Source organism: Mobula hypostoma, chromosome 11, assembly GCF_963921235.1.
Source record: "Mobula hypostoma chromosome 11, sMobHyp1.1, whole genome shotgun sequence".
NCBI lineage: Eukaryota > Metazoa > Chordata > Chondrichthyes > Myliobatiformes > Myliobatidae > Mobula > Mobula hypostoma.
The window spans coordinates 16,436,636-16,504,244 of record NC_086107.1 but is presented as its reverse complement, the minus strand read 5'-3'; the positions used below and the strand labels follow the sequence as shown (position 1 = coordinate 16,504,244).

General features: G+C 42.3%; 1 protein-coding gene across 1 annotated transcript; it reads left to right on the top strand.

Moving 5' to 3' along the window:
* The first annotated feature begins 13,070 nt into the window (after nucleotides 1-13,070).
* On the top strand, nucleotides 13,071-59,952 carry LOC134353604 (L-lactate dehydrogenase B chain-like). The gene is made up of 9 exons (XM_063061708.1): nucleotides 13,071-13,250; nucleotides 13,521-13,669; nucleotides 17,600-17,764; nucleotides 21,202-21,316; nucleotides 32,657-32,830; nucleotides 33,364-33,537; nucleotides 35,891-35,996; nucleotides 37,193-37,316; nucleotides 43,688-59,952. The coding sequence occupies exons 3-9, from the start codon at nucleotides 17,639-17,641 to the stop codon at nucleotides 43,850-43,852; spliced, it is 984 nt and encodes a 327-aa protein (XP_062917778.1). The 5' UTR covers nucleotides 13,071-13,250; nucleotides 13,521-13,669; nucleotides 17,600-17,638; the 3' UTR covers nucleotides 43,853-59,952.
* The last annotated feature ends 7,657 nt before the right edge of the window (nucleotides 59,953-67,609 follow it).

Genomic DNA, 67,609 nt, shown 5'->3' with positions numbered 1-67,609 from the left:
ACATTCTCTTGTTTAATAATTGCGTAGTGTTAGTCATATTACGCACTCCCAGAAACAGGCCCTTTGGTCCACCATATCTCTGCTGACCATTGGTATTAATCCCCTTTGCCAGAACTTAGTCTGTAGAATACCTTGGTGAGTCAAGTACTCATCGAGGCGTTTGGAATCATGGCACAAAAAATAGCCCTTCAGCCTAACATCCAAGGTGCCCTTATGAGTGAGTCCTCTTTACTCCTGTGTAGACCATTGTCCTCCAAACCTTCCCTACCCTCCAATCTGCCCCAGTCTCTTTTAAATGCTGTTATTGTACCTGCCTGCATCACAGTCTGGTATGGAAACACCAATGCCCTTGAATGGAAAATCCTACAAAAAGTATTTAATACAGCCCAGTCTATCACGGGTAAAGCCCTCCCCTCCATTGAGCACATCTACATGAAGCGTTGTTGCAGGAAAGCAATTTCCATCATCAGGGACCTCACCACACAGGTCATGCTCTCTTCTCGCTGCTGCCAACAGGAAGAAGGTACAGGAGTCTCAGAACTCACACCACCAGGTTCAGGAACAGTTATTACCCCTAAAGCATCAGGCTCTTGAACCAAAGGGGATAACTTCACTTGCCCCATCACTGAAATGTTCCCACAACCTATGGATTCACTTTCAAGGACTCTTCATCTCATGCTCTTGATATTTATTGCTTATTTATTATTATTGTTATTTATTTCTTTTCATATTTGCAGAATTTGTTCTCTTTTGCACATTGGTTGAATGCTCAGTTGGTGCAGTTTTTCATCGATTCTATTACAGTTATTATTCTATTATGGATTTATTAGATATGCCTGCAAGAAAATGAATCTCAGGGTTGTATATGGTGACATATATGTACTTAGATAATAAATTTACTTTGAACTTTGAATTTTGCCTCAACTATTTCCTCTGGCAATTTGTTCCATATATGGACCACTTTCTGTGTGAAGAAGTTGCCCCTCAGATCCATTGTCAGCCGTTCTCCTCTCAGCTTAAACCTATGCCCTCTTAATGACATTTCTCCTCTAACAGGGTAACCAATACTTTAGACTTTCTTAAACCTTGTGTGACTCTCTGCTTCAACCACATAGGCAATATATTCCAGATTCCAATCACTCTCTTGGCGATAATGTTCTTCCTCAAGATCCCGCTAAACTTCTTATCCACTTGCCTTTAGTCCTTTAGTTGAAGATACCTTCACTATGGCAGAAGTTTCCTTCTATCTACTTCTTCTACACCCCTGACAAATTCGTAGAACTTTATTAACACTCTCCTCAGCTTTTTCATCTCCTCAGAATGAAGTGCTCCATTCCTGGAGAATCTCCTGTGCAATGTCTCTTGTGCTATCATATCCTTCCAAAAGTTCATCCCTGAGATAAAATCTAAACATTTTACTTGAAGGATATGTCTCTTTAAAGAAGATGAAGTTTTACATCTGCCAGGGCATTAGCTAGAAATATGATTGCATTATGCACTACAGATCTCTAATCTGCAAGGCCTTTCTTTGTTAGAAGTCCTAACTACTATGCATTACATGTACTTCCCTATCTTTTTCCATCCTATCTTTAAGTATCTGTTAATGACGGTGCTATTAATCTGCACTTACCTACCAACGTGGTGCACACTGGAGACCAGTGTGTTTCATCAGGGCCACTCAGCTTCATACTTCCAGGAAACCTTCTGTAATGAGTTCTTCGGGCCTGTGCCCAAAGGGTCCAGAGGGCCTTGGGATCCAAGTTTTTTGGAGCACCTGAACTGGTTAATTGCTGTTTATCATTTGGAGTTCCTTGTGTTTTTCTCAACAACCCAATCTTTGTAATGCAGTCTCCTGGTACTTTCTGTTTCAGCTTGTTATGCTTATTTTTAGTAGGCTTGGGGATTCCATGTAACTTGTATTACTCAGGTGGACATCTGATTAGCACTAATTGTGGGGTCGTAATTTTGAGAATATTATTTCTCATGTTGTCGCTCAGCTGACACTGATGTTCCTTTGGAATTATTATGAATGAACTATATTTACATTGGAGTCTGTCTTTCCTCTGCATATTGTGACACCTTGACCCAAACATGGGTGAAAGAATACATGGATGCTGCCTGACCTGCTGAATTCATCCAGCATTTTGTGTGTGTTAAAAGAACCAAATTCCAGGCGGGAGACAAGAATGACAGTCCATGTTATGAAGGCAACGTATAACCAAATGTGACACCAAGAAACCCCTGTATAATTTAGCTCACTGGCTATCAAGAGGAATGCACTCCAATGGTTAGTCATACCTTGTGCAAAGGAAGGTAATTATCATTGTTGAAGGTCAATCATCCCATTCCTAGAACATCACTGCAGGAATTGCTCTGTACCCAATCATCTTGAACTGCTTCATAGATTCATAAAGCATGGAAACAGGCCCTTCAAAAGTGGGCTCGCTGCCTATGGGGGACCTATAACATAATCCTATCAAAGTGACCTTGTTTCTAATATGGTCCCTTCGAAATAACCCCTCTAATGACCATTTCTACATACTCTTTCATCAGGAAGACAACACCAACTTTTTTCTTAGTCCTCTGTCACCCCTATGGCATCTGCATGCTGGAACATTGAGCTGCCAGTTCTGCCCTTCCCTCAGCCATGTTTCTGTTTAGGTTTTGATATCCTAGTACGCAAAGCCAGTCCACACACTGAGGAAACCGTTTTACCTCTTGCATTGAAGTAAATGCAATTCAAACCTTTACTCTCCTTTTATTGTACATGGTTGGGAACATTGTCATATATGCCATTGTTCTACATTTTCACATCCTGACTAGCGTCATATTACACTCTGACCATGGTCTACTGAAGTCCTAGAATGGTGTAATCATACATGGACACAGGCACTTTGGCCCACCGTATTTATACTGATAGTAACCAGCCATTTCCCAGCACCTGACTGTTGACGTCTATACCACAGCATTTCAGGGTGTTTGTCTAACTACAGTGGATTCTAGTTAATTGGGACACAGGATCAGTACATTTTAGCCCAATTAAGCGAAGTGCCCCAATTAGCTGAAGTTTCACGGAAATTGTTTAAAATGTATAAAAGAGACAAACTAACATTTAACTGAGGAACAAATGAAATACAGAACAAATTCAAACACTACCAAAACTACTACAGTACTACAAAACTGTGCATTAGCTCCTAATAGTTATTGATGGAGGAATTCGTTCAATGTACACTGACAAGTTCTTTTGATTGACTGTAAATGAACAAAACCAGCACAGACAGCTAATGCAGATAATGGACTGCCTTCAAACAGTGCTTTTGTTGATTGCGTCCACCAAATCTTCATCTTAGTTGTAACATTCAAGATGATTGTCAACACCTTTGAATTCTTCATAGTTCCCAACTTGAGAAAGTAGTGAAATTATTTTATTCTCACTCCTGGCCATTTCTGGCATCGCCAAGCCTAAATGCTTGAAACCACAGTGAGCAAAATAATTCTGAATTGTCTTACAGTTCACTACTTGCCAACTATCAGTGACAAAAATCACTGCTTTTTGAACACAAACTCACAAGTTTAAAAACTGTTTTCTCTAAGCCTTTAGGCATGGTCTAATGTCTAACGGCTACACGACACGCACACAACTGACACTAGTCAGAAAATGTTTGGCAACAGTCTCCTGACCAATTAAACTGCATAGTATCCCAAATAAACAAAGGGAATTCCGGCTACTTTCTTACTTTCTTAATTTTTTTTGTTCTTTAAGAGTTGTTCCAAATAGGCGGCTGCCACGATTAACTGCTGGCCCAGTTATACTTCTTAAATGTTGTGGAAGTGCCTGTCTTCACCGTTTCCTTTGGCAGTGCATTCGAGATTTCAATGATCCTGTGGTCATCGCTTTTTCCGTCAAATCTGCTGTAAATTTTCCACCCCTCGTAAAAACAATGCCCTATTCTATGATAAAGCTACTTCAGTCTGGATGACTGAAATGGTACAGCCAGGAAAGAAAGTGACTTTATCCCTGCTCTTGTAATTGACATCAGTGAAAATGGAAAATGGTTAGCATCAATATAGATCAAGGGTCCACGGACCCTTTGCTTAATGGTATTGGTCCATGGCAGAAAAAAAGATTAGGACCCCCTGCTGTAGATGATTGGACATTACAAGTATGGACAGTGCAAATCTTGAAGACTTTAGTCAGATCACATATGTAGATTCTATCAAACTCTGGTTAGACTACACATGGATATTGTGTTCAGTTCTAGTTGCCTTATTATAGGAAGAATGTGGAATCTTTAGAGAGCAGGCAACCTCCAACCTCCAGCATTCTCTGTATGCTAAGCACTATGAACCATAACTTTGGCAACAATGTGGTAAATAATGATTGTATTCTCACCATTCATAAGCCCAATAATGTCCAAGATTGCCTAACTGTATCATAAAGCTTTAACTACTGGACAAATGATGTTACTGCTCATGATTTGTACTGTTTGTTGCATCGAGATTTGGTTAAGAGTGAACACACCAGACGCAACAATCTGACCAGAAGGTTTTACGATTTTCAGAATGGATCAAACTGCGAACTCTGGTAGGGAAAAAGCTGGCAGTGTGTGCTTTTTAGTCAATTCTCTTTGGTGTTCGGACAGGGGGGTTATGTCAGCCTCTTGTTCCCCTGACTTAAGGCACCTAACGATCAAATGTAGACCATTCTATTTGCCTTGTGAGTTCTCATCCGTGATCCTGATGCAGCTTATATACCTCCAGTACTGATTATAAGCAAGTACTTGTGAAACTGCTCGATGTCGGCTGCAGGCAAGAAACAGACCGTCCCGACACATTTCAAATTATAGTCAGGTACTTCAACCAGGCCTGTTTGAAGGTCACCAGTTTGTAACCTGTTCTAACCTGTCCCAACACACTAGACTACTGCTACACCACAAAAAGGAATGCCTATGGTTTCTTTCACAGACTGCATTTTGGCAAGTCAGATCATTTCACTGCACTCCTACTACCTGCATACAGACAGAGCCTAAAGACAAGGTTTCAGAGATCAAGACAACTAAGAAGAGGTCATGGGAGACAGAGGAACTATTGCAGGATTGCCTTGAGTCATTGGATTGGCCATGTTCAAGCACTCATCTGAGGATCTGAATGACTACACCAGGGTTCTAATAGACTTAAAACAGCTGTAGATGAGTATGTCCCCACGAAATCGTTCAGCATTTACCCTAACTAGAAGCCCTGGATGAACCATGAAATCCAGAATTTGCTGAGGACCAGATCAGAGGCATTCAAGTCTGGAGAGAATGCTACAAGAAGTGCAGATATGATCTCCAGAAAGCCATTTCACGGGTGAAGTGGAGATTCTGGATTAGACTGGAGGGATGCTTGACAGCTGTGGCAGGGTTTGAATGCCGTAACCTTCTACAAAATTAAATCTAGCGACATGGTGGACAGCAGAGCTCAATGCCTTTTATGGTTACTTTGACCATCAGAACAGGGAAGAACCAATGCATACACCCATGCCTCCCAGTGATCCTTTGGTCTCAGTATCTGAAGATGACAGGCTGCCTTTAAGAGAGTGAATCTAAGGAAAGCAGCCAGTCTCGATGGAGTACCTGGCCAAGTACTGAAGACCCGTGCTGACCAAGTGGCTGGTGTGTTCACAGATATCTTTAACCTCTCACTCCGGCAGTGTGTGGTACCCACCTGCTTCAAGCAGGCTTCAATCATACCAGTGCTCAAGAGGAGCATGGTAACCTGCCTCTATGACTATCGCCCATTGGCAGTTGCATCCACAGTGTTGAAGTGTTTTGTGGGGTTCTGACTTCTGTTTGTTGCCAGAGGTCAATCCTGTATATTTGGGGGCATGTTCTGTGTGGCAGTTCCTCTACTGTAGCAAAGTTTTTCCTCGATTTTAGGTGGTTGGAAACTGGCACCTAGTGATGGAGGACTTCAGGCTTCCATACCCCCTGTTCAATGGTTAACTGAGAAGATGGCATGGTCCAGGTTGCGAGGATCTTTGTTGCCTTCTTGAGGCAGTGCCTTCTATATATACTGTATAACCAGTAGTGAGGAGTGGTGTTCCTTTGTTAATGCTGGGTCAAAATGTTAGAATTCCCAACCTAACAACATGGTGTTGTAGTTTCTGAGGAGGATCGATCAATCACTTTGTCAAGGGCAGGAGACAGCACAGTTGTCTGATCACTCCTGACCTCTGGTGGTGTATATGTGGAACTTGCATATTTTCCCTCTGGCTGTATGGATTTCCAACAGGCACTCAAGCTTTCTCCCAGAAACCAAGGATGAGAGGTTGGTGAATTGACAAGCCACTGTAAATTACCCCATGTATAGGTGAAGTAACATCCAGGGAAAACTGATGGGAATAAAATAGGATTTGTGTAGGATAGTGTAGGAATTTGTATAAAAGTTCAAAGTAAAATTTATTATCAGAGTACATACATGTCACCATTTACCACCCTGAGATTCTTTTTCTTGTGCGCATACTCAGCAAATCTACAGAATCATAACTGTAAACAGGATCAATGAAAGAGCATAGAAGACAACAAACTGTCAAAATGCTGCAATGAATAAATAACAAGAAGGGCCAAAAGGCCTGTTTCTGTGCTGTAGTTTCTATGGTTTCAAGAGCATGAAATAAAAAGATAAAGAATCCTTAAAGTGAGATCATTGATTGTGGGAACATCGCAATAGATAAATGTAATTATCTTCTTTTGTTCAAGAGCCTGATGGTTGAGGGATATGAGCTGTTCTTGAACTGATGGTGTGAGTCCTGAGGCACTTGTAACTTCCGCCAGATGGCAGCAGTGAGAAAAGAGCATGTATGCTTGATAATTGACATTGACTCAGTGGTGTGTAAACCTGCACACATCCTGTGTGACTACGCCTCTAAATCCCAAGTACGGAATAATCTCTGTCATATTCATCTTCGAACTGCAGACAAAGCCCTTCATAAAGACATCAGTGAAAAGACATTGCAATACTGAAGTTCATGAAATTGGTACTACTCATTCAGGCTGTCTTTATCATGTGATAAAAACGGATTCTATGTCAGAGAAAATATGAACTGCAATGGAAAACAGGAGACTTACATAAATAGTATATGTGGGCTACTGGAGCAAAAAGAACAGAGCACGGTGTATGAGACTTCAGCTTCAGCATCACTTAAAGGAGACTTATCTAAGCTTTCCCAACCCATTGTGTTCAGTGCTGAGACTACCACAGTCAGGTCTCTTTACATATACTTTCAGATCCTCAGTCGTCCCCATGCTGTGTCCTTTACCCACCAAATGCCAACCTGATTCCTTCTCTATCAGCTGACCTGATCTCTCAAATCACTTCTTATTGTCATTTCGACCATAACTGCTGGTACAGTACACAGTAAAAACGAGACAACGTTTTTCAGGACCGTGGTGTTACATGAAACAATACAAAAACTACACTGAACTATGTAAAACAAGCACAAAAACTGCACTAGACTACAGACCTACCCAGGACTGCATAAAGTGCACAAAACAGTGCAGGCATTACAATAAATAATAAACAAGACAATAGGCACAGTAGAGGGCAGTAGGGTGGTGTCAGTCCAGGCTCTGGGTATTGAGGAGTCTGATGGCTTGGGGGAAGAAACTGTTACATAGTCTGGTCGTGAGAGCCCGAATGCTTCGGTGCCTTTTGCCAGATAGGAGGGAGAAGAGTTTGTATGAGGGGTGCGTGGGGTCCTTCATAATGCTGTTTGCTTTACGGATGCAGCGTGTGGTGTAAATGTCTGTAATAGTGGGAAGAGAGACCCCGATGATCTCAGCTGAGATCACTATCCGCTGCAGGGTCTTGCGATCCGAGATGGTGCAATTTCCGAACCAGGCAGTGCTGCAGCTGCTCAGGATTGCTCTCAATACAACCTCTATAGAATGAAAGGTGGGGGAGTAGCATTGCTTGTTAGGGAAAATACTACAGCAGTGCTCAGGCAGGACAGATTAGAGGGCTTGTCTACTGAGTCCTTATGGGTGGAGCTGAGAAACAGGAAAGGTATGGCCACATTAGTGGGATTGTATTACAGACCACCCAATAGTCAACAAGACTTGGAAGAGCAAATCTGCAGAGAGATAGCAGGCAACTGCAGGAAACATAAAGTTGTGGTGGTAGGGGATTTTAATTTTCCATACATTGATTGGGACTCCCATACTGTTAGGGGTCTAGATGGTTTACAGTTTGTAAAATGTGTTCAGGAAAGTTTTCTAAATCAGTATATAGAGGGACCAACTAGAGGGGATGCAATATTGGATCTCCTGTTAGGAAACGAATTAGAGCAAGTAACAGAAGTCTGTGTAGGGGAGCACTTTGGTTCCAGTGATCATAACACCATTAGTTTCAATTTGATCATGGACAAGGATAGATCTGGTCCTAGGGTTGAGGTTCTGAACTGGAAGGCGGCCAAATTTGAAGAAATGAGAAAGGATCTAAAAAGCGTGGATTGGGACAGGTTGTTCTCTGGCAAAGATGTGATCGGTAGGTGGGAAGCCTTCAAAGGAGAAATCTTGAGAGTGCAGAATTTGTATGTTCCTGTCAGGATTAAAGGCAAAGTGAATAGGAATAAGGAACTTTGGTTCTCAAGGGATATTGCAACTCTGATAAAGAAGAAGAGGGAGTTGTATGAAATGTATAGGAAACAGGGGGTAAATCAGGTGCTTGAGGAGTATAAGAGGTGCAAGAAAATACTTAAGAAAGAAATCAGGAGGGCTAAAAGAAGACATGAGGTTGCCTTGGCAGTCAAAGTGAAGGATAATCCAAAGAGCTTTTACAAGTATATTAAGAGCAAAAGGATTGTAAGGGATAAAATTGGTCCTCTTGAAGATCAGAGTGGTCGGCTTTGTGCGGAACCAAAGGAAATGGGGGAGATCTAAAATAGGTTTTTTGCGTCTGTATTTACTAAGGAAGCTGACATGAAATCTATGGAATTGAGGGAATCAAGTAGTGAGACCATGGAAACTGTACAGATTGAAAAGGAGAAGGTGCTTGCTGTCTTGAGGAAAATTAAAGTGGATAAATCCCCGGGACCTGACAGAGTGTTCCCTCGGACCTTGAAGGAGACTAGTGTTGAAATTGCGGGGGCCCTGGCAGAAATATTTAAAATGTCGCTATCTACGGGTGAAGTGCCGGAGGATTGGAGAGTGGCTCATGTTGTTCCGTTGTTTAAAAAAGGATCGAAAAGTAATCCGGGAAATTATAGGCTGGTGAGTTTAACGTCAGTAGTAGGTAAGTTATTGGAGGGAGTACTAAGAGACAGAATCTACAAGCATTTGGATAGACAGGGGCTTATTAGGGAGAGTCAAGATGGCTTTGTGCGTGGTAGGTCATGTTTGCCCAATCTGTTGGAGTTTTTCGAGGAGGTTACCAGGAAAGTGGATGAAGGGAAGGCAGTGGATATTGTCTAAATGGACTTCAGTAAGGCCTTTGACAAGGTCCCGCATGGGAGGTTAGTTAGGAAAATTCAGTCGCTAAGTATACATGGAGAGGTGGTAAATTGGATTAGACATTGGCTCGAAGGAAGAAGCCAGAGAGTGGTGGTAGAGAATTGCTTCTCTGAGTGGAGGCCTGTGACTAGTGGTGTGCCACAGGGATCAGTGCTGGGTCCATTGTTATTTGTCATCTATATCAATGATCTGGATGATAATGTGGTAAATTGAATCAGCAAGTTTGCTGATGATACAAAGATTGGAGGTGTAGTAGACAGTGAGGAAGGTTTTCAGAGCCTGCAGAGGGACTTGGACCAGCTGGAAAAATGGGCTGAAAAATGGCAGATGGAGTTTAATACTGACAAGTGTGAGGTATTGCATGTTGGAAGGACAAACCAACGTAGAACATACAGGGTTAATGGTAAGGCACTGAGGAGTGCAGTGGAACAGAGGGATCTGGGAATACAGATACAAAATTCCCTAAAAGTGTCGTCACAGGTAGATAGGGTCGTAAAGAGAGCTTTTGGTACATTGGCCTGTATTAATCGAAGTATTGAGTATAAGAGCTGGAATGTTATGATGAGGTTGTACGAGGCCGAATCTGGAGTATTGTGTTCAGTTTTGGTCACCAAATTACAGGAAGGATATAAATGAAGTTGAAAGAGTGCAGAGAAGGTTTACAAGGATGTTGCTGGGACTTGAGAAACTCAGTTACAGAGAAAGGTTGAATAGGTTAGGACTTTATTCCCTGGAGCGTAGAAGAATGAGGGGAGATTTGATAGAGGTATATAAAATTATGATGGGTGTAGATAGAGTGAATGCAAGCAGGCTTTTTCCACTGAGGCAAGGGGAGAAAAAAACCAGTGGACATGGGTTAAGGGTGAGGGGGGAAAAGTTTAAAGGGAACATTGGGGGGGCTCCTTCACACAGAGAGTGGTGGGAGTATGGAATCAGCTGCCAGACGAGGTGGTAAATGCGGGTTCTTTTTTAACATTTAAGAATAAATTGGACAGATACATGGATGGGAGGTGTATGGAGGGATATGGTCTGTGTGCAGGTCAGTGGGACTAGGCAGAAAATGGTTCAGCAAAGCCAAGAAGGGCCAAAGGGCCTGTTTCTGTGCTGTAGGTTCTATGGTGAGGATGGGGGGTGGGAGATGGACTTTTCTCAGCCTTCGCAGAAAGTAGAGACACTGCTGGGGTTTCTTTGCTATGGAGCTGATGTTGAGGGACCAGGTAAGATTCTCCACCAGGTGAACACCAAGAAATTCGGTGCTCTTAATGATCTCTACGGAGGAGTCGTTGATGTTCAGTGGAGAGTGGTCACTCCGTGTCCTCCTGAAGTCAACAACCATCTTTTTTGTTTTATTGACATTCAGAGACAGGCCTCCTCTCTGTATGCTGACTGATTGTTTTTGCTGATGAGACCCACCATGGTCGTGTCATTGGTGAACTTGATGATGTGGTTCGAGCTGTGTGTTGCAGCACAGTTGTGGGTCAGTAGAGTGAACAGCAGTGGACTGAGCACACAGCTCTGGGGCAATCTACCAATCTATTATCCTCCAACTATCACTTATGTACCAAATACTGATCCTCACTCACCAATTGACTCTCTGAAATAAGGCAACCTCCCCCAACTGACCAGCAATCTCCTCTCATTATAAAGCATCTGAACTTTCTTATTCAGTTAACCCTAACATCTTTTCCCAACATCAATCTTTGTACTGTTTACAAACCACCCCTACCTCTCTGCTGAACTTTTTGTGATTCTTACCCAAACATGCCATGTCCAACACCCAAACTTACAGTATGTCTTCCAGATCCACCACTGCCAAGGGGCACCTGGCCAGAAAAGAGTTTACATTTCTAGTCAAGAATCAGGTGGGGAAAGTTTGTGAAAATCAACCAAAAAGACTGCAGGTACTGAAAAGCTGAAATAAAACACTATGCACTGGAAATATTCAGCATATCAGGTAGCATCTGTGGAAAGAAGTATGAGTTAATGTTTCAGTTTGATGACCCTTTATGTGAAGTTTTTAAGATACCAGGAAAGGGGTTGAGCAATTCTGTGTGGAGGTGACATGCAAAGTACATTAAATGACAAAAGTGGTGGTTCTTCCTTCATTTCCCTTACCTCATTTCCTGCACCAGCGTGAATAATATCACCCACTGCAACACTGAACTGATCGCTAAACACAAACTATGGACTCACTTAGAAGGACTCTACCACTCATGTTCTCAATGCTGTATGTATGTTTGTTTATTTATTTATCTATCTATCTATTTGTCTATTTGTTTATTTATCTTCCTATTTATTTTAATATTGTTACTATTATTTGATTTTTTAAATATTTGCACAGTTTGTCTTATTTTGCACATTGGTTGTTTGTCATTGTAATTTTTCATTGATTCTATTCAATTTCTTTGTTCAACTGTGAATGCCTGCAAGAAAATGAACCTCTGGGTAGAATATGGTGACGTAGGTGTATTTTGATAATAAGTTTACTTTGAACATTTGTCATTTGATTTCTCCTTTGTTCCATTATTATATCTACCATTCAACCTTTGACCCTCTCCCCTGCTCTGCCCTCTACCTTTAAACATCTGGATGAATGGTGCCACAACAACAGCCTCTCATTTAATGTCAACAAAACCAAGGAGTTGGTTTTTGACTACAGGAGGATGAAACTAGAGGCCCATGAACCTCATCAATGGATCAGAGTGGAGAGGGTCAGCAACTTTAAATTCCTCGGTGTTATCATTTCACCGGGTCTAGCACGTAAGTACCATTACTAACAAGGGATGGAAGCACCTCAGCTTTCTTAGAAATTTGCGAAGATTCGGCATGTGATCTAAAACTTTGACAAACTTCTATAGATGCGTGGTGGAGAGTATACTGACTGGTTGCATCGTAGGTTGGTATGGAAACACCAATGCCCTTGAATGTAAAAACCTACAAAATGTGATGAGTGCTGCCCAGTCCATCACAGATAAAGTCCTCTCCTCTATTGAGCACATCTACAGGAGCACTGTTTCACAGGAAAGCAACATCCATCATCAAGGACCCCCACCATCCAGACCATGCTCTCTTCTTGCTGTTGCTATCAGGAAGGAGGAACAGTAGCCTTGGGTCCCACACCACCAGTTCAGCAACCGTTATTACCACCAGGCTCTTGAACCAGAGGGGATAACTTCACTCAGCCCCATAACTTCCACAACCTATGGACTCACTTTCAAGGACTCTACAAATCATGTTCTCAATATTTATAATTATTCTGTTTTTAAAAAAAATTTGTATTTGCACTATTTGTTGTCTTTTGCATATTGGTTGTCAATCTTTGTGTGCAGTTTTTCATTAATTCTATTATGTTTCTTTGTATTTACTGTGAATGTCTGCAGGAAAATTAATCTCAGGTTAGCATATGGTGACGTATATGTACAAACGTACTTCTTGGTGTCGGGGTAGAGATATGTCACTACCAAAGGAGATGTAAGATGCAGCTCCCCTCTGCTAGCTTGCAAGTCATCCTCGGACAAGGAGTAGCACCTAGTTCTCCAATCCTCTCCCATCAGGGTCACGTGAAGCCATGGGAGCAGGTGATGGCTGGTCGTATGAGCAGTGACGCCGGGCAGACAATCTCTGAAGAATATTGATAATCGCTGGGATCACCCCTCTCATAAAGACACTGTCCAGAAGAAGGCAAAGGCAAACCACTTCTGCCGGAAAAAAAATTGCCAAGAACAATCATGGTCGCTCACGGCACATAGCGAACAAACGGTATGTACTTTGATAATAAATTTACTTTGTACATTTTTCCAGTTTTGCATGGAAGCCGCCCGGTCTGATCAATATTTCCAGCATTTCTTGCCTTACGGCGCCTCGCCGTGTATTGCCTCCTCACGAGTGTTACGTATGGTGTGACAGGTTAGTCGCGACAATCGAGGCGGTTAGAGTACTGGTAGGCGACGCTCTTCCCAGTGCTGCCTTGTGAACAGCGGTTACTGTTAACTGGTTCGGTGACTTGCTCTCCATTTTCGTGTTTCAAAGTTCATCGCAGACCATTGATGTGGGACTGGTGACGAGCTAAGGGCGAACTTTGGTTGCAAAGTTTTGAGAGGGGAAACGAAGAAGGAGCCCCCGTTGGGAAGGAAATAAAGACTTTGCGGAAAAGTGGAGGAGACGACTAATCAAAACAGGTCAGCCGTGTTAGGTGTAATAGAGATGACACTGAATGAGTTGAAGCAAATTGGGAGAGGAGAAAATTAAGGTAGAATTCGGAGCTCGGAAAAGAGCATGGTTCTTATCTCCAGAACGGTTTACGTAACTGAATTGGAACTTCGTTAAAACAGAGTGGATAGTGGAAAAACATCTACGAATAAAATCATATCACGTAAATTTAAAGGCAGCGTTTCCATTTTTTGTTACTTTGGGGTTCTGGAAATCGCGGAAAAGTGTATATTTACTTGCCCACCCCTGACTGCCCTCGAGGGGGTGAGTAGTGAGTTGTCTTCTTGAACTGCAACAGTCCTTGTGGTGCTGTAAAATCTGAGTTCGAGGATTTAGACTTGGAGGTCCTGCGATATTCAGGTTAGGATGGCGTACTTACAATAGCGGAACCTACAAATGCTGGTGTCCGCATACTTGTCTTCTTTGTCAGTGGAGATGGTAGCTTTGGAAAATTCAATCGGAATAGTCTGTAGTTAACTCAAAAATCAAAGTCAAAAATAAAATTTATTATTAAACATGTGTACTGTGTTAGAACAGAAATCTACAGCACATTACAGCCCCTTCAGCCCAAAATGTTGTGCCGACCGTGTAACCTACTCTAGAAACTGCCTATAATTTCCCGAGCACGTAGCCCTCTGTTTTTCTACGCTCCATGTACCTACCTAAGAGGCTCTTAAAAGACCCTATTGTATCCGCTTCCAACACCGCCGCCGGCAGAGCATTCCACACACCCGCCACTCTGTATGAAAAGCTTACCGCTGATATAAGCACCTTAAAACTACGCCCTTCGTGTTACCCATTTCAGCCCTGGGGAAAAGCCTCTGGCTATCCACCCGATCAATGTCCCTCTTCATCTTATACATATGTTGCATACTAATTAATTGGTCAAACATGATTTCCTTTTTGAAAAAAGTGGCATTGACTTTGCTCGATTGCCTTGAATTATTCTTAGTGCTCAGTTTAATCTTTAATAATTGCTTCTACACAGATTTCGCTGCATCTCCTTTTTACCCAATCTTCCACTATAATCGCTCTGTTTTTAGAACCAAAATGGGTATGTTCACATTTATCCATGTCTATGATCTTGAGATTCATTTTCTTTACGGGAAATTAAAAACTATATTTTTGAAAAAAAAACTGTACATAAAGGCAGACAATATGCAAAAGAAGACAAATTGTGCAAATAATTTTTTTAAAATAATACTGAGAATATGATTTGTAAAGAGTCCTTGAAAGTGAGACTGTAGGTTATAGAATCAGTTCAGAGTTGTGGTGATTGAAGTTATCCCCTCTGGTTTAGGAGCCTGATGGTTGAAGGATGCCTGATGGTAACTGTTCCTGAAGCTGGTGTTGTAGCTCTTAAAGCTTATGTGCCTCCTGCCCAAAGGTGGTTGAGGGAAGAGGGCAGGACCTGGATTGTGGAGGTCTTTGATGATGGATGCTACTTTCTGTGACAGTGCTTCTTGTAAATGTGATAAATGGTGGGAGGACTTTGCCTGTGAAGGACTATGTCTCTACTGCTTTTTGTAACTTTTTCCTGGGCATTTGTGTTTCCACACCAGGTCCTGATACAACCAGTTAGGGTACTCTCTGCAGTGCATCTATAGATGTTTGTCAGTGTTTTAGGTGGGCTTGCTGAATCTACACACACTTCTGAGAAACTAGAGACATTGCTGTACTGGCTTCATAATGCCCCTTTGATGTGATAATGGCAAGGAATTTAAAGCTACTGACTTTCTCCACCTCTGATCCCCCAATGAGGACTAACTCATTGACCTCCTATTTCTTACTGCTGTGCCTGTGTACACTGCATCTGGCAGAGGAAGGATGGTTGACTGGGTGATTGATCTTTTGATGGTGGCTTCCCTCAGTTTACTAATGAAGGTAGAGAGATTGGACAGCCAGATTGGATTTGATTTACTTTTTATTACTAGGATGTACCTGATCAGTCTTCCACATCAGGAAGATGACAGCATTTGAACTACGGAATAGCATTGTCAAAGGCACAATTAGAACATAAATCACCACAGCACAGTAAAAGTCATTGAGCTCAGGATGATGTGCCAACCTTTTAACCTACTCTAAGATCAATCTAACCTGGGGTCCATGGACCCCTTGCTTGATGGTATTAGTCCTTGGCATAAAAGGGGTTGGGTACCCCTGATCTAACCTTTCCCTCCTACATGGCCCTTCATTTTTTTTTATCATTCAGTACTAGTTCTCCAGTAATACACTCAAGCTGCTAGAAGAACTCAGCAGGTCGTGCATTATCTATGGAAGGAAATAAACAGTCGACCTTTTGGGTCGAGTCCAAAGGAAGAGGGAAGAAGCCAGAACTTTGAGTGCAGGTTTTTTATATTGCAGCTGGAATGAACTTTAACCTTTGCTTTATCCATTATTGATGTTAAGGATACTTATGAACTCATTACTTTTCAATGGTGAAATAAAAACAAAACAATTTTTATTTACAAAACAATTTACTTAGATTTATGTATTTTGCATACTGTCTGATATGGAGGAACTATTGCACGGGATCAGGAAAAGCTGCAGAAAATTGCCAATTCAGCAAGCTCCATTATGGGCACTAGCCTCCCCAGCATTGAGGACATGTATTCAAAAGGCAATGCTTCAAAAAGGCAGCATCCATCATTAAGGACCCCATCACAAAGGACATACCTTCTTCTCTTTGCTATCATCAGGGAGGAAATACCGGAGCCTAAAGACAGGCACTCAGTGTTTAGAACTGCTTCCTCCCCCGCTCCATCAGATTTTGAATGGACAATGAACCCATGTAGACTGGCTCACTATTTGTTTTTCTTTCTTTTTGCACTACTTAATTTATATTTTTAATATACATCTCTTATTACAATTTATAGATTTTTATAGCATTGCAATATATATATAGGCATCCGTTAGTCCCGTGATACCATGGATTTTGGAAGGTTTCCAGGGCGCAAGCCTGGGCAAGGTTGTATGGAAGACCCGCAGTTGCCCATGCTGCAAGTCCCCCCTCTCCACGCCACTGATGTTGTCCAAGGAAAGGGCATTAGGACCCATACAGCTTGGCACCGGTGTCGTCGCAGAGCAATGTGTGGTTAAGTGCCTTGCTCAAGGGCACAACACGCTGCCTCAGCCAAGGCTCGAACTAGCGACCTTCAGATCACTAGGCGACCGCCTTAACCACTTGGCCACGCACCAACACATTGTGCAATGAACTGCTGCCACAAAACAACACATTTCATGATAAATGCCAGTGATACTAAACGTTATTCTGATTCCCGCTACTACCTTCAGTTATTTCTTAACCAGCCTGGCCTATGGACTTTACTCAGTGTCCTTTCACTATATGTGCTCTCCCACTCTGGGATAAATTAATTTCCTAATATGCACATCTCCATGATGTGAGTTAAAATACACGACCTAACATGTAAACAGAAATAAAGCAGAAGTTTTAAAGTTTCCTCCAGGCCCATGTTCAGTAAAAAAAACCCACCAGTTTCAGGAATAGTTATCACTCCACAACCATCAGGCTCCTGAACCAGCGTGGATAGCCTCACCCATCTCAGTACTGAGCTACCCACTGCTATCTATGCACTCAGTTTCAAGGACTCTACAGCTTAGTATAATTATTTACTTAAATTATTATTTGCATGATTTGTCTTTTGTACATGCATTATTGTTATTTTCAGATTTTCATAAACTCTATTGTATTTATTTTCCTGTAATTGCTGCAAGAAAACGAATCTCAAGGTAGTATATGTCGACATATACAGTATGTACTTTGATGAACTTACTTTGAAGTTTGATCTAGAGTATGTCCCCAATTGTAGTATTTTTTAAAATTAATATTGCTCACCTTTTGTACTACAGAAACCAAAGTCTTTCTTTCCCTTCTTTAGATTTCTTACCATTCCAGATTGACAGCACAAATAAAGGCAATGAGTCTGCAAGAAAATCTAATGAAACAGGTGGCCCCATTAACGTCTGTCAAACCTTCTTCAAAGATCTCAATAGTGGGCACTGGGAGAGTTGGTATGTCATGTGCCATTTGCATTCTGGAGAAGGTAATGTCTCACTTTCATTAGTCATTGTTGAAATTCTATTTTTCTTTCCTTTATATTAAAGATCCAGATGTAAAGACAAAGTTGAGTTTATTGTCATACGCACAAGTACATGTATGCAGAGGTGCAATGAAAACCTTACTTGCAGCTGCATCACAGACACAACATCATACAAGTAGCATTGATAAGAAAAACGTGAATATGTGTTGTACTCAATTCTTACAAGAAAACACAATTAGAACAAATAAAGATCATTTTAGTGTAAAGTGGTCATCATGTTGCTAACGTAAAGTGATTAGGATTTTGCCGGGTTCCTTCAAGAACTGACTAGTTGAAGGGAAGCCTGAGAGTGGTGAATCTGTGGAATTCTTTGCTACAGGTGGCTGTGGAGGTCAAGTCATTGGGTATATATAAGGCAGAGGTTGATAGATTCTTGATTAGTCAGGGACTGAAGGGATACTGGGAGAAGGCAAGAGATTGGCGCTGAGAGGGAAATGGGTCAGTCCTAATGAAATGGCAGAGCAGACTCGATGGGCCAAATGGCCTAATTCTGCTCCTGTATCTGTCAGTCTTATGAAAGTAGTAATTAGTAGCAATCCAATAGTTGTTGTGAAAAGATGGCATGGCCCAGATTTGATAAAGAAATTAATCAACAAGCAAAGTGCATTCATATTGAAACTTTCTGAATCTTGTATATTGAGACTAATCAGGGAACACCTGATCCTAGATAAACTCAAAGTAAAATCACTTCAGTCTTCAAAATAGACTCAAGCCTCTGACATGATGTATATAGGAATATCTGATGTAGTTAATACAGGTGAGGGATACCATTCTGATACAAGGCATACTGCTTCTTAGATATCCCAATTGTCACTATGGCTTTGGGACTGACTGACTTTCTAGAGTACAGTGTTACCGATTAAGTAAGTTTGCAGAATTAGACCATAAGTCAAAGGAGCGGAAGTAGGCCATTCGGCCCATCGAGTCTGCTCCACCATTTTATCATGAGCTGATCGATTTTATCCTATTTAGTCCCACTGCCCCACCTTCTCACCATAACCTTTGATGCCCTGGCTACTCAGATACCTATCAATCTCTGCCTTAAATAGACCCAATGACTTGGCCTCCACTGCTGCCCGTGGCAACAAATTCCATAGATTCACCACCCTCTGACTAAAAAAATTCTTTTGCATTTCTGTTCTGAAAGGGCGCCCTTCAATCCTGAAGTCATGCCCTCTCGTACTAGACTCCCCCATCATGGGAAACAACTTTGCCACATCCACTCTGTCCATGCCTTTTAACATTCAAAATGTTTCTGTGAGGTCTCCCCTCATTCTTCTAAACTCCAAGGAATACAGTCCAAGAGCAGACAAACGTTCCTCATATGTTAACCCTCTCATTCCCGGAATCATTCTAGTGAATCTTCTCTGTACCCTCTCCAACGTCAGCACATCCTTTCTTAAATAAGGAGACCAAAACTGCCCACAGTACTCCAAGTGAGGTCTCACCAGCGCCTTATAGAGCCTCAACATCACATCCCTGCTCCTATACTCTATTCCTCTAGAAATGAATGCCAACATTGCATTCGCCTTCTTCACTACTGACTCAACCTGGAAATTAACTTTAAGGAAATCCTGTACGAGGACTCCCAAGTCCCGTTGCATCTCAGAACTTTGAATTCTTTCCCTATTTAAATAATAGCCTGCCCGTTTATTTTTTCTGCCAAAGTGCATAACCGTACACTTTCCAACATTGTACTTCATTTGCCACTTCTCTGCCCATTCTTCCAATCTATCCAAGTCTCTCTGCAGACTCTCCGTTTCCTCAGCACTACCGGCCCCTCCACCTATCTTCGTATCGTCAGCAAACTTAGCCACAAAGCCATCTATTCCATAATCCAAATCGTTGATGTACAATGTAAAAAGAAGCGGCCCCAACACTGATCCCTGTGGAACACCACTGGTAACCGGCAGCCAACCAGAATAGGATCCCTTTATTCCCATTCTCTGTTTCCTGCCAATCAGCCAACGCTCTATCCACGTATGTAACTTTCCTGTAATTCCATGGGGTCTTATCTTGTTAAGTAGCCTCATGTGTGGCACCTTGTCAAAGGCCTTCTGAAAATCCAAATATACAACATCCACTGCATCTCCCTTGTCTAGCCTACTGGTAATTTCCTCAAAAAATTGTAATAGGTTTGTCAGGCAGGATTTTCCTTTAAGGAATCCATGCTGAGTTCTTGCCTATCTTGTCATGCCTCCAGGTACTCTGTAACCTCATCCTTGACAATCGACTCCAACAACTTCCCAACCACCAACGTCAAGCTAACAGGTCTATAATTTCCTTTTTGCTTCCTTGCCCCCTTCTTAAATAGCGGAGTGACATTTGCAATCTTCCAGTCTTCTGGAACCATGCCGGAATCCATCGACTTTTGAAAGATCATCGCTAATGCCTCCGTAATCTCCACAGCTACTTCCTTCAGAACACGAGGGTGCATTCCATCTGGTCCAGGAGATTTATCTACCTTTAGCCTATTCAGCTTCCTGAGTACTTTCTCTGTCGTAATTGTAACTGCGCACACTTCTCTTCCCTGCCACCCTTGAGTGTCTGGTATCCTGCTGACTTCCTCAGTGAAGACTGATGCAAAATACTTGTTCAGTTCCTCTGCCATCTCCTCATCTCCCCATCTCCCATTACAATTTCTCCAGTATCATTTTCTATCGGTCCTGTATCTACTCTCACCTGCCTTTTACTCTTTATATACTTGAAAAAGCTTTTAGTATCCTCTTTGATATTATTTGCTAGTTTCCTTTCATAGTTTATCTTTTCTCTCTTAATGACCTTCTTGATTTCCTTTTGTAAGGTTTTAAAAACTTCCCAATCATCTGTCTTCCCACTAATTTTTGCTTCCTTGTATGCCCTCTCCTTTGCTTGTCCAAAAATATAACACACTGTTAACACGTAAAGCTTTTCTCTGACAACAGTGGCTTTTTCTCAGTAAGTAACCTGTTTAGTGGTGTTAGTTGTGAGGAGTTGTCTGATTGTCAGTCTGTTGAGGAAGTTTCTCAGCAAGGTAGATTGGTATATAGGGAGCATGTGAGCAAATTTTATTCATGCAACTTAATGCCTCAGAACATCTGATTAAAATGATATTAAAATTCTCTCTGACATTATAATCTAAAACTATAAAAGCAACTTCCAGTCTCTGTACGTGCACAGTTATATATAGAACAACTGCTCTACTCATAGGGCATCTTAAATATAGAAGCTGATAAATGATAGTGTGTGATGATGGCCTTTAAGTGCTGTAGATGGACGATACCCATCGTCTTTGAGCTAACGTTTGGATATTTCTGATTAAAGGAAGCTCTGAATGCTGGATCACTTAGAATCACCTCCATCACTTTAAAGCCAGTGTTTTCCAATTTTTCCTTTTACAGAGTTTAGCTGATGAATTGGTCCTTGTCGATAAGATGGCAAACAGAGTTAAGGGGGAAGCGATGGACCTGTTGCATGGTAGCGTGTTTCTAAAATCCAAGATAACATCAGCTACAGGTGTGTAACAGGCTGTGGGATTTATTATGACATAATTTAATCAAAGATTTGAAGCCTAATTAAATTTAAAGCTTGTCTCTCTGTCTATCAATTGTCTGCTGGCATTTCTAACAAGCATCATGTATTAGAAAGAGTACAATGAAATCCCTAGCAGCACATTCATATGCCATGTGCCATTTTCATTGTACAGAAGATAATGTCTTGCGTTCATTATTCATTGTCGAAGTTCTAACTTTATATCTTTTTTTAAAAAAAAAGATTCAGATGTAATAAATTAATTAATGAAAAAGCAAAGTGCATTTGTATTCCAGATTCCTGAACTTTGTTCATTGAACCATACAGGAAGACACCCAGTCCCCCAGATGTTAGGACCTAGAAAACGCAAAAGGAAATCACTTGGGGATTTTCAAAATAGACTCAATTCTTATTATTTTGACAGGAGCTCACTGGTCATTTCAGATGCATTCAGCAAAGAGGAGGGGTGCCACTGGGTTACTCTGCCTTGATTCATCTCTGATACAAGGCATTCTGCCCGTATCTAGGATTTCATAATAGTTACAATAGCCCTGGGGCTGACTGCCTTTCTGGATCACTGGATAGCTGATAAAGTATTTTGACTGTACAAAATATTTGCCAGAGGAGGAGTCATGTAGAATGTGATCAACAAATGCTCATTTTAGCTTGTTCCATAATCTCCCAGTCTAATCAAACCCAATTTATTCATGCCAACAATTGTGCATACCTAATTAATCCCATTTGCCTGTGTTGGTTCTGTATCCCTCTAAATCCTTCCTATCCATAAGTCAATCCAAATATTGTTTAAATATTTTAAGTGTTCCACCTCTACCACTTCCTCTGGCAGCCTGTTGTGTATACCTATCATCATCTGTGTGGAAAACAAACTTTCCCCTTGGATTTCTTTTAAATCTTTCCCCATCAGCTTAAACCTATGCCCTCCAGTTTCAAATCCCCTACTCTTGGAAAAAGACTATCACTATTCATCTTATCTATGCCCCTCATGATTTTGTAAACCTCTATTAAGTTGCAAATTTGGGAAATTGGCCCTAGCCTATCCAGTCTCTCCTTATAATTCAAGCTGTCCAGTCCGACTACATCCTTGTGAATCTTTTCTCCCTCCTCCCTAGCTTAATCACACCCTTCTATAATATGCCACTCATAACTATACACAATAATTCAAATATCATCTCACCAACAACTTGTGTAGCTGTAACATGATGTTCCACTCTTGTACTCGGTGCCCTGATTGATGAAGGCAAGGGTGCCATGTTTTCTTCACCTCCCTGTTTTACCTATCTGTTCTACAACACTCCCTGGGGCCTTACCATTCACTGTGTGTCCTGCTCTGGTTCAGCTTCCTAAAATGCATCACTTCAACCTGTGAGTTAAATTCCACCTGCCATTTCTTTGTCCACTTTCCTAGCAGATCTCGACCCTGATGTAGGTAATCTTCTTCATTGTCTACCATACAACCATTTTTTTTTCTGCTAACTCCAAACTTACTAATCATGACACCTACATCCAAATCAATATGTGACAAATAGCTGGGGAGCCAAGACTGATCAATGCAGCACATCACAATGATGCTAAGCAATCAGTTTAGCTGTACTGCTGATGCTCCTACAATAATAAAATTGCTCCATTTAAAAAAATGCACCAAACTTGAAGGAAAGCAAACACAAGCAACACACATCAAAGTTGCTGGTGAACGCAGCAGGCCAAGCAGCATCTATAGGAAGAGGTGCAGTCGACGTTTCAGGCCGAGACCCTTCGTCAGGACTAACTGAAGGAAGAGTGAGTAAGGGATTTGAAAGTTGGAGGGGGAGGGGAAGATCCAAAATGATAGGAGAAGACAGGAGGGGGAGGGATAGAGCCGAGAGCTGGACAGGTGATAGGCAAAAGGGGATACGAGAGGATCATGGGACAGGAGGTCCGGGAAGAAAGACAAGGGGGGGGGTGTGACCCAGAGGATGGGCAAGAGGAAAGCAAACACAGTTAGTTGGCCTCCAGTGTGAGAAACAACCTTCTCATGCCACCCCTGACACCTTCCACCGGGCCAAATTTGTATCCAATTGTCTAGCACACCCTGGGTCCCATGCGATCTAACCTTCCAGACTAGCCTATCGTGCAGGGAAAAAAATAGACAGATTAGCATTTGTTTTGTGTATTTTAAAACCTAAGTGTAGCTCACAGCTTATTATGTCATTAACAGTATGTTAGAAATGTGGTTTTAATGCAGGAAACTTGACAGCCAAGTTATAATAAAAAAGATTAAAAGATAAAGAATGGCTTTATTTGTCACTTGTACATTAAAGCTTACACTGAAATGCATCGTTGCACAAATCAGATCAGTATTCTTTGTGCTGGGCAGCTCACAAATGTTATGTTTCCAGTGCCATAATGGCAGATGCAGTTTAATGTGGATAAATGTGAGGTTATCCACTTTGGTGGCAAGAACAGGAAGGCAGATTACTATCTGAATGGTGTCAAGTTAGGAAAAGGGTAAGTACAACGAGATCTAGTTGTCCTTGTTCATCAGTCACTGAAAGTAAGCACGCAGGTACAGCAGGCAGTGAAGAAAGCTAATGGCATGTTGGCCTTCATAACAAGGGGAGTTGAGTATAGGAGCAAAGAGGTTCTCCTGCAGTTGTACAGGGCCCTGGTGAGACCACACCTGGAGTACTGTGTGCAGTTTTGGTCTCCAAATTTGAGGAAGGACATTCTTGCTATTGAGGGAGTGCAGCGCAGGGTCACGAGGTTAATTCTCGGGATAGCGGGACTGTCATATGTCGAAAGATTGGAGCGACTGAGCTTGTATATACTGGAATTTAGAAGGATGAGTGGGGATCTGATTGAAACATATAAGATTATTAAGGGATTGGACACGCTAGAGGCAGGAAATATGTTCCCGATGTTGGGGGAGTCCAGAACTAGAGGCCACAGTTCAAGAATAAGGGGTAGGCCATTTAGAACGGAGTTGAGGAAAAATTTTTTCACCCAGAGAGTTGTGGATCTGTGGAATGCTCTGCCTCAGAAGGTAGTGGAAGTCAATTCTCTGGATGCTTTCAAGAAAGAGTTAGATAGAGCTCTTAAAGATAGCGGAGTCAAGGGACATGGCGAGAAGGCAGGAACGAGGCACTGATTGTGGGTGATCAGCCATGATCACAGTGAATGGTGGTGCTGGCTCGAAGGGCCAAATGACTTACGCCTGCACCTATTGTCTATAGCGTGCCCACAACTCACAAACCCTAACTGTACATTTGTGGAACGTGGGAGGAAACTGGAGCACCCAGAGGAGATCCATGTGGCCATGGGAAGAGCATACAAACATACAGACATTAAACATTGTTCTCACAACCAATGTTGGAAAGTGTTCCTCTTAACCTCACTTACCACCCTATGAACCTCTGCATCCAACACATCATTTTCTGCAACTTCTGCCATCGTCAACAGGATCTTACCATCAAACACATCTTTACTCCCCCCCGCCCACACACCCACTCTCCGCTTTCTGCAGGGTTTCCCTTGTCCATTCATCCTTCCCCGCTAATTGCCCTCCTGGCACTTATCCCTGCAAATGAGAGAAATGGTACACCTGCCCATTCACCTCCTTCATCACCTCCAGTCAGGGCCCCAAACAGTCCTTCCAGGTGAGGCAACATTTCACCTGTGTATCTGTTGAGTCGTCTGTTGTAATTCGGTGCTCGTGATTCGGCCTGCTCTACATTGGTGAAACCCGATGTAAATTGGGGGACTGCTTTTTTGAGCACCTTGACAAAGCGGAATTTCCCATTGGCCAACCATTTTAATTCCTATCTCAATTCCCGTTCTGACACGTCAGTCCATGACACCTCTGGCCATGATGAGGCCACTCTCAGGGTGGAGGAGCAATACTTCATGTTCCATCTAGGTAGCCTCCAACCTGATGGCAAGCACATTGATTTCTCCTTCTGGTAGTTTTTCCCCTCCCTCTTCCCTCTTCTTCCATTCCTCACTCTGGCCTCTTATCTCTTCTGCTCACCTGTCTATTACATTCTCCTGGTACTCTTCCTTCCTAGGGGGACCAATATCCTGGCAGGGAGATTAGCGAGGGCTACTGAGGTGACTTTAAACTAGAATGGTTGGGGGGTGGGAATCAAATTAAAGAGGCTAGGCGTGAGGAGGTTAGTTCACAACAGGGGGATGGGAACCAGTGCAGAGAGACAGAGGGGTGTAAAGTGAGGGTAGAAGCAAAAAGTAATAAGGAGAAAAGTAAAAGTGGCAGGCTGACAAATCCAGGGCAAGCATCAAAAAGGGCCACTTTTCAACATAATTGTATAAGGGCTAAGAGAGTTGTAAAAGAGCGCCTGAAGGCTTTGTGTGTCAATGCAAGGAGCATTCGTAACAAGGTGGATGAATTGAAAGTGCAGATTGTTATTAATGATTATGACATAGTTGGGATCACAGAGACATGGCTCCAGGGTGACCAAGGATGGGAGCTCAACGTTCAGGGATATTCAATATTCAGGAGGGATAGACATGAAAGAAAAGGAGGTGGGGTGGCGTTGCTGGTTAGAGAGGAGATTAACGCAATAGAAAGGAAGGACATAAACCGGGAAGATGTGGAATCGATATGGGTAGAGCTGCATAACACTAAGGGGCAGAAAACGCTGGTGGGAGTTGTGTACAGGCCACCTAACAGTAGTAGTGAGGTTGGAGATGGTATTAAACAGGAAATTAGAAATGTGTGCAATAAAGGAACAGCAGTTATAATGGGTGACTTCAATCTACATGTAGATTGGGTGAACCAAATTGGTAAAGGTGCTGAGGAAGAGGATTTCTTGGAATGTATGCGGGATAGTTTTTTGAACCAACATGTCGAGGAACCAACTAGAGAGCAGGCTATTCTGGACTGGGTTTTGAGCAATGAGGAAGGGTTAATTAGCGATCTTGTCGTGAGAGGCCCCTTGGGTAAGAGTGACCATAATATGGTGGAATTCTTCATTAAGATGGAGAGTGACATAGTTAATTCAGAAACAAAGTTTCTGAACTTAAAGAGGGGTAACTTTGATGGTATGAGACGTGAATTTGCTAAGATAGACTGACAAATGACACTTAAAGAGTTGATGGTGGATATGCAATGGCAAGCATTTAAAGATTGCATGGATGAACTACAACAATTGTTCATTCCAGTTTGGCAAAAGAATAAATCAAGGAAGGTAGTGCACCCGTGGCTGACAAAGAGAAATTAGGGATAGTATCAATTCCAAAGAAGAAGCATACAAATTAGCCAGAAAAAGTGGCTCACCTGAGGACTGGGAGAAATTCAGAGTTCAGCAGAGGAGGACAAAGGGCTTAATTAGGAAGGGGAAAAAAGATTATGAGAGAAAACTGGCAAGGAACATAAAAACTGACTGTAAAAGCTTTTATAGATATGTAAAAAGGAAAAGACTGGTAAAGACAAATGTAGGTCCCCTACAGACAGAAACAGGTGAATTGATTATGGGGAGCAAGGACATGGCAGACCAATTGAATAATTACTTTGGTTCTGTCTTCACTAAGGAGGACATAAATAATCTTCCAGAAATAGTAGGGGACAGAGGGTCCAGTGAGATGGAGGAACTGAGCGAAATACTTGTTAGTAGGGAAGTGGTGTTAGGTAAATTGAAGGGATTAAAGGCAGATAAATCCCCAGGGCCAGATGGTCTGCATCCTAGAGTGCTTAAGGAAGTAGCCCAAGAAATAGTGGATGCATTAGTGATAATTTTTCAAAACTCGTTAGATTCTGGACTAGTTCCTGAGGATTGAAGGGTGGCTAATGTAACCCCACTTTTTAAAAAAGGAGGGAGAGAGAAACCGGGGAATTATAGACCGGTTAGCCTAACGTTGGTTGTGGGGAAACTCTGGAGTCAGTTATCAAAGATGTGATAACAGCACATTTGGAAAGCGGTGAAATCATCGGACAAAGTCAGCATGGATTTGTGAAAGGAAAATCATGTCTGACGAATCTCACAGAATTTTTTGAGGATGTAACTAGTAGAATGGATAGGGGAGAACCAGTGGATGTGGTATATTTGGATTTTCAAAAGGCTTTTGACAAGGTTCCACACAGGAGATTAGTGTGCAAACTTAAAGCACACGGTATCGGGGGTAAGGTATTGATGTGGATAGAGAATTGGTTAGCAGACAGGAAGCAAAGAGTGGGAATAAACGGGACCTTTTCAGAATGGCAGGCAGTGACTAGTGGGGTACCGCAAGGCTCAGTGCTGGGACCCCAGTTGTTTACAATATATATTAATGATTGGATGAGGGAATTAAATGCAGCATCTCCAAGTTTGCAGATGACACGAAGCTGGGCTGCAGTGTTAGCTGTGAGGAGGATGCTAAGGGGATGCAGGGTGACTTGGATAGGTTGGGTGAGTGGGCAAATTCATGGCAGATGCAATTTAATGTGGATAAATGTGAAGTTATCCACTTTGGTGGCAAAAATAGGAAAACAGATTATTATCTGAATGGTGGCCGATTAGGAAAAGGGGAGGTGCAACGAGACCTGGGTGTCATTATACACCAGTCATTGAAAGTGGGCATGCAGGTACAGCAGGCGGTGAAAAAGGCGAATGGTATGCTGGCATTTATAGCGAGAGGATTTGAGTACAGGAGCAGGGAGGTACTACTGCAGTTGTACAAGGCCTTGGTGAGACCACACCTGGAGTATTGTGTGCAGTTTTGGTCCCCTAATCTGAGGAAAGACATCCTTGCCATAGAGGGAGTACGAAGAAGGTTCACCAGATTGATTCCTGGGATGGCAGGACTTTCATATGAAGAAAGACTGGATGAACTAGGCTTGTACTTGTTGGAATTTAGAAGATTGAGGGGGGATCTGATTGAAACGTATAAAATCCTAAAGGGATTGGACAGGCTAGATGCAGGAAGATTGTTCCCGATGTTGGGGAAGTCCAGAACGAGGGGTCATAGTTTGAGGATAAGGGGGAAGCCTTTTAGGACTGAGATTAGGAAAAACTTCTTCACACAGAGAGTAGTGAATCTGTGGAATTCTCTGCCACAGGAAACAGTTGAGGCCAGTTCACTGGCTATATTTAAGAGGGAGTTAGATATGGCCCTTGTGGCTACGGGGATCAGGGGGTATGGAGGGAAGGCTGGTGCAGGGTTCTGAGTTGGATGATCAGTCATGATCATAATAAATGGCGGTGCAGGCTCGAAGGGCTGAATGGCCTACTCCTGCACCTATTTTCTATGTTTCTATGTTTCCCTTTCCCCTGTGGTCCACTCTCCCCTCCTATCAGCCTCCTCCTTCCCCATCTCTTTACCTTTCCCACCCACCTGGGTTCAGCTATCACCTAGCTTATCCTCCTTCCCTCCCCCACTTTTTTTTATTCTGGTGTGTCCCCCCTTCTTTACCAGTCCCGATTAACGTCTCGGCCTGAAACGTCGACTGTTTATTAATTTTCATAGATGTGGCCTGACCTACTGAGTTCCTCCAAGCATGTTGCTCAAAGTACATAAATATTACCATATGCAACCCTGAGATTCATTTTCTTACATGTACTTATAGGAAAATAAAGTAATACAATAGAATTTATGAAAAACTATACATTTTAATAATGCCTGATTAATAATTGCGAAAGAACAGAAAAAGAACAGGACTGAAGCTTACAACAGTGGACAAGATGAGTGAATTGCAGTAACTAGTTTTCAACTAAAAGAAAAGCCAGCAATGTTCTGTTAAACAGATAGTAAGCTCTTTAGTAGCTTATTTTGCATTTGAAGAGAAGAGTGTTAATGCGAATACTGGAAACCCTGCATATCAATGAGCTATGCCCCGGGATCTTCTGCATTCATTCAAGAGAGAAGGCAGGGCTTCTGTTTAGTATTTCATTCAAACCACAGCATCTCTGATGATGTGGCACTCTCTCAGCAAGTACAGGAAGCACACTTTAATTTTCAGCTCACCACCAACGTTGAAGAGCTAGTAATGGGGGACAACAAAATGGTAGACGAACTGAGTAAGTATTTTGCATCAGCCTTCACTGTGGGAGATTGGTGGAAGCTCCATGTGTCAGGGGTAATGAAGTGCATAACTATAGAGAAGGTTATTGGGAACCCAGGTGGTCTGAAGGTAGCTAAGTCACCTGGACCAGATCATGTACACACCATCGTTCTGAAAGAGGTGGCTAAAAAAAGATCGTGGGAGCATTATTAATGATCTTTCAAGAATTAGTAGATTCTGGAATGGTTCCGGAAGACTGGAAAATTGCAAATGTCACTCCACTCTTCAAAAAGGGAGAGAGGCAGAAGAAAGGAAATTTAGGCCAGTTAATCTGCCCTCAGTGGTTGGGAAGATGTTGGAGTTAATTATTAAGGATGAGGTCTTAGGGTACTTGAAGGCACATGATAAAATAGACCATAGTCAGCATGGTATCCTAAAGGGAAAATCTTGCTTGACATATCTGTAGGAATTCTTTGAAAAAATAACAAGCAGGATAGACAAAGGAGAATCAGTTGATGTTGTGTACTTGGATTTTCAGAAGGCCTTTGACAAGGTGCCATACATGGAGCTGCTTAACAAGCTACCAGCCCATGGTATTACAGGAAAGGTTCTTCCATGGATAAAGCAGAGGCTGATTGGTAGAAGGCAAAGACTGGGAATAAAGGGAGCCTATTCCGGCTGGCTACCGGTGACTAGTGGTGTTCCACAGGGGTCTGTGTTGGAACCGATTCTTTTTACGTTATCTATCAATGAATTGGATGTTGGAATTGATTGCTTTGTTGCAAAGATTGCAGATATGAAGATAGATGGAGGGGCAGGTAACTTTGAGGAAGTAGAGAGGCTATAGAAGGAATTAGACAGATTAGGAGAATGGGCAAAGAAATGTCAGATGGAATACTGTGTCAGTAAGTGTATGCTCATGCACCTTGGTAGAAGAAATGAAAGGGTTGACTATTTTCTAAATGGAGAGAAAATACAAAAAACTGAGGTGCAAAGGGATTTGGGAGTCCTTGTGCAGGATTTCCTAAAGGTTAACTTGCAGGATGAGTCTGTGGTGAGGAACGCAAATGTGATGTTAGCATTGATTTCAAGAGGACTAGAATATGAAAGCAAGGATAGAACTTTATATAGCACTGGTGAGACTTCACTTGGAATGTTGTTATCAGTTTTGGGCCCCTTAGAAAGGATGTGCTGAAGCTGGAGATTCAAAGGAGGTTCATTAAAATGATTCCAGGATTAAATAGCTTGTCATGAACAATGTTTGATGGCTTTGGGCCTATATTCACTCGAATTCAGAAGAATGAGGGATGACCTCATTGAAACCTATCAAATGGTGAAAGGCCATGATAGAGTGAATGTGCTGAGGATATTTCCTATGGTGGTAGAGTCTAAGACCAGTGGACACAGCCTCAAAATAGAGGGGCGTCCATTTAGAATGGAGATGAGGAAGAATTTTTTAGCCAGAGAGTGGTGTATCTGTGGAATTTGTTGCCACAGGGTTCTGTGGAGGCCTAGTCTTTATGTATATTTCAGGTAGAGTTTGATTGGTCAGAGCATGAAGGGATACAGGGATAAGGCAGGAGACTGGAGCTGAGAGGAAAATTGAATCAGCCATGATGAAATGGTGGAGTAGAGTTGATGAGCCAGATTGCCTAATTCTGCTCCAATATCTCATGGTCTTGATTTGGGGGCAAGAATTTTACCAGCAGAGCTCAGCCAATACAGCAAGTATTTCAAAAGCAACACTAAGCAAGGTTGTTAAGTACACATTAGGCTACTTCTTGTTTGCCTGAATATTTTGAGTTAGGAGCCAATGCCCTAGGTCAGGTCTTTTTAAAAACAGTGCATACTATTAAGTCAAATGCAGTTCTTGGCAGCTGGATAAGCAACTGACTACAATGCTTGCTTTTTACTGCTTGCAATAATTTTAAAAAAAATTGCTAAACTAATTATACAGATACTGCCTTTTGCGCAATTATTTTAAATTCCAAAGTGTTTCAAAAGTAACAGCTCCTAAAGCATAACAAGTTACGAAAGAGCTTGCTGATTGTTTAACAAGAACATTACTAGTTTTTCTTTACTTGTAAACCAGTTGTGTCAAATGCATTCACATTTTTCTATGTTGTAACCCCGATGAATGGTCTCAGCCCAAAACATCAATTCTTTATTCTTCTCCATTGATGCTGCCTGACCTGCTGAGTTCCTCCAGCATTTTGTGCTTGCGGCTCTGGATTTCCAGCATCTACAGAATCTCTTGCGTTTTTGTAAGCATCAGTTCGTTCTTTCTCTTGAGTTCAGCAGTTCTCAGGCCATTGGAATAATATTACCAAATTTGACTTGTATAACAGAGTTTGCATTTCAATGCAGGTTTAATTAGTGGTGGCCAATACCGTGCAGATCTGTAGTGCTGAGGAATGATATTGTACTGATAGTATTGGCGTAAAGACTTTGCATAGTGCAAGTTTGGCTGCATTTCATAAACTTAAAATACCTGCCTTTCGTCAGGGATCAATTCTATTTGCCGTATACATTTACATGTATCAGGAATTAGCTTGGTGTGTTGGTGCAGTGTGCAACAAAAACATTCAACAATTATAAAGTACAGGTGTCCTTCGCTTTCCGAACGTTCTCTTTACAACATTTCGCTTTTACGAAAGACCTACATAGTTACCTGCTGTCGTTGACCGAAAGAGGATTTTCGCTTTTACGAAAAAAGACACTCACTTTAAACTTGTGTTTACCCTGAGAAAGACTACCGTGACCATGAAGCCTTGCGCGGGCAGGTGTGTGCGCATGTGTGACATGTGAATGCGTGTATGTGTGCATGCATGACATACGTGTACATGCGAATGCGTGACGTGCACATGTGTGTACGTCCCGGTTTTTTTCAACAAATCGATTTTGGCTCAAGCTTCCCGATTCTGTTAAGTGAAACTACATGGTACATACATTATTTCTACTTTATATAGGCTGTGTATTTATCATACCATTCCTTCTTTTACTATATGCTAGTGTTATTTTAGGTTTTATGTGCTATTTGGTATGATTTGGTAGGTTATTTTTTTGGGTCTGGGAGCTTTCAAAAATTTTTCCCATATAAATTAATGGTAATTGCTTATTCGCTTTACGCCATTTCGGCTGACGAACGGTTTCATAGGAACGCTGTACATTTGGATAGCGAGAGAAAGTAATATGTGAAATATAAACTTAGAGATAAAAGTACGTGAATGGAATAAAAAGTGCATAAATATCAGTGTAAGTTACAGTGTAAGTAGCATTATAATAAGTGGTTTAACTGACTGACTTTCTTTTTCAAATGATCGTTCATTCTATAGATTATAAAGCAACGCAAGACTCTAAGATATGCATCATCTGTGTTAGTGAGGTGGCAAAAGATGGAAAACCAGATAAGTGTCTGCTGGAGAAGAATATTGCTATTTTCAAGGAAATTATCCCTCAAGTGGCTAAGCATAGTCCAAATGCAATTTTGCTTATTGTTACTCAGCCAGGTAAAGTTGATTGATTAAGTATTTCAATGAATGCCATCAGCTCCAGCTGTGCAGTCATGGGGAAAACGTAAAACTACTTCCAGGCAGTGGTGGAATTGAACCCAGGTTGCTAGTGCTGCTACGCTACCTAGTAGTTCCTATTTGAATACAATAGCCATTGACTGATTTTGATCAAAAGGCCAAGTGGTTAGACTTGTATGATGAAACAATATAAGTGATAGAGTTCACCACTTCCAGGACCATTGGATAAATGTCCAATTTTGACAAAAAGTAAACTGCTATTTAAACTTTTAAAATAATTTTTACTCATTTTTGTATTTAATTGTGGGCGTCTTCTAAAGACCTCTGAAGATTGCAAGGAGAGTAAACCTGTCTCTAATTAAAATAATTTTACATTTTAACTTGAGAACACTTTTAATAATAGGACAATCAACCATACAAAAAAAAATTGTTTTCACCTGGTCAAGTTTAATTTTAATTGTGTTGCATGATTATAGTTCGATTACTTTCTCCTGGATTGGTTTACTTTGTAGTGGATCTATTAACCTACGTTGCCTGGAAACTCAGTGGATTTCCAAAGAGCTGTGTTATTGGTACCGGTACTAACTTGGACACTGCAAGGCTTCGTTATTTACTTGGTGAAAAATTGAAAATTAATCCAGTGAATGTTCATGCCTACATTATTGGTGAACAAGGACATAGAAGTGGTGAGTGGATATCTGTCAATTTCATCAACATTGATGAAATATAGTTGAAGATATTTTATGCTGGGCTATGAAATGCGCAATTTCTGAACAGAAATATCACTTTGCATTCCAAGATGAATCGTCTAAAGTGACATGATCAGAGTAACAAATGGAAAACTTCAAATCAAATTGTTCATGTCATTGATGCCTCATGTAACATGGTAGATTTTTGTGAACAAGGTATAGCTGGATGAGTCTCCAGCTTAAAAGAAATAGAGCAATGGATGAAGAATATCTCCCCACTTTCATTGCTCCTACTGAGAGAAACAGAAATTCCAATCATTTGCTTACCTATATCATTCTTTCAGCATAAATGCCAATGTTGTAACTATTACGAGGGGTGATTGTTAAATTTGTGGCCTAAGGTAGAAGGAGATGAGTTATTAACTTCAAACTTTCTGCATAATCACTCAGAGTTGAATTGCACGTGCATGTAACGAGATCTGTATAACTCATCTCCTTAGGCCACGAACTTATCAATCACCCCTGCTGTGGACCACTTTCTGGAGGTCCAAGATGCCAACTTCTACAAAGAAGGGATCCGTATGCTCCACGACCGCTGGACTAAGTGTGTAAATGTAGGAGGGGACTACGTTGAGAAATAAATGTGCTAGGTTTTCTAAAATGGACTCCTTTTACCTTGGGCCACGAACTTATCAATCTCCCCTCGTATAACTGTTCGACTAGAGGCATACCTGGCTCTGGAGAGCAAGTCTTCAATGTGTGGGTTCAGATATTGTTTGCTCCCATAGACTGAAGAGTACTCAGTACGTTAAAAGCTTTCTCAACATCAAATGTATTTATTTTATTTAGAGTTCCTTCCAGCCTAATGATGTTGCAACACCCATTTACAATCACATGACCAATTAACCTACTAACTGGTACGTCTTTGGACTGTGGGAGGAAACCAGAGTACTTGGAAGAAACCCACGTGGCCAAAGGGGAAAACATACAAACTCCTTACAAACGGTGGTGGATTTGAACCTGGGTTGCTGCTAGTATTGTGCCACCACATGTGTGTGAAGACTAGTGAACATGATGATTATGCCATGGATTTTCTATGTGGCATGCTGGCCGAATGGGATCGTGACTACTTCAGCCTTGTCTTTGGCACTTCCATGCCTGCCCTTCAGTTCACAGGCTCCCTGTCCTCCATCATTCACCACTGGGCATGGTAGGGTTATAAAAGGTGGATCTGATTTCTTGGTTGTAAGATCACTCGGCTCAGTCTGTTGCACATCAGGCATTTGCCTTTCTGCACACATGTAAACCTGTGTTAGTATGAGACAGGGGCAGGAAACTGAGACTGGAAGGAGAAGGGCACCCTTAGGGGTAGAAGACCTTGAATGGGTTTGGAGGGAAACATGTTGAGTTAAATGGATGTGGCAGAATATTTGTCAGTGTACATTTGTGTTTGTGATTGAAGTGAATGCCCATGGAATTCGTCACCATAGAGGGCTGTGGAGACCAAGTCATTAGATTTATTTTAAGGTAGAGATTGATAGGTTCTAGGCTGGGTATGTGCCGGGGGTGGGGGGGTGAAGATTGAGGGTTTGAGGAGAAGATGGGAAATGAGGAGGGAAAACAGGACTTGAAAGGCAGAGCATGATCATTCTGCTCCTATACCTCAAGCATCCTGTGCAGCAGAGCCTGGCCTTCACCCATCTTAATCTCTTTGCCATCGGACCTTTGTGTGGTAGGTGAACTGCAATGGCCCCTCAACTACATCTCTCCCCACATTCCCCATCACACCTGAAGATTCTAGACCTGGGAACATTGAATCGCCAGCCTTGCATTTCTCTCGTCTTACTGCTGTAGTAGGTAACAGTATCATTTTCACACGTGTCTGTCAGCGGTGACCCTTGGTATTCTTGCTAATGAAGGATTTGGTGACAGAAACTCATTTACTGAACAGTTTTTTTGTAAATATCCATCAATATATTGTAACAGTGCTCTCACAACATGAAAACAATGTAATCTGTTTTTCTTACATTACTGATTGTTTACCCCTCCCACTTAATTATTTTGCAAGAACAGCTTTTTCCAGCAGATAATAATGGAAAACTATGGCAACGGTTTCAGTTTCAATGATAATGACAGAGTAAATGCAGGGAAGTGCTTAAATGGAAAAATTACTTTTCTTGATCATTTATTTCTTGACATTATGTGACGATAAATATATTTTTGATTGTCTGAGAAGCTGTTGATATCCCCTGCAATTAGTTTTGCCTTTATTTATTTAAATTACTGCACTTATTGCTTAATGGTGCACAAAATGTGTGTCTGCTACCTAATGCTGTTTTTTTTTCTGTAGTTGCTGTTTGGAGTAACACAAATGTGGCTGGTATTAATCTAAGCAGTTTGGTTGGAGGAAATTCAAAGCAAGATGTAAATGAAATTCATAAAATGGTCATTGAAAGGTAAGTGTTAGTGGGTTCTTGCTAAAGCCTACTCATAACAACAGATTATAGCAGGAATATCCCTGGTGTAGGGCTCTGTGTTACAATAGGGAAGGGAACAACAAATGTTTTTTTTGTTTTTAACTTTGTTGTAAAATGGTCTTGTACTCTCTCTGCTCCACCATTTCATCAGAGTTGATCCATTTCCCCGTCAGCCCCAATCTCCTGCCTTTTCCCCATATCCCTTCATACCCCGACTAATCTAGAACCTATCAACCTCTGCCTTAAATATACCCAATGACTTGGCCTCCATAGCCACCTGTGGCAAAGAATTCCACAGATTCACCACTCTCTGGTTAAAGAAATTTCTCCTCATCTCCATTCTAAAGGGATGTAAGGGTGCAATCTCAGTGATTCTTCACACGACCTTAGATCACCTAGAAAATACAAAACACCTATGTCAGAGTGCTGATCATTGTCTATTCCAACTGAAATAGGTCCTACCAAATCTATCATCTTGCAGCTGTAGCAGAAGTTCTAGACCAGAATGCCATAGCAGTATTTCTGGACCCAGGATTCTTCAAGGATTTTGGGAGAACATTAAGCTCTATCTTAAACATTATTTGGAGTTTTGTATTTGGTGCTGGATGACCATGTAAAACTGATATGGGAACACTGCCTTCAGATTACATAACTTCACATTCACACAGGATTATAATTGCTTATAAAATGTAGTGTGGTAATTTCATCATGGGATTCAGATAGAATGAAGAGACAGAAAAGCATAAGTGATTTATGGATGAAGTAAACTGAGAATTTTGATTTATTAACTGTGAAAATTCCCCGTTTTACATTGTACCATTGTAATTAGTAAATCCTAAATTGTCACAGCAGAAAAGGGGATTCAACTCATTTGAATCAAATCCATGCTGGCATCAGGGACTGAAATCTGGCTATCCCATTCTCCTGTTCTTTCTCATTGACCTACAAATCATTATACAATTACCTTTTTTGAAAGCCATGATGGATGAATTCCACTACCTTTTCATTTAGTGAGTTTCAGCTCCCACCACCACACTGTGCATAAATGTTTTGGCTTTACATTTATGGAAAGCACAAAAAGGCATCTGACAGTTGATAGTAGAATGATGTGATTTAAAACTTCAAAGGAGCAGTTGGGATTTAAGTGTGTTTTTTATTTCCTTTCCTTACCATAGTGCCAATGAAGTTATAAAGCTAAAAGGATGCATTTCCTGGGCGATTGGTCTAAGTGTGGTGAATATTGTTAATTCAATTTGTGGAAACCTCAAGAACATCCAACTGGTGTCCACTAATGCAAAGGTAAGTTTTAACCACCTGTCATTCATGTGAAGACCATGTATTATTGTGTCAATATTGGTGAAACTCACACAAGGAATAGCAGTTCTGTGGGTGCCAATTTCTCTTTTTAAAAAATGGTATAGAAAAATCATGGATTATCCAAATTTTACTGTTGGAGCGAAAAATTTCAGGTATTTGCAAAAGATCATCTGGATGAAGTATTTACTTAAAGGCATCTATTCACTAAACATTTTAAATGTGATTATAGTACAGATCCAGGTTCAGCTCAATATATTATTCTTGAGCCTGACAGGCAATGGTCATCATATCAACGGTGCTTCTTCCAGGACAGAACCCACACTGTGTCTCGGGCAGGTCCTTTACTGATTAGGTGGTTGAGAATGGTGTGGACTAGGATTTTTCCAGCCATCGGCAGCAGCGAGATGGCCCGGTAGTTACTGCAGTCAGCTTTGCTGCCTTTGTTCTTGAAAAGAGGTATGATCGAAACATCTCTGAATTCATTGGAATATCGTCTTCTTCCTGAATGCTCGTTAGAATGTCATGGAAGGCCCTTAGTGCAACTGGACCCATTGACTTGAAGATCTTGGCAGGGATTCAGTCCTTTCCAGAGGCTTTTCCAGAATTTAAATGAAGAATGTCTTCTTTGAACTCAACCATTGTAGGGTGGAGATCAAGGCTGTCGGCAGTGGGTTTCTGGAGGATCTGCTCAGGTGTAGCCTGGTCTACAGTAGATGGCCTGTTCCTCAAGTGCTCATTCCACCTGTCATTAATGCTCTTTTTCGATCTGAGTAAGATTGTGATACCTGCTGACAGAGGGGATGTGGGCGTGACTTGTGTAGTCTATAGACCACTTTAATGGAACCAAAGAGCATCTTAAAGATTTTGGTGTCAGCGTAGCGCTGATTTCTGCCTTTCACTCCCACCATTCAGTTCACATTCCGCATAGTGCGGTCTGTGCTTGACCTGTGAAGATGTTTGAAGTGATCGAGTTTCAGGATTAGGCGGTTGAGAATGATGCGGGCCCTGCTGCCTTTGTTCTTGAAAAGAGATACGATCGAAACGTCTCTGAATTCATTGGTATTGTTCAAAATGGGGCCAGTGAACTACACAACTGGCGACAACTTCCTGCAGACCATTCATGAAACTACTTTTACTTCTTTCAAATATGATTCTGCTATTCAGCCGTGCGTGATTGGAACCTGTGATTTACATTTTGACATTGTGTTTTTGAGCCAATAGAGTGATCTGGTGCTTTGCTGTCCCTGAGGGAGTTTGGTGAGGTTGGGAGCAGAGTGTGTGGCCTTGAATGCCTGGATGCAGGCACTCCATTTACAGGCATGCATGATTTACTCATTGCTTCTCTCCAGTTGAGGTGTCGAGCAGGGTTGAAGTCAACAAAGAGCAGAGCGGGGATGGGTTGGTGTTCCACCTTATCTGCCCGCGTTTGATCGGTCTTCCTCTACTTCTCGCTAGCTGCTGTCAGAGGAAAGTGCAGGAGTGTTGGGATGCACATTGCAAGGATTGATCAGCGAGGCTTGTGATTGTGGACTCGTTCTGGAGGACTTCGAGGTTCATGGTGTGTGTGTGTGTTTCTGGATTCTGGTTAATCTTTTTTTTGCTGCTTTTGAGTGGTTTGATCGGGATGATCGATGTGGACGGGGGCGTTTCAGTGAAGACTAGCTCTGTGGCTTGTATTTGGCTATCAATGCAGAAATGAACTAAACGGAATATTCCTGAAGCCCTAGTTCGATGTTGATATTCTATGTGTTGTTCACTTTTTGCTGTTTGCACAATTTGTTCTTTTTATTTCATGCGTTGGGTGTTTGTTTTTCTTTGAATGGGTTCCATGGTATTTGTTTGTCTCATGGCTGCCTGCAGGATGACAAATCTCAGATTTAAATTCTGTATACATACTTTGTTAATAAATGTACTTTGAATCTTTAGGATGGAAGAAGTATCATTCAGCCAGGTGAGAAACGCCTTCTACTTCTCCTTAAGTAACGTGATGATGTTGTCATCATTTTTCATCAAACCAATCCTGATGTTTTCTTTTTTTGGTCCAAGGGCTAATTTTGCTGATTTCATCACTAACATCTTGTATTGACCCAACTTCTGTGCTGCGCTACCTTTCAGGGGCCTATAGGACACCAATGCATCATCAAAACTGTTTGCAAGTTGCTCTTGGTGCCGCAACTTGTTGGTATTAAGAGCTTGTCGGATTACTTTTGGTTTCTTTTGGTGGCAGGTGGGCGATGAGCATTGAGAGGATTAATCTAACCAGGTGACAATCAGTCCAGCACTCCGCTGCTTGCTTGGCTGTAGTGATCTTAAAATCACGAGTGTCCCACATTGATCAAGTGCCATTGCTTGAATCTGGGGTGTATCCATGTTATTTTGTGTTTGTCAGCCTGTCTAAAGAAAGTGTTAAGTGATAGCCATACTGTTCTGGTATAGAAACTGAACAGCAGTAAGCCATTGGTTTGAGTTTACTAACGCTGTGATGTCCTGGTACCCCATTCCAGTTTAATTGGGGTATTTGCCTACCCTGGCATTGAAGTCACTCATCAGGATGAGCTCGTCACTTGGATGTGTTTCTTTCACGATTTGACCAAAATTTGCTTAGAAGTTTTCTTCGATTCCATCACTGCATGTCATAGTAGATGCATAATTGATCTTACTGAAACCTATTGAATGATGTGGAGAGGATGTTTCCTAAAGCGGGGGAGTTTAAGACCAGAAGGCACAGCCTCAGCGTACAAGGACATCCATTTAGAATGGAGATGAGGAATTTCTCTTGCCAGAGAGTGATGAATCTGTGGAATTCTTGGCCACAAGCAGTATATTTAAGGCAGAGGTTGATAGATTCTTGATTAGCCAGGGCATGAAGGGATACAGGGAGAATGCGGGAGATTGGGGGCTGAGGGGCGAATGGATCGGCTATAATGAAATGGCAGAGAAGACTTGATGGACTAAATGGCCTAATTCTGCTCCTGTATCTTATGATCTTTTAGCACTGAAAACTGTGATGTGACAAGAGCGATTGAGCAGAAAGCAAAGTGTGATTAATCGTTTATTGACACAGGTCGGCAGTGTTGGTAGTTGAGGAAGGAGTGAAGTCTTGATAGCTAATCCTACTCCATGTAGGATAGCTAATCCTACTCCATGATCTTCACTTACTGGTTTGCCTTTCCAGTAGAGGGTGTAACTGTCCTCAGACTCAGAAATAGAATTTTGGTCTGAAAGCCTGGCCTCGCTCAACAAAGCAGTTTCGATGTTGTAAGGTGCCATGAGGGCTGTTCTTCACTCAGGTATCACTATTATCATTGTCCAGCAGAGTTCAGATGTTCCAAACTCCAAAAATCATTTACATTTTCATGAATTTTCGACCGCTGTCGGGGTAAAACTGCCAGCCACGCCATGCTGACCAGTTGTTTTGGGACACCTTTTCTAGTCGCCTCCCTTGTTGGAGGGTGACCAGTACTGATCCTATTTAGGGCTAAATAGGATCAGTACTAAATAGGGCTGCTGAATAACCTGGGATGTGTCGTTCTGCTGTGCTGACCTGGAATCAGAGCCAAATGACTTGAGTTCGCAGGTGACCTTTGTGCAGGCTTGGAACTACATTACCTCCACCTGTTGCTTCACCCATCGCTGCAGGACCTAGTAAGCTTGAGTAATGATGTGCCACACAAAGGAGCACATACAGGAAAGCTTTTAAAGTGGAGAACCTGTCGCAGTGGGGAAGTTCCACTCTTTCGACATCAGAAGCCCTATTCCAGTGGTACGAGTGATATTCGCAACTGGAGACCTCCTTGGTTGCAGTGGATGGTCGTGACGTCTTCTGTGCCTTGCTGTGCCCTTTGCTGTCCGCAGAGCGCTGCTGGACTGCCTTCCTGGCTATCCGCTGTCACTGGTGATCTCATCTGCTTTGTCCACTGGAACCAACTTTGCATGCTGGGATAGGCATATCCCTGTCTCACCGGGGTTTGAAGCCAGCCACCCTCTTAGTTTAGCCCATCTGTCAAAACGGTGTACCAGGGTGTAGCCACTGTCGCATGCAAACAGCTACTTGGAGCCACAGGTGAGAGTTGAGTATCAGGTGAGGACTGAAGGTGGAAGAACTGTCCTGGAGGGAATACAACAAGCCCCTGCACCAGAGCTGCTACCCCTCCTTGGACACCCCATACAACCATGTGATTAATGTAATTACAGAAACCAGAAATGACTATTTAATTTCTTGGAGTGACTCACTTGTAACCTGACAAAATATGCATTCCTTTACCCTGATTAGAGTCACAACTATCAATTACAAGAAAAAAAATGAATATACTTGCCCTAGAAATGGCAAGACAAGTTAAGTCTGTTTAGAAATCATTTAGGAACCATGGCTTTATTATTTGAGTTATTTAATCCAAGGAAGTTATGGTGAACCTTACAGAACAGTTAAACCAGCCAGTGTTCATTGTGCCATAGACAATAAGAAGAGGAGTGGGCCATTTGGCTCTTTGAGCCTGCTCTACCATTGAATGTGATTGAGGCTAATTATATCTCCATATACTTTCTACATTACCCCTTTATGTCTTTCACATCATTTTCCTTCTCGAGTACAGTGGGCAAATCGACCTCCATAAACCTCTGATTGTGATTTTTGTCAATTCACACCCCTCTGTGTGAAGGCTCTTCTTGCTCTGTTTATCTGTGACTATAACCTTCCCCCATCCCCCAGCTTGTATTAAATCCTTTACCAAGGACAATGATTCCTCCCCCTTCCCTTTCAGTCTGTCTAGCCCTGTTAGAATTTGTGATAGTGAGTCTGGCTGAGACACTTGGCACCCTATGGTAGATTTCCTATATGGAGGTAAAGTTAAAGAGAAAAAAACATTCTCAACCAAATATTGTAAGGAAAGAGTTAAAATTCGCCAGAAGTCATTTTGGATTCCTCCTTGGTGTTTGCACAAATGTGCAACCCAAGACAGTTGTAGTAAGATAAAATAGTATTAGCTTAGACTGTGGGAACCACAGCCTTCACATATGACAAATACTTAATATTAATAATTGTAATTAAATGAAAAATGTAAATCTTGTACAGTTCCGCTGTATTGGTGGGATCTAATATCACAGAGACCTTTAACTTTCTAATATAATGGTGTAAAAGAACTCTTCCTATCTTTACTGCTGGGAACATTTTAGAAAGACATAATCATAGTATTCCCACCAAGTCCTATAAATGTTGCTTCAGTGAGTTTTAGAATACAGGGCTACACCAAATTTGAGGAAGGACATTCTTGCTATTGAGGGAGTGCAGTGTAGGTTCACAAGGTTAATTCCTGGGATGGCGGGACTGTCATATGTCGAAAGATTGGAGCGACTAGGCTTGTATACTCTGGAATTTAGAAGGCTGAGAGGGGATCTTATCGAATCATATAAGATTATTAAGGGATTGGATACACTGAAGGCAAGAAGCATGTTCCCGCTGATGGATGAGTCCAGAACCAGAGGCCACAGTTTAAGAATTAGGGGTAGGCCATTTAGAACGGAGTTGAGGAAAAACTTTTTCACCCAGAGAGTGGTGGATATATGGAATGCTCTGCCCCAGAAGACTGAGGAGGCCAAGTCTCTGGATGCTTTCAAGAAAGAGTTGGATAGAACTCTTAAAGATAGCGGAATCAAAGGTTATGGGGATAAGGCAGGAACTGGATACTGATTGTGGATGATCAGCCATGATCACAGTGAATGGCGGTGCTGTCTCGAAGGGCCGAATGGCCTACTCCTGAACCTATTGTCTGTTGTGTAAATCATAGTTTAAAATACCATCATTGAAGGAGGAAGCAAGGTGACCAGGTAGGCCTGTCTACCAAATGTTAACAATTACCAATGTCAAAGATGTAAGTTCATTTAAAATGCAACATACAAAATGCAGGAGGAACTCAGCAGGTCGAGCAGCATCTATAGAAAGGAATAACCAGTTGATGTTTCGGGCTGAGACCCTTCATCAGGATCGGAAAGGAAGGGGAAAGAAACCAGAATAAGAAGTGGAGGGGAGGGAAGCTAGGTGCTAAGTGAAGCCAGGTAGGTAGGTAGGTGGGGTTGAGGAGGAAACGAAGTGAGAGGGAGGTGATAGGTGGAAGAAGTAAAGGGCTGACGAAGAATGAATATGATAGGAGAGGAGAGTGGATTTACCTATTAGGTAAATTTTCAGTGAGAGTTCTTGTTCAGCTCCAGAGAAACGAGGGAAAATCTCAGAATGATTATATATTAAGATACCTCTTTTACTGATTTCCTTTTATTGAGTAATTGCGCACATCCAGGCTTGTATCTTTATACCAACTAAAGTCTTCTGCACTGTTATATTTGTTCCATTCATACTTCAGGATGAACACAAGATCAAAGCTGACGTGTTTCTGAGTCTTCCCTGCCTTCTGGGTGCCAAGGGAGTGTGCGGAATCATCCAACAAAAGCTGGAGGAGGATGAGGCAAAAAAACTGAGATGTAATGTGGAACATCTCTTGAAGACCCAGCAAGAAATTGTACTTTGAACAAAATGACAAATGCTGGTTCTCTTGCACCGTTAGATTATTTTTGGAACATTCATGATACATGAATATTAGTCAAGTGGTTTGCTGATTCAGAATTGTATGAAAATTAAATGCTGCTTGCTAAAGTTAAATGAAACCAATAACAGATAAAATGAAAATCAATATTACAAGTATGGTAACGTATTGTGAATTCCCTCACTCAAAGATACCATCCATGTCATGATTGTGACAAGGGTTAATAGCGAAGGACAACACTGGAGCAATGATTAGATTTCCCTCCTTCCTCTCTGGAGAAGCACATTTCCCAACTGAGGAGAACAACAGCTGCACGAACAGTAAATTAATTAGAAATGGTCAGTGTCAGAAAAGGTTAGGAGATATATTATGAAAGCAAAGGTGATGCATTTTGGCAAGTCAAATGGTGTTAAGACATATACTCTACTGCCCTCACAGTGCATACGTAGAAAGCTATGCAGTGAGCTAAATACATTCTCATGAATCACCAGAGAAGGAAGCTTCCTACAGGGTTTTGAATGAGATCTTACTTGTGAAAGATATTGTTTCATGGCCAAATAAAGAGAGGATGAAGATGGATGTCTTTTCATCCTGTGCTTCGAGTCATATCCAAGTTACCAAGGGCATCAAAGGTTATGGTGAGAAGGCGGGGGAGTGGGACTAAATGGGAGAATGGATCAGCTCATGATAAAATGGCGGAGCAGACTCGCTGGGCCGAATGGCAGACTTCTGCTCCTTTGTCTTATGGTCTACCTGCACATGAAATGATATATAAAAAAAAACAGCTCATGTCCATACAAAATCAACTCTGCCTCTAGAGGCCAGAACACTCCCCACTTGGCATCCATAGGATGTCAGACTGAACCTCTGAAACGAAAAGTCAAATGATCATTTCATGAAATCTTTGGTAAAAGAAGGATGGTGTCAGAAATTGGTCTTAAAGTCTTACTACACAGTCTTTAAACATATCACTTTGAAAATACCAACCTTGATGTCGTTCCTGGTGGGGATCAACAAGAAATGCTGGACCAGTTAACCATGAGGAAAGGGTGAGCTGATTAGCTTGTAGCCCTGTTTGGCATGATCAGTCAGAACATAGTTCTTTAAGATGTTGGAAAGGATTTGTAGCTCAGGTTGAGGATGTTGTTGAGTGGCTTGCAGAGCTGGCTTGTTAGCTTGCAGATGTTTCACTACCTAGCTAGGCAATGTCATCAGTGCAACTTCGAATGAAATGTTGGTGATCTACATCGTTCGTCTTTTATGTGTCCTGTGATTAGTCAGTTTGTGTGTGTGTGTGTGGGGGGGGGGTATATGTGCCAATTGGTTACCAATTACGTAATCCGCTATTGATTCATTAAAATCAAATCAGGTGATAATTAATGTCCAGGCTGTGCTAGTCAACCATTATGTAGGATTAACATTGTCCTCATTTATTGACGTTTGTAATCAGGTGTGAATAGGGTCTTGGCTGCGCGCGCACACACACACACACACACTGTCTGTCTCTTTCACTCAGACTCACTCTCTCTCACTCTCACACTCACACTCTTAACACAGTCGATATCAAGCCATATTACATAATGGGTCTTTTGACATCAGTGACCTGGAAAACAAGGTTGTTGGTAATGAGGCCCCACCCAAGGCCCTGACTGTACTGCATAGGAGGGAGGTCCTGTGTGAGATTTTGTAGACATTTGGCCAGGGCTTCAGATGGGAAATGTTGCATCACCTCAGCATGGTTGGATGCGATTGTATGCAGTCTGAGATTAGACTGCACCAACATGTCTTGCACTGTTTTCAGCATGCTGATTGCTTCTACTGCACTAGAAAATATTTAAGATCATTATTGGTAGTCCTTCGGATTCAGAGAAGACACAAGTTGAGTTTGGGTTGAGATGAATCGCACAACAGAAACCAGTGCGTGATGGAGTTTTAAGTAGAACAGCCGTTGCACAGGAGCAATCCCACTCTCTCGGCAGAAGAGACCTTGATCCAGTGGCACGGACAACTGTTACAGCTGGAGACCTCTCCTGCTGTGGTCGATGACTAGGAAGTCTAAGTATCTTGTGCTCTTAGCGCTCCACAACGCCTGCTGGGCCTGCCTTCTTGACCATTGGACCATTTTTAAAAAATTAATTTTTTAAATGAGTTTCTATAATACAACAGAAAAAAAACCCAACAGCAAAAAAGAGATTTATACAGTGCAAAATAAACGTATAATATACAATTCATAACAGTACAGAAAAAGCACCCAAAATAAAATCATATATAGTTAGTATCCTCCCCACCCTCCCACTACGCAACTCCAAGCCAACCATTTCGATGTAAAAAAAGTTAAACAGAGCTTTTGTCACCACAGAGCTGTAAATATTTTAAAAAAGTATAATGCCTACTACCTAAACTGTAATATATTTCACATGAAAAAAACTGTAAAATTTAACCAGGAAAAAAAGCTGAAAGTAAGGGAATAAAATACAAAAAAAGGAGAATAAATCTTTAATCTAAAAAGGAATTATGAAAATACTCAAGAAAAGGACCCCACACCTTACGGAACTTTATGTCCGAATTAAGAATTGAATAATGAATCTTTTCAAGGTCTAAGCAGGACATAATGTCTCTAAGCCATTGAGCTTGAGTGGGTGGGGCAACATCTCTCCACCTAAGAAGAACTAAACGTCTAGCCAAAAGAGGGGCAAAAGATAATGTTCGACGTTTAGTCAGACTCAAATGTATGTCAACGTCACCCAAGGTGCCAGAAAGAGCAATCAAAGGGTTAGGTTCTAAGTGACAATTAAGAATATAGGATAAAGTTAAAAAGACTTCTCTCCAAAATTTCTCCAAACTAGGACAAGCCCAATACATATGGATAAGAGAAGCCTAAGTGTCTTGTCGTGCTCTTAGCGCTCCACGACGCCTGCTGGGCCTGCCTTCTTGACCGTTCTTGACTGTTTGATTATTAATTGATCTCCTCCGCTCAATCTGTCAGGGTCAGACTTTGCACGCTGGGATAGACAGATCCCCTACCTCACTGAGGGTCGAAGACCTGTCGGCTATCCTCACCTGGTTTGGCCCGTCTGCCGAGACAGTTTACCAGGGGTGTGGCCGCTGCACGTGTTACAGCTACTTGGAGCCACAGGTGAGTGCTGAGCGCCAGGTGGGGACCAAAGGTGGAAGAACTGCCCTGAAAAGGGCACGGCAGGCCCCCCCACCAGAGGTGCTCCCCCACCCTAGACACCCCATACACCCCATTTAAGATCATTATCAACATAGAAATGTCTCTATGTACCTCTGTGCTTTAATCCTGAATTCCTTCTCTCCCTTGATTTCTGCCCGTTTAATGCCATGGGTTGCACAGTTGATGAGGGACAGTTACCAAATGCATGAACTCTTGTGCAGTACTCCAGACTCTCATTGTCTAGTTGGTGGCAATGAAACCACAAAAATTTGAGGTAATCTCCATGATTCTTTCTCACGAGGAAGCTGTGGAACATTTGTTCGATGTCTGCCATCACTGCGATGGACTCAGTTCTGAAATGCATGAGGACCCGAGCAGACCATTTCTGAGGTCTGGATCCTGCAAGAGCACATTGTTCAGTGATATGCCTTTGAACTAAGCACCTGAATTAAAGATGTTGCATAGTTGTGCAGGTTTCTGGGGGTGGTAAATTCCAAAGATGGGCAAATACTAGTTTTCTTAGTTGGGATCTGGTGGAGGTGCTAACTCAGCATGATTGTTCCTGAAGACACTCTCCATGTAATGATCCTCATTTCTGGTTTCCTTCTCAATGTGCGACTAAGGGACATGAGTCGGCAAAGAGTCTGCTCTCTGTTGTTTGGTAGTAGTTGTTGTGGAGAGTGGAAAGGAAGGGGTGCTACCCAACTGTTTGACTTGTCTTTGCTAAATTCTTTGTTCATGATTCAAAGGAAGACCTCATCTTCGATGAAAGGTGCCAGCTTATAATCATTTACTTATTGACTGAAGACCAATTTGCCTTAATCTGGTTGAGCAGAGGTAAGTATGCCAGGGCACTTGGTTTGCTTGCGTACAATCTTCTCTTTGATACTCTCACAGGGTCCGAAATGTCTTGGGTGACATTAGTCTTAAATGTGTGACAGTGAGCTGATAAGCACCATCAAGGTTTACTGTACCCACTATAACCCAACCCAGGTCCAGTTGTTGGGCATAAGGTGATTGTGCCGATCATTGTGCTGCTCATGTACCTTATGTGGACGAAATAGTGTCCCTTGCCAAGCAACTGGAGAATCTCCGCAGAAGAGACAAGTGGGGGAGTCTTGTCAGCTATGGCCTTAAGATGTGAATGAACATGTGCAGCTTCAGGAGTTGACATTTCATCCCTGTTGTTAGGAAGGTGGTCGCACTCAGTGAGGGTTGATAAGTGTAAGGAGGGTCCCCCTCCCTTTAACTCTATTTCAAATGAGAGTACTGGCTCTTCTTACAACTTCTGATGTTGCAGAACATGTCTTTAAAACATATGGGGAAACAGAACTTTGACTACTGAATATGTAAAAGCATGTTGATTTTACCAAGGACACATTGCTCATATCATCTAATATCACCTATGCCATTATTTTTTTTTGTTCAGGGTGATCTTTTGGGTAGATATTGGCTAGATACATTTTAGAGCAGCATTTGCCTTGGAAGCTTTTCCCTCATACTGGTAAATTCAGGCCACTCTGCTGTCCTTCAGAAGTGCAACATCACCTTCTTCAATGTTAGAGCATGACTCTTCGCCATTTATGGCAAGCTTGCACTGACTGCAGAAATTCTTGTTTCCATCGCTTCCAGAATTGAGCAGCTAAATTCTGTACTTGACGCCTTTGCAGTTTATAGAGGTCCTTTTCTGTACAGTTTCCAGCTGGAGGTGGTGCACTGTGTTTCACTGTGAGAAGTATAGCAGGAATAAGAATCAAAGGTAAATCTGCATCTGCTGAGACCTGAACGAATGGGCTGAAATTGATAATTGCCGTTACTTCTTCCATGAGTACATGGAACTTCATGACTCAAGCTGGAAAATTCTGTGAACATCCGAAAAGAGGCCAAGATTCTCCTTCATGTGCTCCCATGTGTCGCCCTTGTGTGAGATGTGTGGTGGATTAAAGTTCTAAGTGCAGCCTTGGCTGTTGATATACCTCTGCACCTTAGAGTCCTTCACTGCATTTCACACAGCTGCTGGCTCATTGGGAACCACATGCTCTACACAATACACTGTGTTGACACTGCCTCCATGCACTGCTACCTGATCACACCATAGTTCTTCTACGTACCGTTTGCTTCTTGATGGCTGCCTGGAACTGGGACCAGTTCCATTAGTCTTTTCCGCCATACCCTGGATTTGCCCTGCGGTTTAGCCTAGAAATTGGACGTTGGCCAGAGAAACTGCGTTTAGCTTGCATCATACACCAGGGTGCTCTCTTCAGTTACCTGATGAGGTAACCATAGCCTTTGGCCAAGAGCAGATGTCATCAGGTGGTGCCCAACCCTCATAGTGTTTCAAACCTTAACCACCAGACTCTCCAGTTGGTAGGTCAGTGGAGGTGACCAAGTCACTGCCCATCTGCTCCTAATTTCCAGCTCCACTCCTCTCACCTGCTCTTTCTGCCTCCTCCCCCATCCTGTGAGCTGCCTGGTTCTTGATCTTTTCATCAGGGGCGTATCTGCGGAAAATAGCGCCTATGGCAAGCACTGAAATTGTACCCCGGTCCAAACATCTGACACCTATCTTTTAGATAACTTTACCATAATATCAGCTCAAAAATACAAGTCAAGCTTGTTAATCTTTTAAATAACAAATTATGGCACTACATGAAAATGATAACTGCACCTTCCTTGCTTTCACTGATGCAAATTGGTCTATGATGTGATCAAAATCAGTTTTTTCAGTTTCTTCTCTTTCTACACTCAGCAGAGCAAAATCACAGAGTCTGCCTTGACCCATGGAGACTCTCAAATACGAAAGTATTAGTTTTAACTTGCTGAATGATCTCTCACAGCTGGCAATGGAAACTGCGATGGTTAGCATTATCTGAATAGCAATGTGAAGACTGGGGAAGATGCTCTCATCTCCGTACTGAACAATAAATTCAAGAAGCTCTTCAGGTCTTGATATTTTCATGTTGACCCACCTTGATAGCAACATTCTGCAATCCAGAATTTCTTCATTTAGCTGCTGTCCATCAACATCAGAGCTGTACAATTTGCCCAAATTTTCGCACTTCTTTAGGTCGTTACTGTCGGCACCGTAACACAGTCCCTCAACATCGAGAAGGAACCCAAACTTGGCGTCAGTGTCATGCAGACGAGTGAACCTTTCGTCCATTTCTCTGTGAAGACAGTCGAGTGTTCCCTTCATGACTTCATTTCAGCATTTCTTGAGTTTTCATCAGCCATTTGTTGCCTTCATCTCTGACGTCTTTCAACTTCAATATTCTATTCTTGACAGAGACCGACTCCTTCTTCGAGTGACTCACTGACCAACACTTCTCTTTGATCATAAAAATGATCTCGGAGGGCTTTCAAATCCAGCGTGGCATTGTGGAAGTTCATGCTAGGATCCTGTAGCCTCTTTTGAATACGGTCAATGCGAATGAGTATTTTCTTCCAAAATCCTAGCAAAATCAGAAAATCGTAACTCAACGTGCGGTTATTCAGCTGCCTTCCGTCACTTCTTTTTTCACTGGTCTCGTTTTCATTGTCTATCATGTCCTGAAGAACTTGAAGTATTCCTCAAGGTACTTGTTGACGGGCTTCACTGCTTCTGTCCTTGCACTCCACCTGGTTTCAGACTCCAACTTAACAACCACAGGCACGGCGTTTTTGAGTTTTTCCCAGTGCTGTGTTGAACAAGAGAAAAACATGTAGAGAGCTTCAATGGTTCCAAAACACGTGACCATCGTTGTATCCTATTTGGCTGCATGTACACCCACCAAGTTGAGTGAGTGATTGTCGCAATTTACAAACACTGCCAGGATGTTTTTCTCACTTATTCTTTGATGAACACCACTTCTGTGTCCAGCCATCACAGCAGCGTTGTCATAGCTCTGTGACTGACAATCTTGTAGCTGCATTTCATCCTTCTCTAGCTGTTTCAAGATGTCTTCAACCAAGCTCTCAGCTTCCTTCTGGCTAATCTGGACAAAACCAAGGAAGGACTCTCTAACATGGACTGTTTTCCTCTCAAAATTGACTTCCACATACCTCACTACTTTTGACATCTGCTCACGGTGTGTCTGATCAGGAGTCGAGTTGAACGTGAAACCATAGTACTTGGCTTTACGAATGCTTCTCAATAAACTGTGGCAAACAGTGGATGCCATCATGTGGATGAATTCGTTCTGGACACCTGGTGAAAGATAAGACGTGGATCCAGGATGACTTTCCAAATGAGTGAGGTGTTCTTTTATGACAGGGTCAAAGATGGCCAGTAGTTTCAGTAAGCCAAGGAAATTTCCCACATTGGAGTCATCGTCTAGCTGGTGACTCCCCGTGTCCTCGCAAAGCCAGGTTCTGTGTTGCAAGGAATTTTATGCAGTGAATGATTCTCGTCAAGATATCACACCACTTCTGCTTTTCCTTCTCAATCTGTGACTGGAATACTGCGTCAATAACTCCTGTTTCCAGCTAAATTTCTTTCCATTTCTTTTCACTGTGTGAAACATTCCCGATGATTCTTGGCATTTTCATGAACACTAATCCTTTCAGGTGCTTTCCGCTGGTTGAATCCACTTTCCTGCTCCAATGAGTCTGACTGGGAATAGTGAAGACAACAGGGGAATAGTGAAGACAACAGATACAAAATGCAGACTTTTTAGAAGGGGAATGGACCGGCCGTGAGCGAGTCACTTCCTCACCATGACCATTTCCCAATTTCCTCTTGAACCAAGTTTTGTTCATTGAGCGGTTATTTGTTGGTAGGAAAGGCCCCTCAATGTTCTGGAAATACTTCGAACCCAGCTTTATTATTTCTGTTCTCAACGCGTCAGGCAGAATTGCTTTTCCAGTATCCTTGTCAAACTTCAGAAGTCCATTGTAATGCTGTTCAATCACTTCTGGTACGACAGTTTGAGGCTCTTTGACACCATCCAGTTCACTAGGTTCAGTGTCGTCAGGTTCAATCTCATCAGGTAAAATCTTGTCAATAAACTCAACATCACCACCACCACCATCGCCTTCTCCTCCTGCCATGTCCACATTCTCTGTGGCAGCCTCACTCTTAATTTCCTCATACTCGGATTTATCTGACTTGACTTCCTCCTCGGCTTGTGATGCATTTGTACTTGATCCACCTTCGGTTTCTTACAAACTTGTAGCAGGTGCAGGCAACTCCATGGAACTTGTCAAACTACTTATTCTGGGCTTTTCAAAGAAGGGCATGAAGAACTTGCTCGACTTCTTGGCTTCCTCCGCCTCCAACTTTCGTCTCTTCCGTCCTTCAGCTCCACTTTCCTTCTTCGTGAAGAAACATTTCATGGTCGTCTTACACAATGCTCTGAAATAAGGCCATCCTAGTACTTCTCACCCATGATAAACAAAGACAGATCATACATCTGAAGAAAATTATTTTTTCACTATCTGGATGGCTTGTCTGACTTTAATAGAAACTGCTCAGTGGCGCCCAGGGCACCTGCCATACCTTAGATACGCCACTGCTTTTGATCAAGGCCCAGCGCAGACAGCAACCTCCATGCCGACCTCGCTGGGAACCCTCCACAGCTGATCTTTGCAGTGAATAGCCATGTCCTCCATCCTTTATCCCTGCACTCCTGGTCCAAGGACTGGTACTCCTTGCATCCCTCTCCCTTCCTAATTCTTCTCTAAGACCAAGTCCAGCGTCTGCCACATCTACTTCAGGAGGCAGATTATTTTGGGACATTCCACTGATACTGATGCTTTGCAAGAGACCTTGTTGAGGCTGTGAACTGGAGTTTACCTTCTCTTTAAGGTTAACATGGTCTCTACTGAACAGAGAAGATCTCCATTTTCCAGAATGTTTTTTTTAAAGCTGTGAACAGAAGGTCTGTGGATATTTCCCTAAACACATATCACCACAGGGACCCATTGTCGGCCCAGCTTCTGTGTGAAGCATGCATTAGTAGGACCATTGATAAGCTTCCTGACCACATGTGCTGTGAAGATATCTCTCCCAAGCAGAAGTAGGATTTGTACTTTATCATCTGGAGGTGGGATCTGTTCAGCAAGACCCTTGAGGTGAGATTTGGAGAGAAGCCTCAGGAGTTGGTATTTCTTTGCGATTGTCTAGAATGTCATTACACTCAATCAGTGTTGGAAGTGTAAGAGTAATGCCACCATCTCACACTTCAATCTGATAACCTGTCGCTCTTCTTCCTGATCTCTCCATTACACCAGCCCAGGTCTTCAAGATGTAGGATGATGAATCGCCATGAATGCCAAACAGATCAAAGAACTCTGACTGGGCTGAAGATGTGTCGCTCAGGTCATCAAGCATTGCATATATCTGGAAAGCATTCTCTCGTTGCCCTTTATGATATACTTTAACTAAGCATATCTTCGATCAGGATTTACAAATGACAGCTGTTACAAATCTCTGTGTATAAAAAGTTAACAGATGGTAAAGTTTCTTTCTCTTCCTCCCCACCACGCTCTGAAGTGTCATCTAAAACGTTGGATGCCTGCAGAGGAGGACTAGGATGTTGGGCCATAACATGACCCCACTGTTGCATTCATCACACCTTGATGTGGCTATGCAGCTATGTGCGAGATGGGATGATGAAGAACAGTATCTGAAGCAAATCCCTTGCTCTATCAGGTAAGTCTTTCGTTTCTCAATGGTTTTTAACCTAAAGCCACGGCTCTTTCACAACGGGTGAGGTTTATAATGGATGGGACAGTGTTTGCTGGGTTATCTGTAAGTAGAGATTCGTTCTGAGTTGTAAATTGGGAGACATTGGTTTTAGGCATTGACACTGGAGTCCTAATGTTTGTGTGCCTCAGATGAAGCTTCTTGCTCCAAGATGAGCTGTGGCCGGGAAGAGTGAAGTAGGTGTCATTTCTTATTTTAGCTTGACAGCAGACAAAATCAGTGAAGAAGGAAAACGGGGGATATGTGACTCCATTCTCTTTTTTTGTACCTTGAACCTTGAGAAATCCATTTCTCTTGCAAAAGCTGTGGCAGCAAAAGGACTAACACTGTGGGCAGTGTCTAAATAAGCCAAGCCAGGCAGATGACCATTGCTGAAAGCAGCTCCATTAACAGATCCCGAAGTTCTCTTAACTTCACATTATCCTTATTTGAAAACTTTGGAAAGCTACCCAATTCTTGAAAAGTGCACTGTCTATTACCAATGATGCACTGTAACATCTGTCAAGCCTGTCCCACGTCATTCTTTAAGCTGCAGCTGGGTTGCCTGTGTAAACTACTCTAAAGCACCCAACATAGCCTGAGGATTCCATACCAAGCCACAGTGACAGCACGTCCAATTCCTCACCAGTTGTAAGATCGAGGTCTTTGATTGTACTATTAAAAGATGACTTCCGTACTCTATAACTTTCTGGATGGTCATCAAAGTATGATAGGCCAGTGCTTGTGAGCTCCTTGCATGCCAGACATTTTGCCACATTCATCACGATTGAAAACTCTGGTCGGCCTTCTGCTACCTTTGTACCATGGGATATTAAATCTTGGCGGCCGATGTGGATCGTTACTGTCAAACCTTGGCATTCTCTTTTCTGTTTTAAACGTAGCTGTGTTTCTTGTTTGGTGCTGGACAGGCAAGTAAGAGTTAAAGTGGCATGCAAAAGCTTGGGCACCCCGGGTCAAAATTTCTGTACTGTGAATAGCTAAGCGAGTAAGAGATGACCTGATTTCCAAAAGGCATAAAGTTAAAGATGACACATTTCTTTAGTATTTTAAGCAATTACTTTTTTATTTCCATCTTTTACAGTTTCAAAATAACAAAAAAGGAAAGGGGCCAGAAGCAAAGGTTTGCGCACCCTGCATGGTCAGTACTTAGTAACACCCCCTTTGGCAAGTATTACAGCTTGTTAACACTTTCTGTAGCCAGCTAAGAATCTTTCAATTCTTGTTTGGGGGATTTTCACCCACTCTTCCTTGCAAAAGGCTTCTAGTTCTGTGAGATTCTTGGGCTGTCTTGCATGCACTGCTCTTTTGAGGTCTATCCACAGATTTTCAATGATGCTTAGATCGGGGGATTGTGAGGGCCATGGCAAAACCTTCAGCTTGCGCCTCTTGAGGTAGTCCGTTGTGGATTTTGAGGAGTGTTTAGGTTCATTATCCTGTTGTAGAAGCCATCCTCTTTTCATCTTCAGCTTTTTTACAGACGGTGTGATGTTTGCTTCCAGAATTTGCTGGTAGTTAATTGAATTCATTCTTCCCTCTAACCAGTGAAATGTTCCCCGTGCCACTGGCTGCAACACAAGCCCAAAGCATGATCGATCTACCCCCGTGCTTTGCAGTTGGAGAGGTGTTCTTTTCATAAATTCTGCACCCTTTTTTCTCCAAACATATTTTTACTCATTGAGGCCAGAAGTTCTACTTTGCCGTGAGCAATTTACTGGAGGGTGACCACTAGTTACAGTGTGCTGATTGCTGTCTTTTTCCAAAGGGCAAAGTGTAAGAGGTAAATTGAATAAGACCGTAAGATATAGGAGCAGAATTAGGCTATTTGGCCCAGCAAGTCTGCTCTACCATTTTATCATGGCTGATCCATTTTCCCTCTCAGCCTCAATCTCCTGAGTGTTGTGACTTTTGACTCTGTGTTGTGTAGCAGACTGCTGACTAAGACATTGGCTTGGTCTCTGATGCAATCGCTCACACGCTCATGTGTACCCTGTATTATTGCTGGCAACACACATAAAAGTTGCTGGTGAACGCAGCAGGCCAGGCAGCATCTATAGGAAGAGGTACAGTCGATGTTTTGGGCCAAGACCCTTCGTCCGGACTCATTATTATTATTGCTGGGTAGCATTTTTTTTTACTATGAAACTCCTCAATCAAGTAAGAGTAAAACTGAGAATGAACCAGAAAAATGCGGGCCAGCTGGTGGCGCAACGACATCGGCGCCGGACCCAGGAGCAGAGGTTCCCGCGTTGGAAACTAGTCGGGTCTGCCCCCGAGCACGCTTTCCATCCGTGCCAGGTTGAGTGTCGAGATCGCAACTCGTAAAACAGAGGGAAAATACTGAGAAAATGTCTGTGTGAGGAGTGGCGTGCTGCACAGTCTCTCTCTCTCTCTCTGCGCCTTGGAAAAAGCAATAAAAAATCCATCATCACGGATGCACGCACGGAGGGACACGCAGACACACACGCACAGACTCGCATGCATGCAGGCACACGCAAAAAAAAAGAACCAGAAAAATGCTGTAAATATTTAATGCAGCAAACGTACAATGATTAAATCACAAATTTATTAGAAATTAATATATGAAGCTAGATGTAAAATATCCATAATACGGTGTTGACACTCTCTTCACTCACAGCTGTCTGATCACACAGTTGTTCTTCTACATACCTTTTGCTTCTTGATGGCTGCCCAGATGTGTTTTCATTTCTGGGTTCATTTCCATTAGTCTTTGGAGATTTTCCACCATACCTGCCCTGTAAGAACTTACAAATGATGACGCATACAAAGGAAAGACAACACAGGATCGTATAAATCTGCTTCAGTCTGATTGAAAAGCCCCGTCAAAACAAAATGGCTGATCTTCTCACATGGTCCAACTGACTTTCAAATTTAAAGGCGGCCTCACCATTAGAATTAAAGCTGGCACCTCAATCAGAATAAAAGTTGGCAGGGCTATATTTCAAAGTAAAAGCCCAAACAACTACTCTAACCCTTCTTGTAGTGACTTCCTATCAGGCCACTTACAGAGAAGATCCAGCTCTTCTCTAGGTTTGAGACTTAGTCCTTCCATGGCAATGGCAAAGCTTGATAACTGGGAGACTGGCTGTCGAACACTTTTAGTCCCGCTGTGACCAGGTCCCGACAAGCCAGATACCAAGCCAATGCTCATGCACCTGCAGCTCCTGAATGGGAGCATTGTGGAAACTGGATTGCCAAATGTGTGCCCTGAGATGGATGCAAGTAGCAACTCACTGAGGTTTTTGCTGTGGTAGAATTACAGAATGGGGGTGTTGTGGATCTTTGCTGCCACAGACTTAATTTGTCATTACCTGGACTATGTGGAAGGCATTTTGGCTGTGTGGTGTGGACAACTTCTCCTTGTAGACGTGGAGCACACTTTTATAGCCAAAATGTGCTTGGACATATTCTTTGGTAAGATACATTGGTTGTTATGGCAAAGCATGACTGGTTCTGGTTATAGATTCACCACTGTCTAAGTCAGCTGCTGCTTCACACAGTGCTGAGGCTGCCTTAGCTTCACATTTCTCCTTGTTTAATATAGCCTCGACACATGCTCTCTCCACCATTCTCCATTTGCGTTTCAACTTTGAGCTTAGTGTAAGCCTTTTTCATTCTTCCCACTTCTGCTCCAGCACGGGCTCATACAGCAATTATGTTAATTAAATGGAATTTTGTCTAATAGTTACTCAGACCATTCATGGATGCGGCGGAATGCTACAGCATTCCTCTGGGGCCAACGTGCAAAACATACACGCACGTTCAAAATACTGACAGAGAAAAAAAGAACATAGTCACACAAGAAAACACGTTGTTAGTCCAAGGCCCTGAGCGTTAAGTCCCGCAAATTGATGATTCTGAGCAGTCCAGCCTGTAATCCTACCGATCTAACACTGGAAGGCAGCATCAGCGGGAGAGACTACCCCAACTGGGCACAGACACCACACTACACTACCTCCATTGTCTAACCTCACCTGGACTGCAGCAGCACCCATCCCATTGCGACTCTCCCACCGTGGCCCGGCAGCCCGACTGTCCTCCTACAGCCAGTGGCCGGCCTCACCTTCTCTGAACTCCCGGCCACTTCTACGACACCCTGGCCAACTCCTACGACATCCCAGCTGGCTACTCCAAACAATGAACAGCTCATTGCTCTGGTAGACCTGCTGTACTCATAGTTATTGGAGTCCAGTGTAGGCTTATGATTAAAAAAAAACACATTTAATAAAGAATAAAGCGCCTTTGGTTAGCCCCTGAGAGGCCGCTGTGTCTGCATGTGCTGCCATCTTACCAGATGCTGTGCACTCATTCGAGTATCGTGACAGCATGATTGATGAGCCACATTCTGATGTCACTTCCAGGTCTTGGCAATTGATTTTGCTTTGGTCACAAGCCCACATAATGGTCTATGGCATTCAGACATGTCTCCAGTCCACGGGCAATGCCTTAGAAGACAAGTTACCTATTCACTCTACTGCCCTTGCAGTGCATATGTATAAAGCAATGCAGTGAGTTAAGCACTTTCTCAAAAATCACCTGAGATGGAAATTTCCTTCAGGTTTTTTTGTGAAAGGGTATTGCTTTTTCAAGGGCAAATAAAGAGATGATGGAGATGGATGCCTTTCCACCCTGTGCTTCAAGTCAAATCCAAATTACCTGTGCAGGAAATGATATTTTTTAAAAAAACTTGCGTACAGGAAGTGATGTCAATACAAAATGCATTGTACCTCTAGAGCCCAGAACATGTATAGTTAGGATGTTAAGGAATGTTGATAAATAGAGAGACGTGGTCCAAGTCCATAGTTGCCACTAATGGTTGGTGGGTCTGTTTAACTTCCCAACGTGCATCATCTAATATTAGACTAGGATAAATTCCACCTGCCAACACTCTGCCCAACTTTCCATTTGATCTACATCCTTGTACAACCTTCCTTGTCATCCACAACATCACCAATGTTGGTTTTCTAATATATTTCATGGGTGGAAATTAATAGCTGACTGACGTTCTAGAGCACTTTCATAATATACCCAATGGTTATAGAGTAATTAAATTCTGATGCTGTCCATTTCTAATTAATAGTATGTTTGCCTTCATAGGTCAGGGCATCGAATACAGGAGTTGGAACATTATGTTGCAACTTTACAAAACACTGGTACAAAACATGTTGAGCATTATGTGTAGTTCTGGTCACCACACGAAAGGAAGGATGTGACTCATCAAGATGCGACCTGGTTTGGGGGATTGGAGTTAAGAAGAGAAATTGAATCAGCTGGCTTGCCCAGGAGCAAAGGAGACTGAGAGATGACCTGATAAGATATACAAAATTCCAGGAGGAACAGAAGGGGAGATGGTCAAAGTCTTTTTTTTCCCCCATAATGAGGGTATCAAAAACAGAGGGGCACAGATTTAATTTGAGACGAAGAGGATCTAAGGGTTAAGTAGTTTCTTGCACAGTGTGTCTGATATTGGGAACGTGCTGTCAGAAGAGGTGCTGGAAGTTAAATACAATTAGAACATATTCCAAGCTTTGACAATTTAGTTTGAACTTTGAGCATTAAGACAGACACTTAAATGGGAAAGGAATATTTCCAATGGGGGCAAATGGGATTAGTGCAGGTAAAATAGTCGGCATGGATGTGATGGGCAGTGGGGCTTGTTTCAATGCTGCTGTGATTCTATGGACCACTTGTTGATGGGAGTGTGGTGGGTGCCTATGAACCACTTGTTGATGGGAGTGTAGTGGGTGCCTGGACTATGTTGCCGGGGTGGTAGTGGAGGCAAATATGATACAGCTGTTGAAGAGACTCTTAGAGAGATGAATGCTCAGGTAATGAAGGGATATCAAGGTTATGTAGCCAGAGGAATTCATTTACTTGGGTCAGTACAATATTATGGGCCAAAGTGTTTGTTCCTGTGCTATGCTCTTCTATGTTGTATGAAAATGTTTTCATTTCTCATTACTAGATTGATAACTGGTGTTTCCTTTTGGCCTGCTGTCAAAAAACTTAGCTTTGTACATTTTTCAGGTTTTTGCTTGCACAGTTTATTGCATAAACTCGGGGCTGGGGAAGATAAATCTTTGCTGACACAGTTTCCATTTCAGGAATGAATGTGTGAATCTTCAAAAAATTTAGTTACATTTGTTTGAGGGAAAAAAAAGACAATTGTATTGAAGAAAAATCTTGAGTACAATCAAAAACATTAAAAATAACTGGTATTCAAAGTCCCTTGTGTATTTTTTTTTGAGTGACACTTAAGGAAAATCAGTCTCCAATCATGACTGGGTCCAAGTACATACAATGTTTTATTGCATATTTATTTTCCAAAACAGTAGCATCTTCCCAGGTAGGCAATTTAGAGATTAGGATTAGAATTACTTCATATAAAAGATCTAAAAAGATTAGACTATGAGGAGAGGGGTTTAGACTATGAGGAAAGGTTGAGTCGCCTGGGACTGTACTTGCTGAAATTCAGAAGAATGAGAGGAGATCTAATAGAAATATTAAATTATGAAAGGGATAGATAAGGTAGACGCAGAAAAGTTGTCTCCACTGGTACGGAGTCTCAACGTAGGGGACATAACCTCAAGATTTGGGGGAGTAGTTTTAGGACAGAGATTAGGAGAAACTGCTTTTCTGAGAGAGTGGTGAATCTGTGGAATTCTCTGCCTAATGAAGCAATGAAAGCTACCTCAGTAAATATATTTAAGACAGGTTGGATAGATTTTTGCATGGTAGGGCAATTAAGGATTATGGGGAAAAGGCAGGTAGGTGGAGATGAGTCCATGGCCAGATCAACCATGATCTAATTGAATGACAGAGCAGGTTCGACAGGCCAAATCACCTACTCCTGCTCCTATTTCTTATGTTCTTATTTTTACTTGATGGATAATCATCATGAGTAACTAGATATGGTAAAGAAAATTGTTGCACAATTCTCTCAAGTAGTTGAAATGTCTGAAAAATAACTATGGAAACCACTCCCTTTCTCACAAACCAAAGTGAACCTCCCATGTCTAATCATCATTGGCTTGAAGCGTGAGGTTAATTGGTATGTTCTTCTGTTCATAAGTGATTAACTGACAATAATAGCTTTTCTTTTGCCAGTACTACTGGGTTCAGCAATTGAATCATCAGACTTTTTCAAACGATTTAGTTCCTCAATACACACCCCAGTTCACATGGAGAACGAGGAGTTGTTTTTCTCTTCTATTGGCCTCTACCGCTCAGATGATTCATTCAGAAGATAGGGTGCAGAGGAGATTTACCAGGATGGATTAGAGAGCACGTCTTATGAGAAAAAGTTATGCAAGCTATAGCTTTTCTCTTTGGAGTGAAGGAAGATGAGAGGTGACTTGACAGAGGTGTATAAGATGATAAAAAGCACAGACAGGGTGCAAAGCCACTGATTCTTCCCCCCCCCCCCACCAGGGCAGCAATGGTGAATATAAGGGGGCATAATTTTAAGGTGATCCGAGAAAGTACAAGGGGGATGTCAGATGTGAGACTTTACTCCGAACACGTAAGTGGTAAGCACTGCCAGCAGCGGTGGTAGAGGCCACCATTGGGGACATTTAAGAGACTCATTTCTGTGCTTATCTAAGAAAGAAAAATGGAAGGCTATGGTGGAGAGATGTGTTATATTTATTTGGAGTAGGTTAAACGATCATCACAAAAATTGTGGGTCTGTAATGTGTTGTACTGCTCTATGTTCTATTCTGATTCCCAAAGTTTTCAAAGTGTGTGTAGGTCTTACAGATTTTAGATGAGAGGAGAGAAATCTATAGGATTTTTAGGAGTAGGTTTTTCAAACAGTGTTGAATATCTGAAATGAGCTGCCAGAGAAAGTATGCTGGTGGAGACAGGTTACATTCTCAACATTTAAGAGATGCTTGGACAAGTAACACACATCAAAGTTGCTGGTGAACACAGCAGGCCAGGCAGCATCTATAGGAAGAGGCGCAGTCGACGTTTCAGGCCGAGACCCTTCGTCAGGACTAACTGAAGGAAGAGTGAGTAAGGGATTTGAAAGCTGGAGGGGGAGGGGGAGATGCAAAATGATAGGAGAAGACAGGAGGGGGAGGGATAGAGCCGAGAGCTGGACAGGTGATAGGCAAAAGGGGATACGAGAGGATCATGGGACAGGAGGTCCGGGAAGAAAGACGGGGGGGGGGGTGACCCAGAGGATGGGCAAGACGTATATTCAGAGGGACAGAGGGAGAAAAAGGAGAGTGAGAGAAAGAATGTGTGCATAAAAATGAGTAACAGCTGGGGTACGAGGGGGAGGTGGGGCCTAGCGGAAGTTAGAGAAGTCAATGTTCATGCCATCAGGTTGGAGGCTACCCAGACGGAATATAAGGTGTTGTTCCACCAACCTGAGTGTGGCTTCATCTTTACAGTAGAGGAGGCCGTGGATAGCCATGTCAGAATGGGAATGGGATGTGGAATTAAAATGTGTGATCTTTACAGTAGAGGAGGCCGTGGATAATCTTTACAGTCGAGGAGGCCGTGGATATCTTTACAGTAGAGGAGGCCGTGGATAGTCTTTACAGTAGAGGATAGTTACAGTAGCCTCCAACCTGATGGCATGAACATTGACTTCTCTAACTTCCGCTAGGCCCCACCTCCCCCTCGTACCCCAGCTGTTACTCATTTTTATGCACACATTCTTTCTCTCACTCTCCTTTTTCTCCCTCTGTCCCTCTGAATATACCTCTTGCCCATCCTCTGGGTCACCCCCCCCACTGTCTTTCTTCCCGGACCTCCTGTCCCATGATCCTCTCGTATCCCCTTTTGCCTATCACCTGTCCAGCTCTCGGCTCTATCCCTCCCCCTCCTGTCTTCTCCTATCATTTTGCATCTCCCCCTCCCCCTCCAGCTTTCAAATCCCTTACTCACTCTTCCTTCAGTTAGTCCTGACGAAGGGTCTCGGCCTGAAACGTCGACTGCGCCTCTTCCTATAGATGCTGCCTGGCCTGCTGCGTTCACCAGCAACTTTGATGTGTGTTGCTTGAATTTCCAGCATCTGCAGAATTCCTGTTGTTTGCTTGGACAAGTACTTGGGTAGGAAAGAGTTGGAGGGGTATGGGCCTAATGCAGGCAAATGGGTTTAGCAGAGCTAGACATCATGGTTGGCATGGATGAGATAAGCTGAATGGGCTTGTTTCTTTGAATCTGTGATAAACTGGATTATTGACTGATGTTCTGAGCATTATTCTTTATTAAATGGGCATTTTTGGCTTTAGATTGACAATTTAAATCTGGGCTAAAGAATGTTCATCAAAATTATCCTTGTATCAAATATTTTATATTTATTGTTATAAGTTTAAAGAGAGCTGCCAAACATATGTATGCAAGTTATAAACACAAGAAATTCTGCAGATGCCGAAAATCCAAAGCAACACACACAAAATGCTGGAAGAACGCAGTGGGTCGAGCAGCATCTACGGAAATTAATAAGTAATTAATCTTTTGGGCCAAGACACTCCCTAAGTACTGGAACTGAAGAGGGAAGATGACAGAAGAAAAAAGTAGGGGGGAGGGGAAGTAGTATAGCTGGAAGGTGATGGGTGAAGCTCGGTGGGTAGCAAAGGTAAAGGGCTGGAGAGGAAGGAATGTGATGGAGGAAAATGGACCATTGGAGAAAGGGAAGGAGGAGGCAACCCAGGGGAGGTGATAGGCAGGTGAGAAGAGGTATGAAGCCAGAGTGGGGAATAGAAAAAGAAGGTGGGGGGGGGGCGAGAAAAATATTTTTACTGGAAGGAGAAATCAATATTCATGCCATCAGGTTGGAGGTTTCCTGAATGGAATGTGTTGCTCCTCCATCAGAGGGTATCCTCATCGTGGCACAAGAGGAGGCAATGGACCAGTATGTTAGATGGGAATGGGAATCAGAATTACAATGTTTGGCCACTGGGAGGTTCTGCTTTTGGTGGATGGAGCAGAGGTGATCAATGAAGTGGTCCCCCAATTTATGATGAGCCTCACCAATTTAGAGGAGGCCACATCAGGAGCACTGGACACAATAGAAGGCCCCAGCAGAATCGCAGGTGAAGTGTTACCTCACCTGGAGTGAGTGTATGGGATGAGGAGGTGAATGGGCAGGTGTAGCACTTTGACCCCTTGTGGGGATAAGATATCTGCAAATAATTGTATTTAAATTGAGCTTGCCCATCCCTCCAATTACGTTACACAATGTTGCACTTATTCTTTCGTCTTATGGTCTTTTATCTGAAGGTTTATCGATTCAAGAGCAAACTATGTTTTTAAACTTCATATATAAGGTGATAGAAAAGTTAAAGCCATGACACGAGGAATACTTAGTTAGCCCACCACCCCTATTGGGACATAGACCACCAACAGCAGCTCACCGGAGTCTCTGACCTGTGACAGTCTTTCAAGTTGTCCCCAGGTGTCTCCCACCTGGACAAATATCCCTCCTCTCCCATGGATGAGATCTTTGACGATTCTGTTGCTGTTTCTGTAAGGCTGAGTTTTTACAGTATGGGATTAATGGCCCAATGTCCAACCCTCCTTTCACAGCTAGGCTTGGGACCATCCATGGCGGAGTTGTGACAATGATGGATTCTCTCCTTAAAATCCTTTGATACAACCGCCATAGTAACCAGTTCATTGCATCTTGATCATCAATATAACATTCAACATTTTCACTCTTTCAGAATCTAAATGTGGAAAAATTCAATCAAACCTAATTGGTGTCTCAAGGAAGAGTTCAAAGAAACATCAGAATAGTTTTAGAATTTATCCGCACAAACAACAAACTGCATGGCATTGCAACTTCCTTTGTTTTCTACAGTGCTTTCCATGATCATCCCTATTTGGAGGTAGACGTCTCTGCCTTTGAAGAACCCACAAAATTATAGTCACAGCTTACACACATTTTTCCCCAATAGGTGACAGAGTGCAACAAAATGCTTGCTGTAAAACAAACACGTAGAAATTCTGCAGGTGCTGGAGGAACTCAGCAGGTCAGGCAGCACCAATGGAGAGGAATAAACTTGGTGATTTGGGTCGGTGCCCTTCACCGGGACTGGAAAGGAAAGGAGGAAGGAGACAGAATAAGGAGGAGGAGGAGTACCATTGGCAGGTGATGGGTGAAATCAGGTGAGGGGGAGCAACGGAGAAGCTGAGAGGTGATATGTGGAAAAGATAAAGGCCTGAAGAAGGAGGAGTTTGACAGGAGAGGGGAGAGGACCTGGGAGAATATTTGAGCAGCTATGTTTCATTAGCAGTTTAAAAAGACACAATATGTCACGAAAGACACTCGCAAATTTCTGCACGTACCATGGAGAGCATTCTCACTGCTTGCATCACCGTAAGATATGGAGGGGGCCTTGCACAGGATTAGAAAAAGCTGCAGAAAGTTGTAATCCCAGCCGGCTCCATCGTGGGCACCTTCAAAAGGTGATGCCTCAAACAGGTGACAGCCATCATTAAGGACCCCGTCACCCCGACATGCTCTCCTCTCATCGCTGCCATCAAGGAGGAGGTACATACAGGAGCCTGAAGACACGCACTCAATGTTTTAGAAACAGCATCTTCCCCTTCACCATCAGATTTCTGAATGGACGATGAATCCACAAGCACTACTTCATTTTTCTTCTCTTTTTGCACAACTTAATTTACATTGTTTTAATAGACATACTTATTGTAACTTTAAGTTGTTTTATTATTATCTATTGCAATGTATCGCTGCTGCAAAGTGACAAATTTCACAACATAGGCCAGCGGTATTAAACCTGATTCTGATTCTGATCGGGAAGGAGGAGGGGCACCAGAGGAAAGTGACAGGTAGGTGAGGAGGTAAGTGGATAGCCAGAATGGGAAATGAAAAGAGGGAGAGAGAAAGGGGAGGGGAAAATGCTGGAAGGTAGAGAAATCAATGTTCATACCGTCAGTTTGGAGGTTAGCAAGATGGACTTTGAGGTGATACTCCCAACAATCTGAGAATGGCCTTATCATTGGCAATAAAGGTGGCGATGGGCAGAGATACTGGATTGGGAATGGAATATGTTGTAAAAGCTACAGAGCTCTAGATATTCAGGTATATACTGTACAGTGATGCACATTGAGGTCTGATATCCCTGTAGGTGATGGAAATTAAAATAAATGTTCTATCAAAGTACAAACAAACCACCATATACAATCCTGAGATTCATTTTATTGTGGGCTTAATAAATTCATAATAGAATAATAACCATAATAGAATTAATGAAAGACTGCACCAACTTGGGTGTTCAACCAAGTATGCAGAAGTCAATAAACTGTGCAAATACAAGAAGAAAGAAATATTAATAATAAATAAATAAGCAATAAATATCAAGAACATGAGATGAAGAGTCCTTGAAAGTGAGTCCATAGGTTGTGGGAACATTTCAGTGATGGGCAAATGAAGTTATCCCCTTTGGTTCAAGAGCCTGATGGCTGAAGGGTAATAACGATTCCTGAGCCTGGTGGTGTGAGTCCTGGGGTTCCTGTGCATTCTTCCTGGCTCACACTACCAGGTTCAGGAACAGTGTGTCTTCAGATGGGTACTGTAATAAGATGTTTACTACAAAAGCCTCCCTCCAAGAGGACCACGACTTTGTCATAGGGTTTGGAGGTTTGTATGCCTCAATGACCCGGAGAGCCATGTTGGCTGGAGTCAGGGCTTTACGCTTTGGCTCTTGGTAGGGTCACCCATGCCAAACAGGTCAAAGGGTAGAGGGCAGACTGAGAGTGGTCCACTCACCGGTCCTCCAGGTTTTGGGGTTCTGCTCAGGGCTAACAATCCTGACTGGCAAAGCAAAATTGTTATAGAAACAACAACGAAGAATCCTTTTTACATCTGAGTGTGATGGTATTCCTGAATTTCCAACTGGAACTTGCAGGACTGACAACAGTGAAAAGTGAGAGGAAGGTATTGAGATGATGAAGACTGCCAGAAATGGAGCACCTTCAATGCTGCCCTAACGCCAGTGCCATAACAGGCAGTAAAAAATAAAATATAAAAGCCTCAGTACTCACTGGAAAACTGTTCCACTCCTGCATGACCGTGCATTCTTAATAAGCTTTTACAATATAATTACGACATTTTTAAAACAGTCACACTGAAGTCACATGTGATTGTTGTGACTGTTGAAATGTATTTCAGTAGTTTTTTATTACTATTAATGAGTATATATAGTACTAGATCAGAGGACACCCTCTCAGAATGGAGGGGCAACCGTTTGGAATGGAGATGAGAAAGAATTTCTTTAGCTAACAAGTGGTGAATCTATGGAATTCTTTGTCACAAGCCTAAATGTATATTTAAGACAGAGGTTGATAGATTCTTGATTGGCTAGGGCATGAAAGGATATGGGGACAAGGCAGGAGATCGAGCCTGAGAGGAAAGTTGGATCAGCCATGATGAAATGGCTGTGTGGACACGATGGGCCAAATGGCCTAATTCTGCTCCTATATCTTATGATCTCATGGTCTATGTGATTGCACAGTTTGTTGTTCATTGATCCCATTTACAGTTACTGCTCTTTTTTTTAAGTATTCCCACAGGAAAAAGAATCTCAGGGTTGTACATGGTGACATGTATGTACTCTTTACTTTCAGCTTTCCACTTTCGACTTTGAAATTTGACTACCTTGAGAGACAGAGGGAGAGAGAGAAAATTATCCAAAAATTGTGCACCACCAACTAAAGTAACAGCAAGTAGAGCTCCTCCTTCATTCTGAAGCTGAGGTTTTACAAGATCACACCCTCCTATATTCTAGTCAAAACTATTGACTGGATTTGGGTAAGGAGACAAAACAGTCATTAAATGGCCAACAATCTCCACAGAAATCCATAGATAGGTCTGGCTGATAGT

What these genes read in the sequence shown, in the direction of transcription:
- LOC134353604 (XM_063061708.1), top strand. Translation starts at nt 17,639, where the DNA reads ATGAGTCTGCAAGAAAATCTAATGAAACAGGTGGCCCCATTAACGTCT. An exon ending in TGAACAAGGACATAGAAGTG is followed by an intron (nt 33,538 to 35,890) that starts GTGAGTGGATAT and finishes TTTTTTCTGTAG; the next exon opens with TTGCTGTTTGGAGTAACACA. An exon ending in TGGTGTCCACTAATGCAAAG is followed by an intron (nt 37,317 to 43,687) that starts GTAAGTTTTAAC and finishes TTCATACTTCAG; the next exon opens with GATGAACACAAGATCAAAGC.